At 44.7% G+C, this 72,089-nt stretch overlaps 2 protein-coding genes and 1 long non-coding RNA gene across 6 annotated transcripts; all 3 read left to right on the top strand.

Annotated features, from left to right (window-relative positions):
* The first annotated feature begins 28,325 nt into the window (after window positions 1-28,325).
* Window positions 28,326-30,357, top strand: LOC125548981 (xyloglucan galactosyltransferase KATAMARI1 homolog). The gene has a single exon (XM_048712484.2). It carries the CDS (start codon window positions 28,496-28,498, stop codon window positions 30,155-30,157), a length of 1,662 nt encoding a protein of 553 aa, XP_048568441.2. The 5' UTR covers window positions 28,326-28,495; the 3' UTR covers window positions 30,158-30,357.
* Window positions 30,358-32,586: 2,229 nt separating this feature from the next.
* On the top strand, window positions 32,587-39,351 carry LOC125545681 (uncharacterized). Of its 4 annotated transcripts, none has more exons than XR_007300155.2 (4): window positions 32,587-33,169; window positions 33,248-33,396; window positions 33,526-33,717; window positions 38,868-39,351. It is a non-coding gene; the product is annotated as an uncharacterized LOC125545681 (long non-coding RNA). The 4 variants fall into 4 exon arrangements; XR_007300154.2 differs by lacking the exon at window positions 38,868-39,351 and adding an exon at window positions 37,613-38,819; XR_007300153.2 differs by lacking the exon at window positions 38,868-39,351 and adding an exon at window positions 34,387-34,697 and having other exon boundaries at window positions 32,588-33,169.
* Window positions 39,352-51,592: 12,241 nt separating this feature from the next.
* LOC147990777 (uncharacterized) lies at window positions 51,593-54,395 on the top strand. Its single transcript, XM_087538388.1, has 3 exons — window positions 51,593-53,380; window positions 53,445-53,491; window positions 53,629-54,395. Exons 1-3 carry the CDS (start codon window positions 53,221-53,223, stop codon window positions 54,163-54,165), a joined length of 744 nt encoding a protein of 247 aa, XP_087394514.1. The 5' UTR covers window positions 51,593-53,220; the 3' UTR covers window positions 54,166-54,395.
* The last annotated feature ends 17,694 nt before the right edge of the window (window positions 54,396-72,089 follow it).

Below are 72,089 nucleotides of genomic sequence, written 5' to 3'. Positions count from 1 at the left end.
TGGATAATAAGCAAAGGAAGCTGAGCTTTCATAAACAATAGCTTACATTAAGAGGAAGAGAGAGAAGGCCCTCAAGAATGCACATTGTGAGGGTGACACATGGCCTGCATATATTTTATGATATTCCAGATGAAGAAGAAGATGATGCAGCTGAGGGACTAGAGCAACCAAAGCCCAAGCTTGCTCTCAAGAAGGAAAAGAGGTCAGTGTGAACAACCAGGTCCCACTCAGGACCATCTTCAAGTGGTCAAGAGAACTAATTTCCATCTTTAGAAGAGGAAATGGACATATGGTGGTTGGATGAAGAAGATGAAGATGGCAATGAGCCCATGTCACTTTTAGCAAAGCTAACAAGCAACCTCCAAGAATTTGGTATGTGATGCGTTCATTTTGCATCACAATTTTAGAGGATAAATATTCTACTTTCATGACTTTTCAACCGTCTTTGCATTAATTTAATTATGGTTTATCTTAAAATGCAGACAAATGAAGATTTAATTCTCGGAGATGTTGTCAGGATGGAAATTGGACCTTTGTGCATAAAGTGCACTCCTAGATCCCCAAAATAGTAAAATAAAAGTAGTTCTTAGAGATTTGGACCAACTGAGGCCAAGGGCGAGAAGGAGGTAGTCGGGTGGGCCCTGGGGGGCTAGGGGCCTGCTCCAAGGCGCCTAGAGGTGCCACCTAGGGCCATGCGCCCCCTGATAACCTCCCAAACCTTTTTAGGTCCACCCCCAGGAGTTTTGATGATATCCATTTTCTATTGATTTTTTCCGCCGCCGTTGCGAGGTGGAAACCTAGTTCTTTTTCTAGATGGCTGTTTTTGGCTCGATCTGCCCCTCTGGCGGGGGTAATTTGAAGCCATCATCATCACCAACTTCAGCACATCAAGTGGATCATCTTCATCCAAGCCATCTTCACCATATCCATCATCAGCACCATCATCTCCATTCCCATCGCACCAAAGTTTGTACCAATCATTTGTAGTTTGATCACCGGTTGCACTTGCTGTTGACAATTTCTATCCTAGTAGTTGATGCCTTGTGTTTCATTGGTGAAAGATCATTACTTCCGAATTGTTATAATTATCATTATGTGACGCCCCCGATTTGACCTTACACTAATCATACACGCAATGTGTACTATCAAGATCAGGGACTCACGGGAAGATATCACAACACAACTCTAGACACAAATAAAATAATACAAGCTTTATATTACAAGCCAGGGGCCTCGAGGGCTCGAATATAAAAGCTGAAAACACAAGAGAGTCAGCGGAAGCAACAATATCTGAGTACAGACATAAGTTCAACAAGTTTTGCCTTAAGAAGGCTAGCACAAACATCAACGATCGAAGAGGCAAGGCCTCCTGCCTGGGACCTCCTAACTACTCATGGTCATCGGCGGTCTCCACGTAGTAGTAGGCACCCTTCGGGTAGTAGTAGTAGTCGACAGGGGTGGCATCTGGCTCCTGGGCTCCACCATCTGATCACAGCAACCGGGTATAGGGGAAAAGAGGTAGCGAAGCAACCGTGGGTACTCATCCAAAGTACTCGCAAGACTTACATCATAACTACACTAAGTATGAATCGTTATCAAAGGAATTGGTTGTATCTATGGACTGAACTATAGAATGCCAGAAGAGAGGGGGAAAGTCTAGCCTATCTAACACTAGCATCTTCAAGCATTCAGATGAGTACATAATAGCAGTTTATAATTAACAAACATTTTGTAGTAATAACTCCCAAAGATCCTTCCTCGACTCCCTGCGAGAAAGCAATCTCGGAGCCACATATCCATCACATATCTCAAGTATCCATTTCTAGTTGTAATAGATCAAGATACAAGTATGAACGTCCGTTACCGTGGACACGGCTATTCGAATAGATAATCTTCCCTGCAAGGGTGCACCACATTTCCCAACACGCTTGATTACTCTGGCCGGACACACTTTCCTGGGTCAATGCCCGGCCTCGGAAGATCAACACATCGTAGCCTTACCTAGGCTCAGCAGAGAGGTCCTCGTCGATCTACAGCCTAAGCGCTCCGGGGTCTTGGGCCCATCGCCCCTTGCACTCTGGGTCGTTGCGCATAGGGCGGATCCAGGCTCCACCACTACATGGATGGTGCCAGCCCAGTCGTGCCGCAATGTTGTCTAACAAAGCTTCGGTTGATACCGCGACGCCGAGTGCCCATAACTATTCCCGGGTGGTGGTTAGTGCGTATAGCCCAGTGGCCAACTCAGAACAAATACCCAAACATGTTAGTGCATTAACAATTAAAAAGAAGTGACGGCTATCGGGACAAGTTCGGAGCTACCACCCCCTCTTGGGTGATATCACTAAACAGCTAGCTGCCACTGTAACATCTTACGGGTGCTCTCCAGGCCCGCCCGACTTTCACAAAGTATCTCTCGCGGGTGCTCACTAGGCCCGCCCGACTTTAACAAAGGTCTGAAGTAAAGTCAAGGTAACCGTGTGTCCAAAACATCAAGGGGGGAACCCATGGAATCACCCTCGATGGATCCCACTCGAGGTAATCATCAAGGTGAACGTAGGAGGAATCACCCTCAAGGTTTACACTTGAGGGGTTGTAAGACAAAGTCATATCGGGAGTGATGAAGGAGGAATCACCCTCCATAATCCATGACCGATTAGCTACACTACAGAGATATCATTAGGAGTGCTATTCGAGGTATCACCCTCGGCACACGATAGTAGCTCTACAGAGTCGTACAACTAAAGGGGGTGAAGTGATGTGTCGGGCTCTGGACGTCGATCACTGATAACCCATAAGTATAGGGGACTGCAATAGTTTTCGAGGGTAGAGTATTCAACCCAAATTTATTGATTCGACACAAGGGGAGCCAAAGAATATTCTCAAGTATTAGCAGCTGAGTTTTCAATTCAACCACACCTGGATAACTTAATATATGTAGCAAAGTATTTAGTAGCAAAATAATATGATAGTAGTGGTAACGGTAGCAAAAGTAATATTTTTGGTGTTTTATAGTGATTGTAACAGTAGCAGTGGAAAAGTAAATAAGCGAAGAACAATATAGGAAAAGCTCGTAGGCAATGGATCGGTGATGGAGAATTTGTTGGGGATCATTGCAGAAATTAAAAAATTTCTATGCATCACCAAGATCAATCTATGGAGAAACTAGCAACGAGAGAGAGGGGAATGCATCTTCATACCCTTGAAGATCATGATGCGGAAGCGTTGCAAGAACGTGGTTGGAGGAGTCATACACGCAACAATTCAGATCGCGGTCGATTCCGATCTAAGTGCCGAACAACGGCGCCTCCGCGTCCAACACACGTGCAACCCAGTGACATCTCCCGTGCCTTGATCCAGCAAGGAGGAGGGAGAGGTTGGGGAAGAAAACTCCAGCAGCAGCACGACGGCGTGGTGGTGGTGGAGCTGCGTGGTTTCCAGCAGGGCTTCGCCAAGCACTACGGAGAACGAGGAAGTAGAGAGGTAGGGCTGCGCTGAGAGAGAGAGAGAGACTCGTGTCTTTGGCAGCCCCAAAACCCCCACTATTTATAGGAGGAGGGGAGGAGGGTGCGCCCCCTCTAGGGTTCCCACCCCTAGGGGGCGGCAGCCCTAGATGGGATGGAGGGGGCGGCCAAGATGGGGAGAGGGGGCGCGCCCTAGGGTGGGCCTTAGGCCCATCTGCGCCTAGGGTTTTCCCCCCTTCTCCTCCTAGCTGCACCTTGGGCCCTGGTGGGAGGCGCACCAGCCCACTCAGGGGCTGGTCCCTTTCCACTCTTGGCCCATGCAAGCCTCCGGGGCTAGTGGCCCCTCCCGGTGGACCTCCGGAACCCTCCGGTGGTCCCGGTACATTACCGGTGACGCCTGAAACACTTCCGATGGTCAAAACCTCACTTCCTATATATTATTCTTTACCTACGGACCATTCCGGAACTCCTCGTGATGCCCGGGATCTCACCCAAGACTCCGAACAACATTCGGTAACCACGTACAAACTTTCCCTATAACCCTAGCGTCATCGAACCTTAAGTGTGTAGACCCTACGGGTTCGGGAGGCATGCAGACATGACTGAGACATCTCTCTGGTCAATAACCAACAGCGGGATCTAGATACCCATGTTGGCTCCTACATGTTCCATGATGATCTTATTGGATGAGCCACGATGTCGAGGATTCAATCAATCCCATATACAATTCCCTTTGTCTACCAGTATGATACTTGCCCGAGATTCGATCGTCGGTATCCCTATACCTTGTTCAATCTCGTTACTAGCAAGTCTCTTTTACTCGATCCGTAACACATCATCTCGTGATCAACTCCTTGATCACATTGAGCTCATTATGATGATGTCCTATCGAGTGGGCCCAGAGATACCTCTCCGTCACACGGAGTGACAAATCCCAGTCTCGATTCGTGCCAACCCAACAGACACTTTCGGAGATATCCGTAGTGCACCTTTATAGCCACCCAGTTACGTTATGACGTTTGGCACAACCAAAGCATTCCCACGGTATCCGAGAGTTGCACAATCTCATGGTCTAACAAAATGATACATGACATTACAAAAGCTTTAGCAGACGAACTACACAATCTTGTGCTATGCTTAGGATTGGGTCTTGTCCATCACATCATTCTCCTAATGATGTGATCCCGTTATCAATGACATCCAATGTCCATGGTCAGGAAACCGTAACCATCTATTGATCAACGATCTAGCCAACTAGAGGCTCACTAGGGACATGTTGTGGTCTATGTATTCACACATGTATTACGATTTCCGGATAACACAATTATAGCATGAACAATGGACAATTATCATGAACAAGAAAATATAATAATAACCATTTTATTATTGCCTCTAGGGCATATTTCCAACAGTCTCCCACTTGCACTAGAGTCAATAATCTAGTTACATTGTGATGAATCGAACACCCATAGAGTTCAGGTGTTGATCATGTTTTGCTCGTGGAAGAGGTTTAGTCAACGGATCTGCGACATTCAGGTCCATATGCACTTTACAAATATCTATGTCTCCATCTTGAACATTTTCACGAATGGAGTTGAAGCGACGCTTGATATGCCTGGTCTTCTTGTGAAACCTGGGCTCCTTGGCAAGGGCAATGGCTCCAGTTTTGTCACAGAAGAGAGTCATCAGGCCCGATGCATTGGGAATAACTCCTAGGTCGGTAATGAACTGCTTCATCCAGATTGCTTCATGTGCTGCCTCTGAGGCTGCCATGTACTCGCTTCACATGTAGGTCCCGCCATGACACTTTGCTTGCAACTGCACCAGCTGACTGCCCCACCATTCAAAATATACATGTATCCGGTTTGTGACTTGGAGTCATCCAGATCTGTGTCGAAGCTAGCATCAACGTAACCCTTTACGACGAGCTCTTTGTCACCTCCATAAACGAGAAACATATCCTTAGTCCTTTTCAGGTACTTTAGGATGTTCTTGACCGCTGTCCAGTGTTCCATCCGGGATTACTATGGTACCTTCCTACCAAACTTATGGCGAGGTTCACATCAGGTCTGGTACACAGCATGGCATACATAATAGACCCTATGGCCGAGGCATAGGGGATGACACTCATCTTTTCTCTATCTTCTGCCATGGTCGGGTATTGAGCCATGCTCAATCTCACACCTTGGAACACATGCAAGAACCCCTTCTTGGACTGATCCATATTGAACTTTTTCAATATCTTGTCAAGGTATGTGCTTTGTGAAAGACCAATGAGGCGTCTCGATCTATCTCTATAGATCTTGATGCCTAATATGTAAGCAGCTTCTCCAAGGTCCTTCATTGAAAAACACTTATTCAAGTAGGCCTTTATGCTTTCCGAGAATTCTATATCATTTCTCATCAATAGTATGTCATCCACATATAATATGAGAAATGCCATAGAGCTTCCACTCACTTTCTTGTAAACATAGGCTTCTCCATAAGTCTGCGTAAACCCAAACGCTTTGATCATCTCACCAAAGCGAATGTTCTAAGTTCGAGATGCTTGCACCAGCCCATAGATTGAGCGTTGGAGCTGGCATACCTTGTCAGCATTCTTAGGATCGACAAAACCTTCTGGCTGCATCATATACAATTCTTCCTTAAGAAAACCATTAAGGAATGCCGTTTTGACATCCATTTGCCATATCTCATAATCATAAAATGCGGCAATCGCTAACATGATTCAGACAGACTTCAGCTTCGCTATGGGTGAGAAGGTCTCATCGTAGTCAACCCCTTGAACTTGTGGGTAACCCTTAGCAACAAGCCGAGCCTTATAGATGGTCACATTACCATCCGCGTATGTCTTCTTCTTAAAGATCCATTTATTCTCTATGGCTCGCCGATCATTGGGCAAGTCAGTCAAAGTCCACACTTCGTTTTCATACATGGATCCTATCTCGGACTTCATGGCTTCAATCCATTTGTTGGAATCCGGGCCCGCCATCGCTTCTTCATAGTTCGAAGGTTCACCGTTGCCTAACAACATGATTTCCAGAACAGGGTTACCGTACCACTCTGGTGCGGAACGTGTCCTCGTGGACCTATGAAGTTCAGTAGTACCTTGATCCGAAGTTTCATGATCATTATCATTAACTCCCTCTCTAATCGATGCAGGCATCACAGAAACATTTTCTTGAGCTGCGCTACTTTCCGGTTTAAGAGGCAATACCTCATCAAGTTCTACTTTCCTCCCACTTACTTCTTTCAAGAGAAACTCTTTCTCTAGAAAGGATCCATTCTTGGCAACAAAGATCTTGCCTTCGGATCTGAGGTAGAAGGTATACCCAATAGTTTCCTTAGGGTATCCTATGAAGACGCATTTTTCCGACTTGGGTTCGAGCTTTTCAGGTTGAAGTTTCTTGACATAAGCATCGCATCCCCAAACTTTCATAAACGACAGCTTAGGTTTCTTTCCAAACCATAATTCATACGGTGTTGTCTCAACGGATTTCGATGGAGCCCTATTTAAAGTGAATGCGGTAGTCTCTAAAGCATAACCCCAAAATGATAGCGGTAGATCGGTAAGAGACATCATAGATTGCACCATATCCAATAGAGTGTGATTGCCATGTTTGGACACACCATTATGCTGAGGTGTTCCAGGCGGTGTGAGTTGTGAAACAATTCCACATTTCCTTAAGTGCATGTCAAATTCGTGACTCAAATATTGTCCCCCACGATCTGATCGTAAGAACTTTATTTTCCTGTCATGTTGATTCTCTACCTCATTCTGAAATTCCTTGAACTTTTCAAAGGTCTCAGACTTATGTTTCATTAAGTAGACATACCCATATCTACTCAAGTCATTAGTGAGGGTGAGAACATAACGATAGCCACCGCGAGCCTCAACGTTCATTGGACCGCACACATCAGTATGTATGATTTCCAATAAGTTGGTTGCTCATTCCATTGTTCCGGAGAACGGAGTCTTGGTCATTTTACCCATGAGGCATGGTTCGCACGTGTCAAATGATTCATAATCAAGAGACTCGAAAAGTCCATCTGCATGGAGTTTCTTCATGCGTTTGACACCAATGTGACCAAGGCGGCAGTACCACAAGTATGTGGGACTATCATTATCAACCTTACACTTCTTGGCATTCACACTATGAATATGTGTAACATCACGTTCGAGATTCAATAAGAATAAACCATTGACCTGCGGGGCATGACCATAAAACATGTCTCTCATATAAATAGAACAACCATTATTCTTAGATTTAAATGAGTAGCCATCTTGCATTAAACGATATCCAGATACAATGTTCATGCTCAAAGCTGCTACTAAATAACAATTATTGAGGTTTAAAACTAATCCCGTAGGTAAATGCAGAGGTAGTGTGCCGACGGCGATCACATTGACCTTGGAACCATTCCCGACGCACATCGTCACCTCGTCCTTCGCCAGTCTCCGTTTATTCCGCAGTTCCTGTTTTGAGTTACAAATATGAGCAACTGCACCGGTATCAAATACCCGGGAGCTACTACGAGCGCTGGTAAGGTACACATCAAAAACATGTATATCACATATACCTTTGGTATTGCCGGCCTTCTTTTCCACTATGAATATGTGTAACATCACGTTCGAGATTCAATAAGAATAAACCATTGACCTGCGGGGCATGACCATAAAACATATCTCTCATATAAATAGAACAACCATTATTCTCAGATTTAAATGAGTAGTCATCTCCCATTAAACGAGATCCAGATACAATGTTCATGCTCAAAGCTGGCACTAAATAACAATTATTGAGGTTTAAAACTAATCCCGTAGGTAAATGTAGAGGTAGCGTGCCGACGGTGATCACATCGACCTTGGAACCATTCTCGACGTGCATCGTCACCTCATCCTTTGCCAGTCTCCGCTTATTCCACAGCTCCTGTTTTGAGTTACAAATATGAGCAACTGCATCGGTATCAAATACCCAGCAGCTACTACGAGCACTGGTTAGGTACACATCAATAACATGTATATCACATATACCTTTGGTATTGTCGGCCTTCTTATCCGCTAAATACTTGGGGCAGTTCCGCTTCAAGTGACCATTTCCCTTGCAATGAAAGCACTCACTCTCAGGCTTGGGTCCATTCTTTGGCTTCTTCCCGGCAGCTTGCTTACCGGGCGCGGCAACTCCCTTGCCGTCCTTCTTGAAGTTCTTTTTACCCTTGCCTTTCTTGAACTTAGTGGTTTTATTCACCATGAACACTTGATGTTCCTCTTTGATCTCCACCTCCGCTGATTTTAGCATTGAATATACCTTAGGAATGGTCTTTTCCATCCCCTGCATATTGAAGTTCATCACAAAGCTCTTGTAGCTAGGTGGAAGCGACTGAAGGATTCTATCAACGACCGCGTCATCCGGGAGATTGACTCCCAGCTGAGACAAGCGGTTGTGTAACCCAGACATTTTGAGTATGTGCTCACTAACAGCACTGTTCTCCTCCATCTTACAACTGTAGAACTTGTCGGAGACTTCATATCTCTCGACCCGGGCGTGAGCTTGGAAAACCATTTTCAACTCTTGGAACATCTCATATGCTCCGTGTTGCTCAAAACGCTTTTGGAGCCCCGGTTATAAGCTGTAAAGCATGCCGCACTGAACCAGGTACTAATCATCACTACGCGACTGCCAGGCGTTCATAACGTCTTGAGTTGCTGGGAAAACAGGTGCGTCACCTAGCGGTGCTTCAAGGACATATGCTTTCTTGGCAGCTATGAGGATAATCCTCAGGTTACGGACCTAGTCCGTGTAGTTGCTGCCATCGTCTTTCAGCTTGGTTTTCTCTAGGAACGCGTTGAAGTTGAGGGCAACATTAGCGTGGGCCATTTGATCTACAAGACATATTGTAAAGATTTTAGACTAAGTTCATGATAATTAAGTTCATCTAATCAAATTATTCAATGAACTCCTACTCAGATAGACATCCCTCTAGTCATCTAAGTGATACATGATCCGAGTCAACTAGACCGTGTCCAATCATCATGTGAGACGGACTAGTCATCATCGGTGAACATCTTCATGTTGGTCATATCTTCTATACGACTCATGCTCGACCTTTCGGTCTTCCGTGTTTCGAGGCCATGTCTGTACATGCTACGCTCGTCAAGTCAACCTAAGTGTATTGCGTGTGTAAATTTGGCTTACACCCGTTGTATGCGAACGTTAGAATTTATCACACCCGATCATCACGTGGTGCTTCAAAACAACGAACCTTCGCAACGGTGCACAGTTAGGGGGAACACTTTCTTGAAATTATAGTGAGGGATCATCTTATTTAATCTATCGTCGTTTTAAGCAAATAAGATGTAAAAACATGATAAACATCACATGCAATCAAATAGTGACATGATATGGCTGAAAGTGCAACTATCCCTAGGTGGTTTTGGTAATTCATAACAACATATAGCTCATTGAGCTAATACTATCCCAAGATGATTATTTCAGGAAAGCTCAATGATTGGCATGGCATGGATGTGAAAGTGGAACCCTCAAAATGCTAAGGACAAAGGATTGGCTCAAGCTCAAAAGCTCAAGACTCTTCATTTTATACTTTAGTGATCCAAGATCACATTGAGTCTTTAGGAAAAGCCAATACTATCAAGGAGGGATGAGGTGTTGCTTAATGAGCCTCTTGCTTCATGTGCTTAGTGATATGCTCCAAAACCCTCAACTACTTTCCCATATCCACATATGACCTAAACCCTAAGCCAAACTCGGTCCTACCGATTCTTCCTATCCGGCGCCACCGAGTTTCACTTGTCATTAGCCACTACCAAACCCTAGCAATTCGGTCCTACCGATAGGTATCTCGGTCTCACCGAGATGGGGGTGCAAACTCTCTGTTTCCCTTTCGTAACTTTTCGGTCTCACCGAAAGAGCGAATCGGTCCCACCGAGATTGCAATGTAAACTCAGTGTTTCCCCTTTGTAACTTTTCGGTCTCACCGAGTTCCACTCGGTCTCACCGAAAGAGCAAATCGGTCCCACCAAGTTTGCCTGACCAACTCTCTGGTTAGCTAATTACCAAATTCGGTCTCACCGAGTTTGTGTAATCGGTCTCACCGAGATTACTTTATGCCCAAACCCTAACCACATCGGTCCTATCGAGTTGCATATCAGTCCCACTGAAAATCACTAACGGTCACTAGGTTTACATTTTCGGTCCGACCGAGCTTATTGATTCGGTCCCACCGAGATTGGAAAACTGTGTAACGGTTGGATTTTGTGTGGAGGATATATATACCCCTCCACCCCCTTCTCATTCAGAGAGAGAGCTATCAGAACACACACACCATTCCAACTCATATGTTTTGAGAGAGAACCACCTACTCATGTGTTGAGACCAAGACATTCCATTCCTACCATATGAATCTTGATCTCTAGCCTTCCCAAGTTGCTTTCCACTCAAACCCTCTTTCCACCAAATCCAAATCCTATGAGAGAGAGTTGAGTGTTGGGAGACTATCATTTGAAGCACAAGAGCAAGGAGTTCATTACCTACACACCATTTGTTACTTCTTGGAGAGTGGTGTCTCCTAGATTGGCTAGGTGTCACTTGGGAGCCTCCGACAAGATTGTGGAGTTGAACCAAGGAGTTTGTAAGGGCAAGGAGATCGCCTACTTCGTGAAGATCTACCGCTAGTGAGGCAAGTCCTGTGTGGGCGATGGCCATGGTGGGATAGTCAAGGTTGCTTCTTTGTGGACCCTTTGTGGGTGGTTGCTTCTTCGTGGACCCTTCGTGGGTGGAGCCCTGTGTGGACTCGCGCAACCGTTACCCTTCGTGGGTTGAAGTCTCCATCAACGTGGATGTAGGATAGCACCACCTATCCGAACCACGGGAAAAACATCTGTGTCTCCAATAGCGTTTGAATTCTCCAAACCCTTCCCTTTACATTCTTGCAAGTTGCATGCTTTACTTTCCGCTGCCTATATACTCTTTGCATTCTTGCTTGAATTATGTGATGATTGCTTGACTTGTCCTAAATTAGCTAAAATCTGCCAAGAACTAAAATTGGGAAAATATTAAGTTTTTATTTGGTCAAGTAGTCTAATCACCCCCCCTCTAGACATACTTTCGATCCTACAAGTGGTATCAGAGCTTTGGTCTCCATTTGCTTGATCTCCATAGCTTTTGGTGGTCATAGCCTTGGTTTCACAACCTAGGAGAGTATGGCGTCTAGCGAGGGAAATTATCACCGTAGAGGTCCTTACTTTGATGGTACTAATTTTGCTAGTTGGAAGCATAAAATGAAAATGCATATTCTTGGACATAACCCTGCCGTTTGGGCTATTGTGTGTGTTGGTTTGCAAGGTGACTTCTTTGATGGGAGAGAACCGAACCGTGAAGCTACCGCGGATGAGTTGAAGATGTTGCAATACAATGCTCAAGCTTGTGATATTCTCTTCAACGGATTGTGCCCCGAAGAATTCAACAAAATCAGCCGTCTTGAGAATGCAAAGGAAATTTGGGACACTTTGATTGATATGCACGAAGGTACCGACTCCGTCAAGGAATCCAAGTTGGATGTGCTTCAAAGCCAACTTGACAAGTTCAATATGAAGGATGGTGAAGGTGTCGCCGAAATGTACTCTAGGCTTGCTCTCATCACAAATGAGATTGCCGGCTTAGGAAGTGAAGAGATGACCGATAAATTCATCATTAAGAAGATTCTAAGAGCCTTGGATGGAAAATATGATACCGTGTGCACATTGATCCAAATGATGCCCAATTACAAAGATCTCAAGCCAACGGAGGTGATTGGAAGAATTGTTGCTCATGAGATGTCACTTAAGGATAAAGAGGAACTTCACAACAAATCAAGTGGTGCCTATAAAGCCTCATGTGAAGCCCCTACATCATCGAGTGAGAAACAAGACTTCAATGAAGAATTGAGCTTAATGGTGAAGAACTTCAACAAGTTCTACAAGAGTAGAAGCAAAGATAGAAGCTCCAAGTCAAGGTCCTACAATGACAAAAGATCTTCTAGTCGAGAGCGAAACCGTTACAATTGTGGAAGACCCGGACACTATTCCAATGAGTGTATGGCTCCCTACAAGAGAAGAGAAGATTCTCCAAAAAGAAGAAGCAAAGGATCACCACCAAGAGAGAGAAGGAGTAGAGATGATCGTTATGAACGGAGATACTCACGGAGAAGCAAGGATTTGGAAAGGAAGGAAAAATCATCAAGGAGCTACACAAGACGAAGACATCAAGCTCATGTTGGTGAATGGGTATCCGGCTCCGACTCCGACAGCCACTCCGAGAGAAGTTATTACTCCGGCTCCGAAGATACTCAAGATGAAGGTGTTGCCGGTCTAGCACTTGTGTCAACCAACTCCTACGACATATTTGACTCACCAAATGAAGGAATTGGAAGATGCTTCATGGCCAAAGGTCCTAAGGTAACACACCCCGAGTATGTTGACTTCAATAGTGATGAAGATGACTTGTTAGGTGATGATTTGCTTGGTGACAACTCTAGTGATGAATACTATGATGAAATGTCAATTAAACATGCTAATCAAGATAAAACGAATGACAATGATAAGGAGAAGATTGAGGCCCTAACTAAAGAACTAAAAACTCTTAAGTTAGCTCATGACACTATCTTCGAAGATCATCGAGAACTTTTAAGAGCTCATGAGAAATTACGCTTTGAAAAGCTCAATCTTAAGCAAGAGCATGAGTTCTTAAAAGCAATCAATGATGATCTTCGCAAGAAAAGTTCTTACATTGCCAAGCGTTTACTCTTATCCACTTACATGCCTCAAGTCAAGTCTAACAAGAAAGATTCTTCCTCTAGTAGTAACAATGATCATGTTAAATCCAATATTGTTGCTTCTAGTAGTTCTCTTGATTCCACTAATGATTCTCCTAGCCAAGTTACACTTGAGCAAGAAAATAGCTTATTGAAGGGAATTATAGAGAAAGGAGTGTACAAAAGCCTTGCCGGGAGTAAGCAATTCGAGGAAATTGTGCGCAAGCAAGGAATGCACCGGAGGAATCAAGGTGTTGGTTTTGAACGAAAGTTCAATGCCAATGGAGTTGAGTGGGAAGAAGACCAATACCCCAAGACAAAGTTTGTCCCTCAACAAGAGAAGTATACTTCTTTCAAGGGGACACAAGCTCAAGATGATCTTCCACCACAAGACTACAAGCAAAAAGGCAAGGACAAGCTTCAAGAGGAAATTGATGCATTTGAAGAAGCTCCAAAGACCTTAGTCAAGTGGATTCCCAAGACTACTTCAAGTTCCACTTCATCAAGTACGACTACAACTCCAAGGATTCCCATCAAGATGATGTGGATCCAAAAAAAGAAGAACTAGAGAGTTCTTGAGGGTGACTCCGCCAACATACCTCACTCTTATCATTTTGGCAAGAACAAGTGCAATCAACTTCCACATCTTGCACTAGTTCAAGGAGTCACAAACCCTCTTGTTGGTAAGACAAGGGACAAGGTAACCTAAAAGTTTTCATGGACATCATCTTTTGTGTGCATCACTCTATGTCTATGGATATCCTTGTTTGTTCCTTGTGGGACTAAGCCATGTAGGTATTGAAAGTGCAATTCACTCAAATGGATAGCTCCAAGTGATCTACATCAACATTGAGCATCCACATCTTCAACATCTACATGAATTCATCATCGACAAAACCCAAGGTTAGTTCATCCCTCTTAGGGGGGATATCACATCTAGGGGGAGCTTTACTCTAAGACTTGAGCTAAAGCAACTCTAAAGATGTGAACAAAACAATGCTTTATGTAAAAGTGGTAACCCCACTTGAGATTAAACGATGAGTATGACCTATGATCAAGTGTTCTCACTTGACTCCTAAGTCAATATACTCATATATAGATGACCTAGTCATCGCAAATTGCTTGATAGATGCTAGAATTGGTTGTGCATGCCTTGCCACATATTTCATTTGCCATCTTATTGTGTGAGCATGCTGGATTGCATATTTTACTCATTCGAGGACATCCACTTGTTGTTTTGATTGTTTGTTTTTATCTTCTTTTGCCAAGTGGATGGACAAGAATGCCTAAGAACCCCTCTAGCTATCTATGCTTTTCTCGTCTCAAACTCTATTCATGCTGCATCACAAAATTTGATCAAGTCATATTCGAACCACTCTGTGTGAGGAGCGCTCGGAGTCCCCAATTCGTCATAGACTTAAACTTCCAAAACCTCTTTATGATTCTCGGTCTGACCGATACTCCACTTTCGGTCCTACCGAGATCATTAAGTTGATCTAAGTTTTCGATCTCGGTGCAACCGATTTGAACCTTTCGGTCACACCGAGTTTCAGTAACTGCACGCAGTTATGAATCTCAGTGCCACCGAGTCGTTCCACTCGGTCACACCGGCAGGGTCGGGCTATATATAGTCACGGGCAAAATTTGGAAATTTCTCCGAACCCCTTCGCCCGCGCGATAGCCTGCTCTGCCCTCGAGGTCTCCGGATCGTCTTCTCGCCGCCAGCAGCCTCCAGTCGCTGGTCTCCGTCGCTGTCAACGGGAATTCTGCCCCGCCGTTGCCGCCGTAGCAAGTCCCCGCCGAACTAGGGTATGGACTTGATCTTTGTGCTATTCCTCAATCTGATTCCTAGCACATTGTGATCATATTGATTCTTGCCACGTTTGAGAAACTTCTATCCAGTCAAAATGCCCGTAGATTAGGTTTGATTCGAAAATTCTAGGTTTAGGTTTCCGCCGAAACCATCTCGGACCCACCGAGTTGAAAAACTCGGTCCCACCGATTTGGCTTATGCCATTGCACAAGTGAGACTCGGTCTGACCGAGAATTACTTATCGGTGTGACCGATTTTTGAACTCAGTGAAACCCTAGCAGTCTTGGTGCCACCGAACTGTGACTCGGTCCTACCGAGTTCACTAGTTTAGGTTCCAAAACTGCTTCGGTATCACCGAGTTTGAAAATCGGTAGATCTGAGATGATTTCAGCGGGAAACTAAAACTAAGTTTTTGGATCATTCTTTTGCAAAAATCTCTGCATTTTGTGATGCTCATCTTTTCTATCTCATCTATAATCTATTCACAGGGTCAGCAGTCAGTTTGCAACATGTCAGACCAGAGTGATAGCCAGAATCTGTCAGAACAGCAAGTGGTGATGAGTGAGGGCACTAGTCCCTCCAGTTCATCTGATGAAGGCAGCAGGAGCACTCCTAGTAACTTGCCAAAGGCTGCCACGAGACAAAGGAAGAAGAGGACTTCAGATTCCGAAGATGAGGACTATGTGGCAGAGGAAGAGGCCACTTCCAAGAGAGTTGAGCCAGCTCAAGGCACTAAGCCAGGTCTGAAAATCAAAAGGCCAGCAGGCAGGCAGCCCATGTCAAAGGCAAGAGCCTCAACTGAGAAGCCCACTCCCCAAGAGCCAGTTGTAGCTGAGGGCAAGAAAAGGAAGGAGAGGGTGAAGAAGACTGTGGCTAGAGTGCTTGGAAAAGCTTCCATCATGGAAGAAGAAGAGGAAGAAGAGGTAGTTGCACCAGCACCCAAGGCACCCAAGCTGATGGGTGATGCCATAAGGTCAGGGGCTACTGCATCTAAGCCCAAAGCTGCCTCCAAGCCAAAACCTAAGAGAAATACAAGGAGCATTCCTACAGCTGAGAAGAACAAGGCCCCAGTGCCTGAGACTGTTGCTGAGGATGAGGAGGAGAATGTCCTGAGAAAGCTAAAGCCCAAGATCCCAGACCACAATGATGCTCATCCTGTGGTTGAGGATATGAAGCTCAGGAGAGATTCAGCGCTGAGGAAATGGAGAGAAGCAGACCCGTATGCTTCAAGGAGAAGGAGAGCATTGGACTACAGGTTTCACACCAAGGAGCAGCAGGATTTCTATGAGACTGTTTTGCTAGATAAGAAGCCAATTGTCTGTGACATGAGATGGGTTGACTGGACCTACATGAGGGAGAAGGAGGAACACTACCCAGGAGTATATGACAGCTTTCATGATTGTGGAGTAGCTGACTTTGTTGGGCAGAAGCTCACAAAGTGGAATGAGAAGCTTATCATGCAGTTCTACTCCACAGCTCACTTTTATCCAGATGGGAGGATCACATGGATGTCTGAGGGTACAAGGTACCAATCCACAGTGGCTGAGTGGGCACAGATCATTAATGCCCCAGAGGAGCAAGATGATGACTTGGATATCTATGTCAAGAAGAAGATGGACCATAACTCCATGTCCAATATGTACAAGGAAATTCCCAATGAAGCTCTTGACACCTTCAAGTTTGGCTCTGTGCATTACCTTCTGTCAGGGCTCTCGACGATCAATTGGATACTAAGGCACACCTTATTGCCTAAGTCTGGAGATCACAAGATGATCAGAGGCCATGCTATCAACTTGCTACATGTGTTTGATGTGCCTCAGAAGTTTAAGGTGATGAGCCTCATAGTGGAAACTATCAAGAGGACTGCAGCAGATCAGAAGAGGAGTTGCGGATATGCCCCTCAGATTCAGGAGCTCATCAACTCCAAGATGGGCATGGGCATATATCTATTGGACAAGGAACACCTGCCCATCCGTCCAGATTTCGAGGACAATCAAGTTGTCATGACTGAGAACGAGCCATCATCTGCCCAAGCATTTGCAAAGAAGTAGAAGGCGAGGAAGGAGAAAGCTGCCAAGATGCCTACCCAAGAGGAGGCATCTGAATACTTCTTGAAGACCAAACAAGAGCAGCTTGGTTACTTGATTGCATCCACGCTGAGGATTGAGCAAAGTCTGGCCACCCTCACTCAGAATCAGCATAGCCTAGAGAGAATCATGGAACAGAAATTCTATGACCTGGATGTCAAGGTAACGGAAGTTCAGTCTGCAGTGGAGCAGCTCCAGGAGGACATGCAGGAGAGGAGAGGCAGGACTACCACTCATACCTTTGCCAGAGTGCCACGAGGCCCGAGGTCATCTGCCGTGCCAGTGGCTGACACCAGAGCCACCACTTCAGCACCAGCTACAGCCTCAGTTCCACCAGCTCCAGCATCTACTTCAGCTCCAACTCCAGCGACTACTTCAGCATCTACCGAAGCCTTCGTCCTTGGAGTGATCCGGACTCCACCACCACCTGAAGATCAAGCCTGAGCGTCGATCTAGTGCTATGCATTTTCTAGGAACTTTTTGGTAACTTGTTGCCAAAGGGGGAGAAGATGTATAGATCATAGGCTTCGAGAGAGAGTGTGTTGCTTTTCTCTCTTGCTTTATTTGGTGGTTTTTCGAACTTGTTTGCTTTTGAGTGTTTGGGATACTACGTCATTATTTGTGAGACATTGATGATCATGTGTTTGATCATAAGCTACACTTAATGTTTGCTTAATATTATCATCTTATCTATCTTGTGTGATCATTCACTTTTCTTGGTGATGAGTGCATGTATTTCATTCTTATCATTTTAAGCGCTCCACCAAGATATATGTGACATGGAAGAGTAACCCATGACTCTAACTCTTTGTGCATTTGCAGTCCAAAGCAAATTTTAAATATGCACAAATTTAGGGGGAGCTCTTACTTATCACATACTTCTCAAAGCGACGATATATTTCATGCTTATTATCATTTGTCGAAGCTTTGATCTATATGTTGTCATCAATTACCAAAAAGGGAGAGATTGAAAGTGCAACTATCCCTAGGTGGTTTTGGTAATTCATAACAACATATAGCTCATTGAGCTAATACTATTCCAAGATGATTATTTCAGAAAAGCTCAATGATTGGCATGGCATGGATGTGAAAGTGGAACCCTCAAAATGCTAAGGACAAAGGATTGGCTCAAGCTCAAAAGCTCAAGACTCTTCATTTTATATTTTAGTGATCCAAGATCACATTGAGTCTTTAGGAAAAGCCAATACTATCAAGGAGGGATGAGGTGTTGCTTAATGAGCCTCTTGCTTCATGTGCTTAGTGATATGCTCCAAAACCCTCAACTACTTTCCCATATCCACATATGACCTAAACCCTAAGCCAAACTCGGTCCTACCGATTCTTCCTATCCGGCGCCACCGAGTTTCACTTGTCATTAGCCACTGCCAAACCCTAGCAATTCGGTCCTACCGATAGGGATCTCGGTCTCACCGAGATGGGGTTGCAAACTCTCTATTTCCCTTTCATAACTTTTCGGTCTCACCGAAAGAGCGAATCGGTCCCACCGAGATTGCAATGTAAACTCAGTGTTTCCCCTTTGTAACTTTTCGGTCTCACCGAGTTCCACTCGGTCTCACCGAAAGAGCAAATCGGTCCCACCGAGTTTGCCTGACCAACTCTCTGGTTAGCTAATTACCAAATTCGGTCTCACCGAGTTTGTGTAATCGGTCTCACCGAGATTACTTTATGCCCAAACCCTAACCACATCGGTCCTATCGAGTTGCATATCAGTCCCACTGAAAATCACTAACGGTCACTAGGTTTACATTTTCGGTCCGACCGAGCTTATTGATTCGGTCCCACCGAGATTGGAAAACTGTGTAACGGTTGGATTTTGTGTGGAGGATATATATACCCCTCCACCCCCTTCTCATTCAGAGAGAGAGCTATCAGAACACACACACCATTCCAACTCATATGTTTTGAGAGAGAACCACCTACTCATGTGTTGAGACCAAGACATTCCATTCCTACCATATGAATCTTGATCTCTAGCCTTCCCAAGTTGCTTTCCACTCAAACCCTCTTTCCACCAAATCCAAATCCTATGAGAGAGAGTTGAGTGTTGGGAGACTATCATTTGAAGCACAAGAGCAAGGAGTTCATTACCTACACACCATTTGTTACTTCTTGGAGAGTGGTGTCTCCTAGATTGGCTAGGTGTCACTTGGGAGCCTCCGACAAGATTGTGGAGTTGAACCAAGGAGTTTGTAAGGGCAAGGAGATCGCCTACTTCGTGAAGATCTACCGCTAGTGAGGCAAGTCCTGTGTGGGCGATGGCCATGGTGGGATAGGCAAGGTTGCTTCTTCGTGGACCCTTTGTGGGTGGTTGCTTCTTCATGGACCCTTCGTGGGTGGAGCCCTGTGTGGACTCGCGCAACCGTTACCCTTCGTGGGTTGAAGTCTCCATCAACGTGGATGTAGGATAGCACCACCTATCCGAACCACGGGAAAAACATCTGTGTCTCCAATAGCGTTTGAATTCTCCAAACCCTTCCCTTTACATTCTTGCAAGTTACATGCTTTACTTTCCGCTGCCTATATACTCTTTGAATGCTTGCTTGAATTATGTGATGATTGCTTGACTTGTCCTAAATTAGCTAAAATCTGCCAAGAACTAAAATTGGGAAAAGGTTAAGTTTTTATTTGGTCAAGTAGTCTAATCACCCCCCCCTCTAGACATACTTTCGATCCTACAATGGCCAATATCATTTTGCTCCTTTTGATCTCCATCTTCGGGGTGCCACGATCATCATCGTCACTGGCATGACACCATGATCTCCATCATCATGATCTCCATCATCGTGTCTTCATGAAGTTGCGTCGCCAACTATTACTTCTACTACTATGGCTAACGGTTAGCAATAAAGTAAAGTAATTACATGGCGTTTTCATTGACACGTGGGTCATATAATAAATTAAGACAACTCCTATGGCTCCTGCCGGTTGTCATACTCATCGACATGCAAGTCGTGATTCCTATTACAAGAACATGATCAATCTCATACATCACATATATTATTCATCACATCCTTTTGGCCATATCACATCACACGACATATGCTGCAAGAACAAGTTAGACGTCCTCTAATTGTTGTTGCAAATTTTTATGTGGCCGCTATAGGTTTCTAGCAAGAACGTTTCTTACCTACGCCAAAATCACAACGTGATATGCCAATTTCGATTTACCCTTCATAAGGACCCTTTTCATTGAATCCGATCCGACTAAAGTGGGAGAGACATACACCCGCTAGCCACCTTATGTAACTAGTGCATGTCAGTCGGTGGAACCTGTCTCACGTAAGCTTACGTGTAAGGTCAGTCTAGGCTGCTTCATCCCACGATGCCACCGAATCAAGACAAGACTAGTAACGGCAAGTAAATTGACAAAATCGACGCCCACAACAACTTGTGTTCTACTCGTGCATAGAAACTATGCATAGACCTAGCTCATGATGCCACTGTTGGGGATTGTTGCAGAAATTAAAAAATTTCTACGCATCACCATGATCAATCTATGGAGAAACTAGAAACGAGAGAGAGGGGAGTGCATCTTCATACCCTTGAAGATCGCGATGCGGAAGCGTTGCAAGAACGCGATTGGAGGAGTCATACACGCAGCAATTCAGATCGCGGTCGGTTCCGATCTAAGCGTCGAACAACGGCGCCTCTACGTTCAACACACGTGCAGCCCAGTGACGTCTCCCGTGCCTTGATCTAGCAAGGAGGAGGGAGAGGTTGGGGAAGACAACTCCAGCAGCAGCATGACGACATGGTGGTGGTGGAGCAGCGTGGTTTCCAGCAGGGCTTCGCCAAGCACTACGGAGAATGAGGATGAAGAAAGGTAGGGCTGCACCGAGAGATAGAGAGACTCGTGTCTTTGGCAGCCCCAAAACCCCCACTATTTATAGGAGGAGGGGAGGAGGGTGCGCCCCCTCTAGGGTTCCCACCCCTAGGGGGGCGGCAGCCCTAGATGGGATGGAAAGGGCGACCAAGAGGGGGAGAGGGGGGGCGCGCCCTAGGGTGGGCCTTAGGCCCATCTGCGCCTAGGGTTTCCCCCCTTCTCCTCCTAGCTGCACCTTGGGCCCTGGTGGGAGGCGCACCAGCCTACTCAGGGGCTGGTCCCTTTCCACTCTTGGCCCGTGCAAGCCTCCGGGGCTGGTGGCCCCTCCCGGTGGACCTCTGAAACCCTCCGGTGGTCCCGGTACATTACCGGTGACGCCCGAAACACTTCCGGTGGTCAAAATGATATGGCCACAACTAATGCTGGTGTTCATGAATTATTGCCGCATGCCGATGGATTAAAGGAAGAGAATTCCCTAGACGTGCATATTTGCATGCAAGGTGAAAGGGTATTAAATCAAGGCAAGGAGTTTGCTTCCAAAACTGATCAGACTCAGTTTGGTAAGGAGTTCACTAATTTCTGGAAAGAGTGTGGAGCCTACGTTGATGCAAGGGACCTTTGGATTTGTGATTTATTTGGTCCAATCAAAAATATAAGATGCAGAGATTTCTTGCCACTCGCACGTAAAGAAAAGATTATCAATCGCATCAACAGACCATGCAAGATTAGAGACGTGCTTTGCTTGAGAGGATGTGGATGGGGTCCACCGTACAAGCAGATCACGTACGAGGAGATGGTGCACCTTTTTTAAAGGGATCAAGTTTAAGTCCGTATGTTAGTTTTAGAAGTAATAGACAAAGCTATCTATTGAGATGTAAAAGTCAAATACCTTTACGTTTTAGGAGAGTCCATATTTTATTTGAGTCAGAGATAGGGTCGTGTCCTTATTTTTGCAAGTCTAGACGTGGGCTATTAATAGCCATGGTGCGGCAATGTAAAGGGGGAGGCTATATTTTGATAATAAACACGATGTGTTTTTCGGGTAAATATCCGTATCGAGTTTTGGGGGAAGCTGTCTAAAAATCCCTAAGTTTTGGAGGAAGCTTTAAAAAACCTCTGTGTTGCGATTTCTCAGTGAGGAAATTGTTTTGCGCGGGAGTACTGTCGTTGAGATTGGTTTTCTCGTGTTGAGCCGCAAGGTTCAAACCCTCTATTTCATGTACATCGCGTGCGCGGGCGAGAGGTTGCTGCTGTTGGTGGTGGTGTGTCGTGAAAGATCGGGCCGCAACAACAGATTGGATCTCGCCATCGAGGTTTGGTCTACATCAGGTGGTATCAGAGCAAGGTTGTTCACGACACTGTGCAGAAGATGACTGGTCTATCATGGAAGCTAAGCTATGGATTTCAGTTGGAGGAGGAAGGCCGACGGGATGGACTTTTTCATACTCGTGTTGTGGTACAAGAGAGATCATGTTCTATGACAATCGACCACATGAGTTTGATAAACGCGGCAAGCATCGAGATGGTGGAGAAGTTGGAACTACCGATGACACCACGGCCACAACCATACTCATTCCGTTGGGGTCATGAAGAGCTCAGTGTAACACATCAAACCAAGGTGCCGTTTTTTTTGGGAAAATATTATTGCACGGTTTTGTGTGACGTGATTCCGACACCGATGGTTTCATGTCACTTATTGTTGGGTAAGCCATGGTACAAAGAGCACGATGTTGCCTACGATTCTCAAACACACATATATACCGTTAAGAAGGGTAAGAACTACGACCTGGTGCCCATGGGCCAGGATCGTTTTATTTCTTGAAGGAAAGAACATCTCGAGAAGATAAAAGAGCAGGAAAAAGCAAAGAAAAGGGAGGCCAAAGTTGCTAAAAATTTTACGGTCGTTGTTCAGTCTACAAATAAAAATATTGTTGAGATCGACCCGAAACCGAGGACGGTTTCGTTTCAAGGGAGAGAGGATGATATGGCCACAACTAATGCTGGTGTTCATGAATTATTGCCGCATGCCGATGGATTAAAGGAAGAGAATTCCCTAGACGTGCATATTTGCATGCAAGGTGAAAGGGTATTAAATCAAGGCAAGGAGTTTGCTTCCAAAACTGATCAGACTCAGTTTGGCAAGGAGTTCACTAATTTCTGGAAAGAGTGTGGAGCCTACGTTGATGCAAGGGACCTTTGGATTTGTGATTTATTTGGTCCAATCAAAAATATAAGATGCAGAGATTTCTTGCCACTTGCACGTAAAGAAAAGATTGTCAATCGCATCAACAGACCATGCAAGATTAGAGACGTGCTTTGCTTGAGAGGATGTGGATGGGGTCCACCGTACAAGCAGATCACGTACGAGGAGATGGTGCACCTATTTTTAAAGGGATCAAGTTTAAGTCCGTATGTTAGTTTTAGAAGTAATAGACAAAGCTATCTATTGAGATGTAAAAGTCAAATACCTTTACGTTTTAGGAGAGTCCATATTTTATTTGAGTCAGAGATAGGGTCGTGTCCTTATTTTTGCAAGTCTAGACGTGGGCTATTAATAGCCATGGTGCGGCAATGTAAAGGGGGAGGCTATATTTTGATAATAAACACGATGTGTTTTTAGGGTAAATATCCGTATCGAGTTTTGGGGGAAGCTGTCTAAAAATCCCTAAGTTTTGGAGGAAGCTTTAAAAAACCTCTATATTGCGATTTCTCGGTGAGGAAATTGTTTTGCGCGGGAGTACTGTCGTTGAGATTGGTTTTCTCGTGTTGAGCCGCAAGGTTCAAACCCTCTATTTCGTGTACATCGCGTGCGCGGGCGAGAGGTTGCTGCTGGTGGTGGTGGTGTGTCATGAAAGATCGGGCCGCAACAACAGATTGGATCTCGCCATCGAGGTTCGGTCTACATCACAAAACCTCACTTCCTATATATTATTCTTTACCTACGGACCATTCCGGAACTCCTCGTGACGTCCGGGATCTCATCCGGGACTCCGAACAACATTCAGTAACCACGTACAAACTTTCCCTATAACCCTAGTGTCATCGAACCTTAAGTGTGTAGACCCTGCGGGTTCGGGAGGCATGCAGACATGACCGAGACATCTCTCTGGTCAATAACCAACAGCGGGATCTGGATACCCATGTTGGCTCCTACATGTTCCATGATGATCTTATCGGATGAACCACAATGTCGAGGATTCAATCAATCTCGTATACAATTCCCTTTGTCTACCGGTATGATACTTGCCCGAGATTCAATCGTTGGTATCCCTATACCTTGTTCAACCTCGTTACCGGAAAGTCTCTTTTACTCGATCTATAACACATCATCCCGTGATCAACTCCTTGATCACATTGAGCTCATTATGATGATGTCCTACCGAGTGGGCCCAGAGATACCTCTCCGTCACACAAAGCGACAAATCACAGTCTCGATTCGTGCCAACCCAACAGACACTTTCGGAGATACCCGTAGTGCACCTTTATAGCCACCCAGTTACGTTGTGACGTTTGGCACACCCAAAGCATTCCTACGGTATCCGGGATTTGCACAATCACATGGTCTAAGGAAATGATACTTGACATTAGAAAAGCTTTAGCAAACGAACTACACGATCTTGTGCTATGCTTAGCATTGGGTCTTGTCCATCACATCATTCTCCTAATGACGTGATCCCATTATCAATGACATCCAATGTCCATGGTCAGAAAATCGTAACCATCTATTGATCAACGAGCTAGCCAACTAGAGGCTTACTAGGGACATGTTGTGGTCTAGTATTCACACATGTATTACGATTTCTGGATAACACAATTATAGCATGAACAATAGACAATTATCATGAACAAGAAAATATAATAATGACCATTTTATTATTGCCTCTAGGGCATATTTCCAACAGAATTATGCCGGATGCGATCGATCATGTAACAGTCATAACCTAGGGTGACACAGAACTAGCTCCAGTTCATCAATGTAATGTAGGCATGTATTCCGAATATAGTCATACGTGCTTATGGAAAGAACTTGCATGCCATCTTTTGTCCTACCCTCCCGTGGCAGCGAGGTCCTATTGGAAACTAAGGGATATTAAGGCCTCATTTTAGTAGAGTACCGGACCAAAGCATTAACACATAGTGAATACATGAACTCCTCAAACTACGGTCATCACCGGGAGTGGTCCCGATTATTGTCACTTCGGGGTTGCCAGATCATAACACATAGTAAGTGACTATAGACTTGCAAGATAGGATCAAGAACTCTCATATATTGATGAAAACATAATAGGTTCAGATCTGAAATCATGGCACTCGGGCCCTAGTGACAAACATTAAGCATAGCAAAGTCATAGCAACATCAATCTCAAAACATAGTGGATACTAGGGATCAAACCCTAACAAAACTAACTCGATTACATGATAAATCTCATCCAACCCATCACCGTCCAGCAAGCCTACGATGAAATTACTCACGCACGGCGGTGAACATCATGAAATTGGTGATGGAGGATGGTTGATGATGACGACGGGACGGATTCCCCTCTCCGGAGCCCCGAACGGACTCCAGATCAGCCCTCTTGAGAGAGTTTAGGGCTTGGCGGCGGCTCCATATCGTAAAACGCGATGAATCCTTCTCTCTGATTTTTTTTCCCCGAAAATGAATATATGGAGTCAATGTTGAGGTCGGTGGAGCATCAGGGGGGCCACGAGGCAGGGGGCACGCCCCCCACCCTCGTGGACAGGTGGAGGCCCCCCTGATGTGGATTCTTCTTCCAGTATTTTTTATATATTCCAAAATAATTCTCCATTGATTTTCAAGTCATTCCGAGAACTTTTATTTATGCACAAAAATAACACCACGGCAATTCTATTGAAAACAGCGTCAGTCCGGGTTAGTTCCATCCAAATCATGCAAGTTAGAGTCCAAAACAAGGGCAAAAGTGTTTGGAAAAGTAGATACGACGGAGACGCATCAATCACATTGATCGAGTCATCGGTCAACAAGCCGGGGCAACTGGGACAAGGAGAGGGGTCACTGATGGATCACTAAACAACCTATACTAAACAATTTAGGATAAGCAGGTAAGGTACAATGAGCAGGTTACAAAAGCAGGCTATGCATCAGAATAGGAGCAAACAATAACAGTAGCAAAATCTAATCCAAGCATGAGAGAGAAATGGAATGGGCGATATCGGAATGATCACCGGGGGGGAGGGGGGTTTGCTTGCCTGGAAGCTCTGGTGAAAGGGAAGAAGGGTCGTCGATGACGTAGTCGATCACAGTGGCATCAGCAGCGGTCTCGGGGTCTGTCGGAGAGAAGAGGGGGAAGAAACAGTAAATACAAAGCACAACAGAGTTAGGGGTGTTCTAACGCAGTGCAAAAAAAAAAGATAGATAGTTTTTCTTTTTTCTTCCAGTGACAGGTGAACCCCACAGGGCTCCACATATGATGACAATGTTAACGAACGCTGCCGTTACATGCGAGGTGTTAACCGGTGCCACGTCAGCCTGACTGGCGACGCGGCCCCATCTGTCATAAACGCATTCAACCGAGCCAAGGCCACCGATTAGCATTATTTGCACAAATAAAATAAAATACCGTAGACATGGTGTTTTCTGCAAAAATAAAATAAAATGTAAACTTGTATTTTCTGCCAACCTATTTTTTTAGCCGAAACTATAGAACGATTGTTCTATGGTATTTTCATTAATAAACAAATATGTACAAGCAGATAATACAACTAGTGTCACCCAATACCAATTCTAGGAAACATAAAAATTAATTATAAGTTCTGTGCTATTGAAACTTCAATCTGTTCCACCTTGGTTTGCTTGGCTCTAAGTTTGGTACTCTTAAGCCCTTCTTTCAGGTAGTGTTTCCAGGAATTGAAGTGTGGAGCTGCCATTCTGAAAATTTTGTTGTTCCTGACCATCCAGGTACTCCAACATCCCACGATAGTGATTTCCATAGCAATGTCCTTAGGGAGCCTGTTCAAAGTGAGATGAATCTCATCGTATGTAGAAATGCCTCTTTGTTTGGTAGAAAGAAGGTTGGACCAGCAGTTAAGTGAAAATGGTCAGTTCCAAAAGAGATGGATCAATGTCTCTTCTGTGGATTCAGCACATAAAGCACAAGTATAATCCTTCAAATGCATGTTTTCTGCTAACCTAGCCTTTAATGTGATTGATTTAATTGTGCAATTTACTCGTCAGATTCTACCGGGTCACAAGTGCAAGGAGCCAACATGGACGCGAGGAACCAAACACGCCGGTGCTCATCCTAGAACATATCTGCTGATTTGTTGTGTGTCAGATTTTTTCGTGTGGAGCTGATGATATATGTAATCTTCTTATTACCCCTGGTCCTAATCCTAATTAGTGGACAGTAGCGACATCAAATAGTAAACGTGCCAATATTAGCAAGCAAACAAAGGGAATGGAGTGGAGCTGAAGTGGAGATCAGTAAACAGTCCCCCTAACGTTGGTTTCATTGGCAGAAGGAGGAATCCTTGATCTCGGTTTCATTGGCCAAGTGCTGTCTGACAGTTTACTCGCAAAAAACCTGCGTCTGACTGACTTGTCCCAGTACAGTATTTCTCAAAGATGGCTGACTTGACTTATTTTATCAAGGAACTCCTATGCCAGTTTGGCTAGATCCAGTAGTTCTAGACATGCAAGCGAATCACGCGCATAACCAAGCTGTCCAAGAGTAATAGGGACGGTCAGCAGCGCGAGAGTCTGCCATGAATCTGACAAGAAGCTTCAGAAAAAGAATCTCACCACTCACGCCCCCGTTCTCTTGGTCTTGGATGAATGGGGCAATACGGGTCACTCAATTCAGGTAAGTCGATTCAAATCGCGCGATCAACTGATCTTGTCAGAGATTGATCGCCGGGCATCTCAAAGACGTGGATGGTTGATCTGATTATGCACTCGAGGGGCGAGTGGCAGTAGATGTCGTTTCTCTGAAACTGAGACGGGGACAGAAGACTGAATAGAACCTCGCCATTCAAATCCAAAGATAACCACGAATGGCTATGCCATATTCAAGCCAGTTTGCAAATAGTATACTCCTCTGTGAACAGTTTGTTGACATGCACAGTTTCTGATGTGCCACTTGGACTTGTAATCTCTGTCATAATTAGAAGTAAGAAGCATTCTGCCATCCTATCAACTGGGTGGATGCATCTTTTCTGACATGGCCACAAGCTGACTTCTGAATCCTTGAGATTACTCATCTCATGTGCACGTTCCTTGCTTCTTGGCTTATAAATTACTACTAATTTACACTTGCTTTGCTTGATCCCATCGCAGACCGTAGAGTGCACAAAAATTGACTTAAGATCCCCACTGTGTTTGTCGTCACTGAGACACTGATCACCGAGGAGTGAACACCAAGACTGCAGCTATAACTAGCTGCCCGCTCGCTGCTTTGTGGAGCCAAGGCTCTTCTTTTCATGCTCTCGCGCCTCCCCGGGTATGATGAAGCGACACAGCTCTGCCACCCTGCCGCCGTCGACGGGCGGCGAGATGCACGAGCAGACCACGGGCAAGGCGGACAAGTCATACAAGCGGCCTAGCCGCTGCTCCCGCCTCTGTTCCTTCCTCATCATCGCCACCGCCTTCTCGATGCTGGCATGCCACTGCTACGACTACGCCCACGGCGGCGTCGCGCGCGTCGAGCACGGCCGTGCGTCCTCGCGACGCAGCGGCGGGTCGCCGTTCTCCGACCCTGCCGTCCCGCCTCGGCGTGACACCGGCGACCGGAAGGTTTCGGCCGACAACGAAGCGCGCGCGCTCGCCGTGGCGGACGAGAGGCGGAGGCGAGAGCTGTGCACCGGCCAGTACATCTACGTCCAGGAGCTGCCTTCCCGCTTCAACACGGACATGGTCTGGGACTGCGAGGACCTCTCCCCGTCCAAGGACAAGTGCAAGTACACGGCCAACGGTGGCTTCGGCCCGCGGCTCAGCGGCGGCGAGGGTGGCGTGCTCCAGAAGACCGGGTGGTACGACTCCGACGAGCTCGCCCTGGACGTCATCTTCCACGACTGGATCAAGCGGTACGACTGCCTTACCAACGACTCCTCCCTCGCGTCCGCCGTCTTCGTCCCGTTCTACGCCGGCCTCGACGTGGCGCGGCACCTCTGGGGGCACAACGTCTCCACGCGGGACGCGATGGCGCTGGAGATGGTGGATCTGGTCACGGCGCGCCCCGAGTGGCGCGCCATGGGCGGTCGAGACCATTTCTTCGTTGCCGGCCGCACCACGTGGGACTTCCGGCGGCAGGTCGACGTCGACGCTGAGTGGGGAAACAAGCTTTTCCGCCTGCCAGCCGTCCGGAACATGACCGCCATCGTCGTGGAGGCCAGCCCGTGGGACCGGAACGACGCCGCCATTCCGTACCCCACTGCATTCCACCCGGCGACCGACGAGGCCACCTTCTTCTGGCAGGACCGGGTGCGCGGGCTGGAGCGCCAGTGGCTCTTCTCCTTCGCCGGCGCCCACGCCGAGGACAGCAAGTCCATCGCAAGCAACCTCTTCGAGCAGTGCAGGGCGTCCGCCGCCTGCTCGCTGATGGAGTGCACGAAGGGGCCGAGCAACCAATGCGACTCCCCGGCCAGCGTCATGAAACTCTTCCAGAGCTCGACGTTCTGCCTCCAGCCGCGGGGCGACAGGTACACGCGCAGGCTGGCCTTCGATGCCGTGCTCGCCGGTTGCATCCCGGTCTTCTTCCACCCCGGCACGGCGTACGTGCAGTACACCTGGCACCTGCCCAAGAACCACACCGATTACTCGGTGTACATCTCGGAGGAGGACGTGCGGAGGAACGTGAGCGTGGAGGAGAGGCTGCGGCAGATACCGCCGGACGCAGTCGAGAGGATGAGGGGCGCGATCGTGGGCCTCATCCCGGCGGTGACCTACAGCGACACGTCAACGAAGCTTGAGTCGACCGTGAATGACGCGTTCGACCTGGCGCTGTGGGGCGTCATTCGGAAGGTGGCGAAGATGAAGAAACGCATCGCCGAGGGCCGTACGGAGGATGAGAAGCCAGAGATGTATAGTTGGAAGTACCCATTGTTGGGAGAAGGGCAGAAGGCTGAGGATCCCCATGAATGGGATCCCTTGTTTGCCTTCCACTAGCTTATCTCGTTGTTGGATTATGTACTATTGATGTACTCCTTCCGTTCCATAATATTTCTCGTGGTTTTAGTTCAAATTCAAAATAAAATCACGACAAAAAATATGGAATGAAGGGAATACTTTTTTAGAACTTAGGTCAGGTGGTAATCATTGATTTTCATTTAAACTTTATGTAGCACATGTACCATTTCGTTTTCAGACAGTGCAAGTTTCAAGTTTGATTCAGCGCCAGGCTATGCATGCATCATTTTTTTTTCTGTTGAGGCGAGGATCAAGGCCTCAATGCCAAATATAACGGCCTATAAAATGGATTAAGGTATCAAATTTTAGAAATCATGAACATTTTCAAGCCGAGGAACATTTTATAAAAAATATTTTTTTTTCTAAATCATGAACATTTTTAAAAAATTCACGATATTTTTCACATATTAGTGAACATTTTTTCAAATTGTGAACATTTTCCGGAACTCATGAAGATTTTTTTCAATCAATGAACATTTTTTATATTCAGGAACAATTTTTGGAATTTACGAACATTTTTTGAAATTGACAAACAATTTTTCTTAAATGCACGAATTTTTTCCAATTCATGAATATTTTTTGAATCAGCGATTTTTTTGAACCAATGACGTTTTTTTAGAAATTTGGGAACATTTTTATAAAATCATGAACAATTTTTGTTCAGTTTGATTATTTGAAATCACAGAATTTTTTTCAAATTCATGAACTGTTTTGAATGATCGAACAGTTTTCCAAAATCATTAACATTTTTTTCAATTTTTGAACATTTTATGATTTCTTGTACTTTTTTGAAAATAGTGAATTTTTTAATTCGATATAATTTTATTATTTCTTGAACAGTATTTTTCCAAAGTTCTTAATTATTTAGAAATTTGGACTTTTGTGAAATCCTGAATAATTTTAAAGAAAAAAGAAAAATAAAAAGGTGCCATCCTGCCCCGTGCATGGGCGAGCCCGGATGGACACTTTTGGGGAGTGAGGGAAAAAAATGAAAAACAGAAAATAAGAAAAACAAGGGTGTGGGGAGGGGGGCGTCCTTCTCCGAAAGTGGGCCGGCCCAACAGGGTGCACAAGGGGGGGGGGGAGCGGTTGTGGGAGTTACCGCATTTGGGGAGTAACTAACGAACGAGTACTCGTTTGGAGCCCCACAAGGGTCTAGTGTGGTGTCCTGAGAGCACGCCACTTGGCGCGCTCTCAGCTGCCGCGACGTGCCATGATCTGTGAGCTCCCTCGAATTTTTGTTTTTATTTTATTTTTTCACGCGCGCTTTCGGCTTTTTAAATATATTTTTTGGGTTTTTCGACTTTTTATTTTCCACGGGTCATTCTTAGTTCTTGAACAAAAAAATCGAGGTAAAAAAATTTGGTGCGCAAAGACACATTTTCCTTCTTCTGCGGGAGGTACGGCTGCGTCTCTCTAACAGGGAAAAATATGTTTTCTGTTTCTATACTTCCGCGAGAGGCACAACCGCGTCTTCCGGAAATGAAAAAAAATGTTTTCTCTTTTTTCCTTCCGCGAGAGGCATGGCGGTGCCTCTCGGAAACGAAAGAGAAACATGTATTCTTTGTTCCTTTCGCGAGAGGCACAAATTTGCTTCTGTGAGAGGTATGATCGTGCCTCTCAGAAATGAAAAAAAATGCATTTTTCTTTCTTTCATGAGAGGTACGGATTTGCTTTCGCGAGAGGCATGACCATGCCTTTCGGAAACGGGAAATGACGCATTTTTTCCTTCCGCAAGAGGCACGGATTTGCTTCTCATAGAGGCAAGCTTCCGCGAGAGGCACGGTCGTGCCTCTCGAAAACGAAAAACAAAATATGTTTTCTTTTTTCCCTTTCGCGAGAGGCATGGGTTTGAAGGCATGAGTTTGCTTCTGTAAAAGGCACAATCATGCCTCTTTTTGAAAAGGGGAAAAATGTGCTCCTGGGTCATTTTTTTCGTGAATTTTTTTTTCATACCTATCAACATAGGATATAGTTCTGAAAGTCTCGACGTGAGAAATCCAACGGTGAAAATGGTTTAAAATTTGGACACACATTTTAAGAAATACAACGTTTTGAATAAACGGGTCTACAGAAAAAAAGAAACTCTCATGCTGCGACAACTGACGCATATCCAGTGTGCCACTTGTCACAACCTAAAAAGAAGTGGGATTGACCTTTGTAAAGAATATTTCTTAATTGGTGATTTCGCGCGTCCTACAGCGCACAACTCGCCAATAGGAGCCCCTAGCTTATCTCTACTTTTAATGAAATAGTTGATAGTCTCCGCCGATCAATTTTTGTCTCACCACTTTTATCCGGGTTTTTTTTAAAGTTAACTTTCGTAGATTTTTTTCGTTCCGTCCACCAACTCCCCTTCGTTGGTTTTACGGTCGCCATAGAACCGGAGTGAAAAAAATCTATGAAAATTAACCTACGAAAATAAACCCCCGGCCCCCCACCCGCACGTCTGTCGATCCCCTCGCCGCCGCCCCGAGACCAACGCACGTCACTCCATCGATCCCCTCTCCGGATGGCCGCCTCCGCCGTTTCTCCGGATCGCCGCCTCCGCCGTTTCTCCGAATCTCCGCCACCGCCGTCTGGATCGCCGCCGCCGTCAGACATAAGACGCCGCCGCCGTCACATAGAAGACACCGCCGGGATCGCGTCAACGTACAGGACCGCCACCGCCGACGTGTGCCGCAGGAACATCGAAGCAAGACTGCGGCGCGGCTGGTCCATTGTGCCCTCGAGCGAGCACGGTGGAGACAAACTGAGGGGCGGCGCCGCCGCTGACCTTCGAGAGGAGACGTCGCCGCCGAAGTCCGGGATCTCCGCCGCGACCTCCCAGAAGCGACGCCCCCGCCTCCGACCACAAAGGGTATCTCACCTCCTGATCCGTGATTCGCCGACCACAGAGGGTATCTCACCTCCCCATCACGAGCCAACAGTGCAGGCAATTCACCAAGTCGTCGGCAAGATCTTCCATGATCCATTCATCTCGCGCTAGAGGTACGAATTGTGCTTCGTCTCAGATTTGTGAACAAATAGGTGCCTCCTCTTGATTCATATAGGTTAGGATTTGTGCAGATGGGGGAGGTGGCGGAAAAGGATGAGCGAGGGCTCTAGGAGGGGAAGGAAGAGATGGTGACCAGCACGGCTCCTCCGGCCAGGAAGACGCGGGCACTCTGCTTCGAGCATATCGACTTGCTTGCATGGTGGATGAGTCTTCTCCAACGGTGCGCCGAAATCCAAACCCACCTACAATTTTTTGCCCCTGATTTTCTCGTCTTCCGTGAGTAATTTAGGTTTTTTGTCCAGGTGGTGTTGATGTCCAGTGCTTGACTTTTCTTGCTCTTAATTATTAGGTTGCTCTCAATTAGTGTAAATTGGGATGCTTTTGGCCGCCATGATGATGGAGACCAGGAAGGGTTTGATGGATAGGGAGAGGGAGAGGGAGAGGGATCAGCTCCCAATCGGCATGCGGGTCCTGGCCGTCGACGATGACCCTATGTGCCTCAAAGTTCTGATGGTCCTCCTCCGATGCTGCCAGTATCATGGTTAGAGCCTGCTTGCACTTCATTGTGTCTATTTTTATAAGAAACTTCATTGTGTTGTAAGACATATTATTATTCCCACGAGCAACATCAGTCATATCATCATCTTCACGGCCAAGATCAACGCTGCTCCTGCCCTTCAGGCCCTTTGCCATCATGCTCCACTACATCTCCAGAAACAATAGTGATCGCACTTATAAATTAATTTCCAGTATACAACAGAGTTGTACAGTACCTTCTATATCCAGAAACAACAGTAATCGCACTTATAAATTAATTTCCAATAATCACATTTATTTTTTTCTATATATTTAGTGGTACTTCTGAATCTTTCATAGCACAAGCATCCATTTCTTCTTATGCATTCTATGTCACGTTTAGTAGTAGGAGCAAGACAGTGCCTTCTATATCCTGAATTTGCTATTTTCAAATGCTTCATAGCAAGGATGAGTTCTCTCTTTGTGTCCACACCATTTGGTGAGAGATTGGAATATGCAACCAAGTTGATGCCAGTGATTTGACTTGGATCTTCAATTGGTTACACATAAAATTGTCTGACCTTCTGTATGTTCTGCGCCTCGTCTTGTGGAGGCATCTTGATTCCAGCATAACCTTCCAATTTAAATATTGTCTTCAGCTTATCATGAAAGATTTGACCTTTTCCAAATGCAGTCAGGTCCCAGGGGCACTTCTAAAAGCTACTGGAATTGTGACGAAGAAGATTATTTCAGTATGCATCGGATAATGGAATGATTTGTGCCATCCCGCAGCCACTACTAGGATCTATATTTTTAAAAATATTGTTAGTATGGTGATGTGCTGTCACACCCTGATTTTCATGCCACAACACTTAAGCTAACAATCATGATAAAATGTGGTTTGACAAAAACTTTTGAGTGTTTTGGACCTTGCCTTGATTGGATTTTTGTCTGTTGTTTGCAAGTGCTCTAAAATTAAATAAATCCTCCAACTCTTATACTTCATCTCCTTGCTCCAAACTCTTGAACCAATGATCATGCCATGTGTATAGAGCAATATAGTATTTTCTTACAAAAATAATTTGGCCAAAAAGTATTTTCAAAAATTAGTTTTCCAAAAACCCCTGAATTAAGATTTGTACTGCAAGTACTTAATTCAGGGCAGTAAAAATCTTTCCAAAAATATGTTTGACTCCTATTAGATATAGGATACCCAGAAACCACAAAAATATAATTTTAAAAGTTATTTTCCTATTTGATTTGAAAAAAATCAGGGAAACTCAATGGACATATATTGTCCACATATAAGAGTTTCAACACATGTTCATGTTCAAAATATTGGTCAAATCCCTCAAAAACCATTTCTGCCCATTTCAAGGATTTGAAATATTTCTACAGGAAATATTCCCCAGAAATTTCAAGAAAATTCTAGCATGTCACATATGACATGTTTGATGATCTTGCCAAGTATCATGTCATGGAGAATAGTATAACTCCATGAAATCTCCTCAAAACCATTTCTGTCCATTTTAAAGTTTGAGCAATTTTACATTGCCAAACATGTCCAAATGTTTTCAAACCTTGTGAACATGCTCAAATGGTCTAATTATTCATCTAGACCAAATGGCACAAGTTGGAGAGAATGTTATCTTGCTCAAAGTGCCCCAAAACCCTTCCTGTTCAGAACCAAATTTGAACAACTCTACACTGGCAACTTTCTCCTTTTGATCTCAACTTTTGTGGACATGTTCATAACCTCAAATGATGACACTACCCCAAGTGGTGCATCAAGGAGAATAGATTTGCATGACTAAATCTTGGTAAAGCCATTTCTGTTGATTTCTAGGGTTTACCAAAGTTACATTGGCTACTTTGCCCAAATGAGCTAAAACTTGGTGGAACATCCTACTTCTATGTGCCATTCCATCCTGTTAATTCTCATGGCAAGTGGAATTAATTTTATTGCCCAAACCAACAACAAACACCTTCTGCCATTTTACTAAAACCCCTGTTTTGACCACTTCCACTCTTCTCCATGGCCTCAACTTTTTATCACAGTCCCTCCTAGTCCCCTTGCACCTCCAGTAGCAATGGAAAATCCATAGCTCAATTATTGGAGGGGTAAAACCCCACTTTCTCTGGACAGCCCCTTTCCCTCTCTCCCTCAACCTCTCTCCTCTCCTACTGGCTGTCCAGGGCATTCAAGGCCCTCTCCCCTTTGTTTACTCCTCCCTAAACAACCTAGACACAAGTGGCCGCACCCTACAAGCCAAAGGCATGCCCTGGCATGCAATTGGCGTGCTCCAGAGCGCGCTACAGTGCACACCCGCACTGTAGCCATCCCCAATCCGCAGCGTCTGGCCACCTCGGGCCTGGCCCTTGCGCCAGTCGAGGTGTCTCGACGTCCTCATCACGCCACGCCTTTGTCCCCCTCCCTCTCCCTCCTGCTGCCCTTGCTTGCACGCGCGTCGGCCGCCCGAGAGCTCCAATGAGCGGCCTCACACGCGCGGTGCCCCTGGCCCTCCTCCTGCTCTCTTCCTTCACCCGCTCACTCTGGACCAACCCCACGAGCACCCCAGACACACTCAAACAGGCCCCCGTGACCTGTGGCGACGGCAACGAGCTCGCCGGCGCACAAGTCCACGGTGGACCATCGCGCGACTATATAAGCCCGCCCCGGGCCGCTCCGGTGGCATTCGCCTCCTCCTCACACCCCCAAGAACACGCTCGCACCACCAAAACGTCCTCAAGGGGCTTCTGTGCTCGGGATCGACCGGAGCTCCGCCACCTCGGGTCGCCGTCGATCCAGAGGTACGGGCCCTCTCCGTCCCCACTCTCGCTCGATCTGGAGCCGTAGGAGCCCACTGATCATTTCCCCTCCCTCTTCCGCATCGGTTGCAGGCCGAACGGAGCAGTCTGTCCACCTCCCGAAGCTCCTCCGCCGTGCCTCCTCATCGCCGGCGAACCAGGCCACCCCGGCGACCAACTCCGGCACCACCCGAACGGCGACACGATGAGGAGTCCAACGGTGCCATCAGCTCACCCTGCCGTGCCCGGAAACGTCGCCGGTGAGCACGCCGACCCTCTGGTCGCGAGGTCAGAGATGACAGGCGGGCCCCGCCTGTCATCCTCACCTCTCTCTCGCCCCCTCTCTCTCCCACTGGCAGCTGGGCCCCGCCCGTCAGGTTCAAACCTGACGCGCGCGCGCGCGCCGGCTCGGCTGGGCCGCGTCGCTGGCTGGCCCAGCAGGCACATAGCCCTTTTCCCTTTTCTTTTCTGAACAATTTGTAAAATCCATACATAGTTCAAATTAACTCCAAATTGGATGATTCAAATTTCTAGTAGTTCCTAAAATCATGCCCTATCACATGGTGCTTTTTGCACATTTTTCTAGCACATTTCCCTTCACACATATTAAATAAATCCTATTTTCTTATTTCTGTGCTGAACTTTAGAAAATCACAGAGAGCCTAAAATTGATCCAAATGCCATGATTCAAGATCCTAGATACTTCTAAGTTCATAACTTAGTTTATGAACATTTTTATTAATACTTTCTGTACCACACAAGATAATGAGACATTTCTTCATATTTGTCAATTTGTAAATTCATAGAAAAATCATTTGAACTCCAAGTCCAGTGAAACCAACTCCTAGATGGTTCTAAAATCATGTTTTGTTAAATGGGTGCCTTTGCTCATTTTTCAAAAATATGTTTCTCTACACTTCTTGCAAATCCATAAACCCCTTGATTCCATCATATCAAAATGTTTAGAAATATCCATTGATCCAATTCCAATGAAATCACTTTGGTCATTCCTCACATGACCAGAGGTATCCTAGAAAAGTCAAATCAATATTTTTGGAGCATTTTTATTTCTGCCTTGTTGTGTTGCTTATTATGGTTGCTTTCAACGATAGTTGACGAAGTAGACGAAATGCTTGGAGTTGGACCAGAGCTATTTGAAGACCTCGAAGACTTTGTTAAAACAGGCAAGCAGCCCTTTGACCATGTCTATGAAACCCTTTTTATGCACTTCATATAGCACTTTATTATTGTTGCAAAGGAATCATGATAAGATGGTAGCCACTTTGGTAGGTTGCCTTCATTTTCCCCTTGTTGATACTTGCATTGAGCATGACCCTACCTTCTTATGAGGGTTATGCCGGTCGGAGTAGATAGGATGCTAAGTAGTGCTACGCTAAAGGGACGGGAATATGCATGGTGATGGAGACAAAGTACTTTCAAAAGACTTTTCGAAAACCCCGTAGGGTGCCACTTATGCCGGAGGGAGACAATGAGATGGGTAACCACTTGATGACGAAGTGGTGTACCGAGGCAAGTGTGTGTGTTGTTTTCGAAAACGGATTAGATTTAAGATTTGTCGACTGTCCCAACCTTACATGCGCAACCACTCTACCCTTGTATGGGAAAGGGCATTATTGATTACCTAGGCCGATACTAGCTTGGAGCCCGCATTACTAGTGACGGGGGAGAGTTGGTGCTCTCTCTCGGGACGGGGTCGTGCCAGGTAGGGCGGCCAAGAACATTTTTATGGGGCACCGGACACACCGTTGGTACCCCGTGCCAGTGGTATGTGATGAATATGGGAGCGAGGCTCCACAATTTTAAGTTGTGAAATGTTGAGCACAGGGGTTACTACCAATCGAGTGGACTCTATGTTAGTATCGTCTAGGGAAAGATAGTGATCGGGTGCTTACCCCGGGTACTTGAGGTACCGCGGGTCGTGGATGACACGGAAGTTCCCCGGATCTTGTGGGTAAAGTGTGCAACCTCTGCAGAGTGTAAAACTATTCGAATAGCCGTGTCCACGGTCAAGAACAGTTGGGCGCTGCTGCTTAAACTACGTCCACATATTTACAAACCAGTGTGTAAGTGGGAAGAATTACTTGGGTCAAGTCAAAGGACTTGACATGATTGAGTTGGGTTGATGCCCACTCTATTTATGTTGATATCTGTAACCTGTCCTCATGGTTACTTGAATTCTCCTGATGCATGTCTTACAAGTTGTTGAGCATGTCATTGCACTCAAAACTAGCTTTCTGCAAAAATTTACCTATATCATGCATTGTTGTATCTTGAACCAAAACATGGGTTGCTTGCGAGTACATTCAAAGTACTCATTGGTTTGCCACTGGTTATTTTATTGGCCAGGCATGAAAGAACAAGATATAATGAAGAGTACCTTGGTGACGAACATGTGAGCTAGGACGCTTCCCAGTCAGAATGCCTGTAGGGTTAAGGCAGATGGCATGGGTCCAAGTTATTGACGAATATTTCCGCTGCGATGTTACACTCAAGATTCAACCATAATGGTCCTACTTGTGTAATACGGTACATATGGATGTAAGACTTTTGTTATTCAGCTTCTGTGTGTTCAGTGAGCATTGATCTCTGGGATCATTGTACACGTGCATTCGGTGATCACGACTTATGAGTCAGGATCCCCACATGTGCTTCCTTTGATGGTGGGCTTACCCATCCTGATAATAAAAATAGTTGCTATTTTGCACAATATATTTGCAATGAAATCCACATGTTTTACCTCTGTATAGCCTTCCTTTAATGGTTTGGTTCAGCATAAATGTTGGCGCACCATGGAAAATTTGAAGCTCCTCTTTCAAGGTATAGTGGCATTGCTAAACTTGTGCACTTGCAGCTCTTGCCATTCTTTCATTTTTTGGTCGTATTGGGCTTAGCGAAATATAAAAATCAAACAACTTTCAGTGAGTGTGTAACATCTCAAATTTTCAATTTGAAATGTTATACACTATATCATCATTGCATATTATATTATATTTTGCTTTTGGTTTGATTCTAGAAATTTCTACGCAACTTAAGGACCCACGGAGAGAGTTGAGGAATTCATTATTTTCAAATTTGAGTTTTCTAAAATTTTGAGAATAGGATCATTTGATTTTAATTATTTTATCATCAATTATTTCTATTAAAAAAATATGAGAGAGGGATAAAATGACTTTCCCAAAATAAAGAAATATTGAAGATTTAATAATAAAATCAAATAAGATTTTATTTCGGAGTTTTTCGTTATTTTATTTAAATTTAGGAAAAATGTGCGTTTTTCAAAATTGCATTTAGGTCCCAAATAAATGTTCACCTTGTGCGGCTTGATTTTAGAAGCCCGGAAAAATTTATTTCAGGATTTTTGGAGTCCGTTTAGTATTTTTTTTCTTTTTCTTCTGCGCGTAATAATTAAAAAAGGCAACCGACCTAACCGGGCCATGTCCGCCTGGGACTCTGGCCCGGCAGGCTTTATAAGCCGGGGCGCCCGAGGCCGAAGCCAGCCCAGCCGCCGCCGCCCAAACCCTAGCCCGCGCCCGCCGCCGCCGCCGCCAGCGCCGCCCGCTTGCGTCGCCGCCGCACGCCGGGCCGTCGCCGGAGCTGCCGCCCGCCGCGCCGTCGCCGGAGCCGCCGCCCGCCGCCTCGCCGACCCGCCGCCCGAGGTCGCCTCGAAATCTGTGCCACCATTTTTTTTCAAGAAATCGTTCGGTTTTTTCATCGGTTTTTTTAGTTTTGATTTTTTTTAAATAGATCGGTTTTTCCGATTTATTTAATTAGCGAGCGTTCGTACGTTCGTTCATTCTAGCGAACGTTCGTCGTTTTTCTTTTTCTCGGATTAAATCCGTGATTTTTTCTGATCGCGGTTTCTCATCCGATTTTCGTTTTAGTATAACTTTTCGCTCGTTTATCGGAATCAGGCGATTCAAGCGCCTGGAGTTTCGTCTCGAAACCCTCTATCCGTTTAACCAACCTAAACAAGTTTTTGCTACTGTAAAATTTGACTTAGATCCAGATTAGTAGAACGAAGTTGTTTTCTTTCGCCGTTTGACTTTCGTTGCTTCGTTCGATTTGATTCTTTTTGCAAACCGGAGTTCTTAAGTTGAACTTTCTGGTTAGTTCTCTTATTTGACTTTTACCTGTGCATTAGATGAGTGCTTATTGTATGCTTGTTTGTTTGTCTGCGATAGAATACCCGGAATGCGCCGCCTGTTACTTCGAATCGCTAGGTTTCGCGGATCATCAACAAGGCAAGTAACACTTTGATCATACCTTTTCTACTACCCAGTTTTTATTGCATTAGATCAATCCTCAAACATTGCATGATTAGGATCTAATTAAATTATGGGATGAGAAGTAGTTGAGGTAGTACCTATTACCCGTTATATTATCAAGCCTTGGGAGTTACTTCTACGTTTGCCTGTTATGCCATGCTATGCTAGTAGACGTGGATTGGGTGAGTGATATTCATGACAGATGTGAGTTTGTTAATTAATGGTTTATCTAAGGTGGTAACTTAAACACACATCTGCGTGGATTGAGGTACCTGGATATTCCAGGATTGCCTGTTTTTCTTTATGGACCGCCACCCAGGCTCAAAGGGATCATGAGATTATTCATACTAGAAACTTCCGTGTGCAGCCACAAGCCATTATGAGCTCTGGCATAGTTGATTAAGTCATGCGAACTCTTACATGGTAGACTAGTAGATGTAGGGGAAAGTAGGTGTAACGGTCTATCCATCGTAAGGTGCTAGCGCTTCTGAAAGACTATGTCTCGGTCATCCGTCTTCTCAAATACCATGTAGTGCGAGAAATCAAACGGAGGCGATCGAGTCTTGTGGGGAAAAGTGCACAAACCTCTACAGAGTGTATTAAACTAATCATGGTTAGCCGTGTCCCCGGTTATGGACATCTTGAGTATCTAGTACCTGGATTATCATGTGAATCTCAACATGTTACTCTAAATTAATTTTGTTGGGTTTTGTTAATGAAGATGTTTAATTGGGATTGAGGATGTTGTCAACCATTCTCAATGTTTAACAACTACCATGATAGTTAAATAAATTTATTCCTTTGTAGTAGGGAAAAATTGGCTTTACGCAAAACTGTAACCATAGAGCTTTCCATCAGCCAAATATGCATATAGTATAGCTGTTTCATTCCATTACTCTCTATGTGTTACATTGCCAGCATATTCTATGTGCTGACCCGTTTCGGGCTGCAACGTTAATGTTGCATACTTTTCACACGACGATTAAGGAGTTTTTAGGGTTCTATACTTAGTGATGCCGTTGGAGTTGATGGACTCACTTATCTTCCAAGCCTTCCGCTGTTATCGTTATTAGATGGCCTTAAGCCATATTTATTGTAATAAGTTCTCTATTGAGACACTTGATGTAATAAGTGTGTGATTGCTACTCTGTTATAAATCCTCCGAGTACTGTGTGGTGTCAGCATTACTGATCCAGGGATGACACCGGAGCACAGAGATTGGACCGTTTGAGGTCTGGTCGCTACATGGTTAGCCGTGTCCCCGGTTATGGACAACTTGAGTATCTAGTACTTGGATTATCATGTGAATCTCAACATGTTACTCTAAAATAATTTTGTTGGGTTTTGTTTAATGATGATGCTTAATTGGGATTGAGAATGCTGTCAACCATTCTATGTTTAACAACCACCATGATAGTTAAATAAAATTTATTTCTTTGCAGTAGGGAAAAATTGGCTTTACGCAAAACTGTAACCATAGAGCTTTCCACCAGCCAAATATGCATATAGTATAGCTGTTTCATTCCATTACTCTCTATGTGTTACCTTGCCAGCATATTTCATGTGCTGACCCGTTTCGGGCTGCAACGTTAATGTTGCAGACTTTTCAGACGGAGTTTTTAGGTCATGGTTCTATACTCAGTGATGCCGTTGGAGTTGATGGACTCACTTATCTTCCAAGCCTTCCGCTGTTATCGTTATTAGATGGCCTTAAGCCATATTTATTGTAATAAGTTCTCTATTGAGACACTCGATGTAATAAGTGTGTGATTGCTACTCTGTTATAAATCCTCCGAGTACTGTGTGGTGTCAGCATTACTAATCCAGGGATGACACTGGAGCACAGAGATTGGACCATTTGAGGTCTGGTCGCTACAGAGATGGTATCAGAGCACACGCTGATTGTAGGACACGACCACTAAGCTAAAGACCTAGATTATTATTTACTCTCTTCTTTTCTGATCTCTCATCTTTTCTACTCTTTAGACGTCACTTGAAGGAAGTCACTAGATACCTGAACACGGGAGTACCAAGCTTCACCGGAACCTACAACGCCACTTTACCTGAAGAAGAGCGCTGGATGATTCAAGTTCAAGTTCCAGGAAGGACGTTCATGCCAGTCACTGAGCCCATAGAGTTTTCTTTTGATGCACCAACTTGGAGTCTAGGAAAGAGCATGGCAGCTCACATCGCCATGGGACGCATTGGAGAAGTCTACCGCAATGATCTCCAGGATACTATCTACCAGATTTGTGGGCGTCGAGATGAGCACTGGGAGATGATCAGCACCAGAAAGGATAGATCCATTGCAGCTTTTATCCAGGAATTAAACCAGCACATTCGACGACAGGAGAACCAGATGTGTGCCGACATGATAGATCTGAAGAAGGCTAAGACAAGAATCAAGGAACTGGAGGAAGAACTCAAGGCTACACGTGAAGATTATGAAGAGGAAATTGAAGTTCTAGTGGATAAGAATGCCGACCTAACAATGAAGCTAGTAATATTTATGAGAGGCCCTACACCAGTAGATGAAGGCGAAGAACCCAAAGAGATTCGCCCGGAAGACTACATCATCATCGACGACACCGACTCGGACCCAGATGATAGCGATGATGACTATTTTGATGAAGCCGGAGCAGATATCATGGAGTCTGCAACCGAAGAATATTTCTAGTAGACCACCTCATCAGTAGTAGTAGTCCACCATGTAAATATAGTAGTCCGAGCACTTTTGCGATAGTTAGATCGATTGTATGCCCTTGTTTGATTGAATGAAGTGAATTGTTTGTTTTTGCCTCATGTGCATATGGGTAGTGTTTTGTCTTTAGACCCCCTCTATTCTTACATCTCATCTTTTCTAAACCCTCAGATGCCTCCGAGACGTGACCCCGGATTTACCTTTCCACCGGAGCTCACCCAGTTGATCCAGCAGCAGAACACATTGATGCAGTTGCTAGTCCAGAATCAAAATCAGGGGAAAAACCCACCACCACCACCACCACCTGTTGATCACTTAGCCCGTTTTCTTAGGCTGAATCCGCCGGTGTTTTCCAGTAGCACCGAGCCGATAGTAGCAGATGATTGGCTCCGCAAGACAGCTAGAGAGTTGACCACAGCAGGATGCACAGATGCGGAGAAGGTGAAGTTTGCCGCACATCAGCTTGAAGGACCCGCAACATCATGGTGGGAGAATTTCACAGCCACTTTCCCTGTCGACACTGTCACATGGGACCAGTTTCAGCAGGCCTTTCGTACTGCCCATGTTTCAGCAGGAGCTATGACCATGAAAAAGCGTGAGTTTCGCAACTTGCGCCAAGGAGGACGGACGGTTGGCCAGTATGTGGAGGACTTTAGTAAATTAGCACGTTATGCCCCAGATGACGTTGCTACGGATGCAACTAAGCAGGAGAAGTTTCTGGAAGGACTGAATGATGAGTTGAGCATGCAGTTGATGGTAGCAACCTTCAACAACTATCAGGAGTTGGTAGACCGTGCTCTTATGATTGAAGGCAAGCAGCAGCAAATTGAGAACCGCGAGAGGAAGTATGGACAAGGAAAGTACAATTCAGGAGCTCAGCAGAAGCCATGTTTTACCCCTAGATCGGGAGGACATTTTCAGCATACCCATGGAGGAGGTAGCTCGCACAATCACAATGGCACCAAGAATGGTAATGGGAATGGAGGAAGCAATGGCTAGAATCGCACCAACCCATCAACCCCAGCCAAGAAGGACCTGAGCCAAGTCACTTGCTTTAAGTGTCAGAAGACCGGACATTATGCCAATGAATGTCCTGAAGGCCAGAATGGCAATGGAAGTTCTGGGAAGAAGCCGAACCCTTTCAACAGGGGACAGGTGAACCACGTTAACGTGGAGGAGGTTGAAGAGCAGCCGGATGCCGTAATCGGTAAGTTTTTGTTAAGTCATTTACTGCACTCGTTCTTTTTTATACTGGTGCATCGCATTCATACATATCAAGGGGATTTGTGAATAAGTATAACCTGCCCACTAAGGTTCTTAGAACACCCATGCTAGTAAGCTCACCAGGAGCGGAGTATATGGCCAGTCAAGGATGTTTTCAAGTGCCATTGAGTATAGGTAGGCATGTGTTTCCCTCGGATTTAATCATTTTGGAATCACAAGGATTGGATGTAATTCTGGGTATGGATTGGCTGTCGATGTATGGAGGAAACATCGATTGTGCCAGTAAGACAATTTTGCTTACTACCCCAGAAGGGAGAAGGATCAAGTATGTATCCCGACATGTGCCAAAAGAGACTCAAGTAAATTGTTTAACAAGAGTTGTGCAGGAGGAAGTACCAGTGGTAAGGGATTTCCCTGAAGTATTTCCAGAGGAGTTACCAGGCATGCCACCGGATAGAGATATTGAGTTTTTGATTGAGCTATTGCCAGGCACAGGGCCAATATCAAAGAGACCATACAGGATGCCTGCAAAGGATTTGGTGGAAATTAAGAAGCATATTAAAGAGTTACTGGATAAGGGATATATTCGCCCAAGTTCTTCGCCATGGGGATCGCCAGTACTTCTAGTGGAGAAGAAGGATGGATCGTTAAGGATGGTTGTTGATTACCGAGGATTGAATGAAGTAACCATCAAGAACAAGTACCCACTACCAATGATCAATGATCTGTTTGATCGATTGCAAGGAGCTAAGGTATTTTCCAAGACCGATCTGCGATCAGGATACCACCAGTTGAAGATTCGAGAACAGGATATTCCTAAGACAGCTTTTACCACCAGGTATGGGCTGTACGAGTATACCGTTATGTCATTTGGTCTGACTAACGCACCTGCATATTTTATGAACATGATGAACAAAGTGTTTATGGAGTTCTTGGATAAGTTTGTCGTGGTGTTCATTGATGATATCCTGGTTTACTTGAAGAATGAAGAGGAGCATAAGGAACATTTGCGATTGGTACTTGAGAAGCTCAGAGAACATCAGTTGTATGCCAAGTTCAGCAAATGTGAGTTTTGGTTGAAGGAAGTAGGATTCCTCGGACACGTTATATCCGGAGAAGGAATAACAGTTGATCCCACTAAAGTTGATACCGTGACCAAGTGGGAAGCACCAACCACGGTTGGAGAGATACAGAGTTTTCTTGGACTCGTAGGATACTACCGAAGATTCATTGAGAATTTCTCCAAGATTGCAAAGCCTATGACGGAGTTATTAAAGAAGGATACCAAGTTCAAATGGACTGAGGAATGTGAGGCTAGTTTTCAGGAGTTGAAGAAACGCTTGGTTACTTCACCAGTGTTGATTTTGCCAGATCAGACCAAGGACTATGAGGTGTATTGTGACGCTTCACGTCGAGGACTTGGAGCAGTGCTTATGCAGGAAGGGAGAGTTGTTTCATATGCCTCAAGACAACTAAAACCTCATGAGTTGAATTATGCTACGCATGATTTGGAATTAGCAGCCGTAGTGCATGCATTGAAAACATGGAGACATTTCCTCATTGGAAACCATTGTGAGGTGTACACGGATCATAAGAGTTTGAAATACATTTTCACACAGAAGGAGTTAAACCTCAGACAAAGGAGATGGTTGGAGCTCATCAAGGATTATGATATGAGATTGCATTACCATCCCGGAAAGGCTAATATAGTAGCTGACGCATTAAGCCTCAAGAGTCATGTCAATACATTAATGACGGGAGAAATACCAAAGGAGTTAGCCGAAAATCTTCGAGAGTTATGTTTGGAAATAGTTCCGAGAGGCTATGTAGCGGCATTGAAGATTCAGTCTACATTGATGGATAAAATCAGAGAAGCTCAGAATACCGACAAGGAGATTGCCTCTATAAAGGAGAAAATAATCGAAGGAAAGGCTAAAGGATTTCGTGAGGATGAGCACGACACCCTATGGTTTGAAGACCGTGTTTATGTGCCCAATGACTCGGAGATTAGGAAGCTAATTCTGCAAGAGGCACATGATTCACCATATTCGATTCACCCAGGAAATACCAAGATGTATTTAGATTTGAAGGATATTTTCTGGTGGACCGGAATGAAGAAAGATATTGCGGAGTATGTAGCAGTTTGTGATGTATGTCAGAGAGTAAAGGCAGAGCATCAGAAGCCAGCAGGATTGCTACAACCATTGCCGATACCCGAATGGAAGTGGGATAAGTTAGGCATGGATTTTATCACGGGATTATCCAGGACTCGTTCAGGCTATGACTCGATTTGGGTTGTAGTCGATCGGTTGACGAAAGTAGCTCATTTCATCTCGGTAAAGACCACGTACACCAGCGCTAAGTTGGCAAAGATATACATGACCAAGATCGTATGTTTGCATGGAGTTTCGAGGAGTATCGTATCAGATAGAGGAACCCAGTTTACCTCAAAGTTCTGGAAGCAGTTGCATGAAACTTTGGGTACTAGGCTAGAATTCAGTACAGCTTTTTATCCACAGACAGAGACCGAAAGAGTCAATCAGATTTGGAGGATATGCTGATAGGGCTGGAAAAAAGCTTGAAGCTCGCGAGCTAAACAAGTAGCTCGTGACTCGGCTCGAATCGACTCGAATTCGAAGAATAACGAGTCAAACCGAGCTTTAGTTTAAGATCGTTTATAGACCAAGTTAAACGAGTCAATCTCACGAGTACTCGTGTAACTTGTTAGGCTCGATACAATAGATCAGCCACTCCCAATACAAAGAAAGATCAGCCACTAAACAGCCTACGTCCCAGTCGCACAACCCAAGGCCGAGCAGTTGAAGGCCTAGCCTCCTAGGAGACTCATGCGTTACAAGAAAATTGCAACTGTATAGCGATATATATATGTTTAATATATACATAATCATTTTATCATATTTGAGGGCTTTATGTTTATATCTTAAACGAGCTTAACAAGCTAAACGAGTCAGCTCGCGAGTTATACGAGTCGAGCCAATCTTGGGTTTGAGCTTGTTATAGTAATGAGTCGAGTCGAGCTAGCTCGTTAACGAAACGAGCTCTAGCGAGTCGAGCCGAGCTGACTCGACTCGGCTCGAATTCCAGCCCTAAATGCTGAGAGCTTGTGCGCTAGATTACGGATCTAGTTGGGACGACAATTTGCCATATGCAGAGTTCTCTTACAACAACAGTTACCAAACCAGTTTAAAGATGGCCCCTTTCGAAGCTTTGTACGGAAGGAGGTGCAGGACACCGTTGTCGTGGGACGAAGTTGGAGACCGCCAGTTGGTTGGGCCTGGTTTGATTAAAGAGTCTGAACAGAAGGTGAAATTGATTCGCAATAGGCTCAAGGTAGCTCAGTCTAGACAGAAGAGTTATGCAGATTCTAAACGCAAGGAGACTGTTTACGAAGTTGGAGATAGAGCTTATCTTCGAGTATCCCCATTTCGGGGAACAAAGCGTTTTGGTGTTAAGGGAAAGTTAGCGCCACAATTTGTAGGACCATATCAAGTTTTGGAGCGTATGGAAGAAGTGGCCTACAAGTTGGAATTGCCCGAAGGATTGTCAGGAGTTCATGATGTGTTCCACGTTTCTCAGTTGAAGAAGTGCCACGCGGAGATGGCTGACATACCCTTGAGAGACACAGTGCCATTAGAAACAATTCAGTTGGATAACGATTTGACCTATGAGGAGAAACCAATTAAGATTCTCGAGTTTGCCAGCCGAGTCACTTGCAGCAAGGTTATCAAGTTTTGCAAAGTTCAATGGAGCAACCACGCGGAGGATTGAAGCCACCTGGGAACGAGAGGAAGATTTGCTCAATGACCACCCTCACCTATTTTCTAGCCAATCCGAATTTCGAGGGCGAGATTCATCTTAAGGGGGTAGGTTTGTAACATCCCAAATTTTCAATTTGAAATGTTATATACTAGATCATCATTGCATATCATATTTTATTTTGCTTTTGGTTTGATCCTAGAAAATTTCTATGCAACTCAAGGACCCACGAAGAGAGTTGGGGAATTCATTATTTTCAAATTTGAGTTTTCTCAAATTTTGAGAATAGGATCATTTGATTTTAATTATTTTATCATCAGTTATTTCTATTACAAAAATATGAGAGAGGGAATAAAATTACTTTTCCAAAATAAAAAAATATTAAGGATTTAATAATTTCATATAAGATTTTATTTCGGAGTTTTTTGTTATTTTATTTGAATTTAGAAAAAATGTGCGGTTTTCAAAATTGCATTTAGGCCCCAAATAAATATTCACCTTGTGCGGCTTGATTTTAGAAGCCCCGGAAAAATTTATTTCGGGATTTTTGAAGTCCGTTTAGTATTTCTTTTTATTTTTCTTCTACGCGTAATAATTAAAAAAAAGGCAACCGACCTAACCGGGCCGTGTCCGCCTGGGACTCTGGCCCGGCAGGCTTTATAAGCCGGGGCGCCTGAGGCCGAAGCCAGCCCAGCCGCCGCCGCCCAAACCCTAGCCCGCGCCCGCCGCCGCCAGCGCCGCCGCCCGCCGCGCCGTCGCCGGAGCCGCCGCCCGCCGCCTCGCCGCCCGCTCGCGCCGCCGCCCGCCGTGCCGTCGCCGGAGCCGCCGCCCGCCACCTCGCCGCTCGAGGTCGCCTCAAAATTTGTGCCGCCGTTTTTTTCGAAAAACCGTTCGGTTTTTCCCGTCGATTTTTTTAGTTTCGGTTTTTTAATAGATCGGTTTTTTCGATTTATTTAATTAGCGAGCGTTCGTTCGTTCTAGCGAACGTTCGTCGTTTTTCTTTTTCTCGGATTAAATCCGCGATTTTCTCTGATCGCGATTTCTGATCCGATTTCGTTTTAGTATAACTTTTCGCTTGTTTATCGGAATCGGGCGATTCAAGCGCCTGGAGTTTCGTCTCGAAACCCTCTATCCGTTTAACCAACCTAAACAAGTTTTTGCTACTGTAAAATTTGACTTAGATCCAGATTAGTAGAATGAAGTTGTTTTCTTTCGCCGTTTGACTTTCGTTGTTTCGTTCGATTTGATTCTTTTTGCAAACCGGAGTTCTTAAGTTGAACTTTCTGGTTAGTTCTCTTATTTGACTTTTACCTGTGCATTAGATGAGTGCTTATTGTATGCTTGTTTGTTTGTCTGCGATAGAATACCCGGAGTGCGCCGCCTGTTACTTCGAATCGCTAGGTTTCGCGGATCATCAACAAGGCAAGTAACACTTTGATCATACCTTTTCTACTACCCAGTTTTTATTGCATTAGATCAATCCTCAAACATTGCATGATTAGGATCTAATTAAATTATGGGATGGGAAGTAGTTGAGGTAGTACCTATTACCCGTTATATTATCAAGCCTTGGGAGTTACTTCTACGTTTGCCTGTTATGCCATGCTATGCTAGTAGACGTGGATTGGGTGAGTGATATTCATGACAGATATGAGTTTGTTAATTAATGGTTTATCTAAGGTGGTAACTTAAACACACATCTGCGTGGATTGAGGTACCTGGATATTCCAGGATTGCCTGTTTTTCTTTATGGACCGCCACCCAGGCTCAAAGGGATCATGAGATTATTCATACTAGAAACTTCCGTGTGCAGCCACAAGCCATTATGAGCTCTGGCATAGTTGATTAAGTCATGCGAACTCTTACATGGTAGACTAGTAGATGTAGGGGAAAGTAGGTGTAACGGTCTATCCATCGTAAGGTGCTAGCGCTTCTGAAAGACTATGTCTCGGTCATCCGTCTTCTCAAATACCATGTAGTGCGAGAAATCAAACGGAGGCGATCGAGTCTTGTGGGGAAAAGTGCACAAACCTCTACAGAGTGTATTAAACTAATCATGGTTAGCCGTGTCCCCGGTTATGGACATCTTGAGTATCTAGTACCTGGATTATCATGTGAATCTCAACATGTTACTCTAAATTAATTTTGTTGGGTTTTGTTAATGAAGATGTTTAATTGGGATTGAGGATGTTGTCAACCATTCTCAATGTTTAACAACTACCATGATAGTTAAATAAATTTATTCCTTTGTAGTAGGGAAAAATTGGCTTTACGCAAAACTGTAACCATAGAGCTTTCCACCAGCCAAATATGCATATAGTATAGCTGTTTCATTCCATTACTCTCTATGTGTTACATTGCCAGCATATTCTATGTGCTGACCCGTTTCGGGCTGCAACGTTAATGTTGCATACTTTTCAGACGACGATTAAGGAGTTTTTAGGGTTCTATACTTAGTGATGCCGTTGGAGTTGATGGACTCACTTATCTTCCAAGCCTTCCGCTGTTATCGTTATTAGATGGCCTTAAGCCATATTTATTGTAATAAGTTCTCTATTGAGACACTCGATGTAATAAGTGTGTGATTGCTACTCTGTTATAAATCCTCCGAGTACTGTGTGGTGTCAGCATTACTGATCCAGGGATGACACCGGAGCATAGAGATTGGACCGTTTGAGGTCTGGTCGCTACAGAGTGAGAGCACCAAAACTGCTACTACATTTTCTGAAGTGCTTTCCCATTATTGTGTTTTAATGATGGTCAGATCCAAGGAATACAAGGTGCATATCTTCGACAAGCTAAGTGGGACTGCGGTTCATATACTCATCAACCATAATCTCCCGAGTCTTCAGGAAGCACAACTCCTATCCTTGTTTTGATTCCAAGCTCTAGGTGCTTTCTGACATACATGTTTTCAAATTCTGTCACATGGTTCATGACTATACTAGAATTACTTAATCCTCTTAGAAAGCAAAAAAGAAGAATTTATAGCATAAATGTGTTCTCTATTAAATCTTGTCCTTTTAAACATTGTTGTTTGAATTAATATACATGTAGCATTTATGAAATCACTTTATCAGTATACTTGGTTGAAGCCTGATTCACAAATTAGTTGATCCAAATTAATAGCAAGAAAATAGAATCAGACGATGGTCTGTTTGTTGTACCCATTAAAAAAATTATAGTTTTTCTCTGACCAGATAAATTAAATTGGGTGCCCTCAATCGTTGAAGCCTCATTGTATGATTAAGGGTGCATGTAAAGATTAAATTTGTGTGCATGTCCATGACATATGTCATTGCATGGCCCTGCTGTAAATTTAAATTGACCTTTAGTTAAGCTTTTCAAGTCAATCTATACGAATTTAACTTCATTGCATTATGACTTCATATAATTAGAGAATATTCTACCATTTAACCCAAAAAACGACAAGCGTCGCACCGCGCGCCAACATGGTAGTTCTTGTGTGTAATCAGGTCCCAATAATGCTCCTATCTGAGAATGATCCAAATGGAGCCCTTATTATGATTGCCACTGGCACACTGTGTTGCTCCCTACCATGGATACCTAAGAATATATGTTCAGCGGAGATCTTACCAAATTACAGAGTTTGTGGCCTATTGTGGCTCTTGGTGTGGTTAATACCGACAACCTTTTTGATGAAGAATTTTCATCCTAACTTAAGGAGCATCCTGACAAATTCAGGTTATTACTTATTACTCACAGGAGTATATTTCATAAAAAGGGAAACATTCATGAAACAAACCATTTTAGTCTATTTTAGCATTTTCTATAGTTTATCTTGTCTCCATGTATTTACAGAAAAATCATCTCTTTCTATCATAAAACATTCAAAATAGACGGGCGTAGCAACGCGCGCCATCAGGGCCGCAGCCAAGGACCCCAAGGCCCAGCCGCCCCCGCGCATCCACGTCACCTAGCTCAACGGAGCCGAGGAGGCCTTCGTCGCCGCCGACGGCGCCACTGCGCAGGGCATGCGCGACCAGATCCTCGCCCGCGGCCGCCTCCTCGAGACCGAGCAGGTCTTCCGCGAGGCCGGGGAGAAGTGGCCCGTCGTCATCCCCGAGGAGGAGCTCGGCATGTCATTCCCCGGTATCAAGGTGCATCTTCTACTCTGTTCGAGTAAATTGCAAAAAACCACCACATTTGGGGACGCTAAAACAGAAAGCCACCAGGTTTCGTAATTTTTTCAAAAAACCACCACGTTTGCGCTGACAGTTTTCAAAAAATGCTGATCGCACGGTTTGGCGCGTCTGAGTGGAAAACTGACCGGTTGGGCCCGCTGTCAGGCGCCACGTGGCCATGGGGAGACGGCGCCCGTGACGCGCGCCGTTAGACGGCGCCGCACCTGTCTTAACGAGCCGGCCCGACCCAGCCCGACCCTTTCGTCCATTCCCCTCTGTCTCGCCTTCTTCTCTGCCTGCCTCCGCCGCCGCCTCCGCCATCCATTTGTCGCCGCCGGCCGCCGTAGCGATGGTGTCCTGGAAGGATGGCGAAACTAGTAGCGAAGATTCTGTGTCCCCCCTCTTCAACTCGCACGAGGAGGAGACCTATGTGAGTATCATTTCTCTTTGACTTAGGGTTAGGGTTTTCTTCGATTTGAGCTTAGTTTTCACGAATTTGAGTTGGGATATTGAGCACTGTTCCACTAATGTAGATCCCACGAACCATTGTTGACCCGGAGTGGTGCGGTATTGTTGCCGGAGGACCGATGTGCTGTCACAACCTTCCTGTTCATAGGGCTGTTGTGTTTCAAGGAATCAACACTGGCCGTAGGTTTTATGGATGCGCTAATCAGGTTAGTTGCAGGTCCTCTTTGGTAGTCATAAATTATACAGATCCTTGTATGGTGCTCAGTGAACTGAATATATGTATTTTTGCCTGTTAACTGAATATAGTTCTATATATAGTTTTGTGAAGATGTTGTTTTATCAGGTGTTTTGAGGAAACAATGTGTCAATGCTTATCTGAATGTGTATGCTGTTAAATGAGCTAAGTTAACTGAATATATATAGCTGTTAACTGAATATATGTAGCTGTTAACTGAATATAGGTGTTAACTGACTTATCTGAATCTGTGGTGCTGCTGTTAACTTTTGTTTTGTCTGAATTATTATAGGAAGGTGACAATTGTGGTCTGGTTCAATGGATTGACCCAGAATGGCCAGAACCCATGAAAAATGCACTACGCAAACTTTGGGACATGTATGAGCAGAGTAGCAAAGAGAATGATGCTAAAGAAAAGCTCATAGTCAAGCTTGGAGAAGAGAAGAAGCTAATCCAAGAGAAGCACCACAACCACATCAAAGAAACAAGCAATTTTTTTTCAACAATTCACAAGAATGTGATGAGGGAGAACTATCAGAAGATTATGCAGGATGGTGATGTAGAGAATGCTGTACTTCAAGCCCAGGAAGAGAAGGCTAAGCTTGAGAAAGACAATATTGAGCTGAGGACATCACTACAAGTCATTAAGCAGAGCAATGATGAACTTGTTAGCAATTGGAAGAAACATGTAGCAGATGAAGGTCTTCAACAGATTGAACAGATGAAGAAGGAGAAGAAAAAGTTAGAGTATATCATAGCTGATTTGCTGAAGGATGGGGAGGCAAACAAGGTTAAGTTGAGGAAAATCAAAGAACTCTGTGATGAGTGATTATTATGTTGTTCCTGTGAGGCAAATCTGTTGTGAACTTGTTAGCAAATTATGTTGTTTCTGTTGAACTAAGTATCCTAATCTGTTGAACTAAGTATCCTAAAATGTTTCTGTTGGCACAATGTATGAGGCCAACAAGGTTGAACTATGCTGTTTCTGAACCTTAGTCATGTGATGTTTAGTTGTAATGGATTATTATGTCATATTTGAACACTAAGATGTTTGTTGGATGTGAGCATATGGATTTATGTTGATCATATGAACTGTGTTCTAGGTTTCTCATATTGATAGAGGAGCAAAAGTTTGTAATACTATTGTTAGGCTAGAGAGGTAGGTTCCTTTTGTCGACGGTTGTCGAGAGGCTACGGTTAGGCTAGATAGGTAGGTTCCTTTCGTCGACGGTTGTCGAGAGGCTACGGTTAGGCTAGAGAGGTAGGTTCCTTTCGTCGACGGTTGTCGAGAGGCTACGGTTAGGCTAGATAGGTAGGTTCCTTTCGTCGACGGTTGTCGAGAGGCTACAGTTAGGCTAGAGAGGTAGGTTCCTTTCATCGACGGTTGTCGAGAGGCTACGGTTAGGCTAGATAGGTAGGATACTAACCTAGCCTATCGACAACCGTCGACAAAATGAACCAACAACTTTATTGGCTAACCCAGCCTATCGACAACCGTCGACAAGATGAACAACAACTTTATGGGCTAACCTAGCCTATCGACAACCGTCGACAAGATGAACCAACAACTTTATGGGCTAACCATAGGCTAGAAGTTGTCAAACAGCAAGTTATCATAACCCATGTAGACACTAAAATTAACTTGCCAACATATCAAGTTATCACAGCAAGTTCATCATATCAAGTTACCATAGCTTGCCAACATCACAGCAAGTTATCTTGCTACCACAGCAAGTTATCTTGCTACCACAGCAAGTACAAAATACAGCAAGTTTTGCCAACATCACAGCAGTTTTGCCAACATCACAGCAGTTTTGCCCAAAATACAGAATTAGTCTCTGAACTAATGGTCTGACTAATTGCCACTAGCATAGAAATAGTCTTTGAACTTGCTTGGCTTCTTCCTGACCCTTGTAGAACCAGAAGCACTAGCAGCAGCAGGCCTTGGAGGAGCAAATGAAGAAGTAGCACCTCTTCTTGGAGCAGATGAGGAAGCACCTCTTCTTGGAGCAGATGAGGAAGCACCTCTTCCTGGAGCATATGAGGAAGTAACAGTTCTTCCAGCAGAAGCAGCAGCAGCTCTTGCACCAGAAGCTTCAGAGACTGCAGCTGTAGCTCTTGCACCAGATGATGCTGCTGCTGCTTTTCTGGTACCACTAGCTGCACCAATAGCTCTTGCACCAGATGATGATGCTGCTGCTTTTCTGGTACCACTAGCTGCAGCATTAGGTGTTGATGGAGGGGCAGTTCTTGTTTCCTACACATGTAAATTATTTGCATTACTTTTATAGTACAAAACTAAACATTGCAAAGAAAACATGTCAAGGATTTGCATTGTAATACCTTGTGATTGTTCTTCCTAGCAGCAAGGGATGGTTTCAATTGATCACCATAGTTTGTGTATCTATGCCCTTGCTTCCCACAGTTGCTGCATGTGATGGTTCCAACTCTTGAAGTATCCTTGGGTTTTGGCACTTCAAATTGGCCCTTCCTTCTTTGAGTTTGGTTTCTACCCTTTTTCTTATGGAACACAGGGGGATCTATGTCTCTAGTGTCTGTTCTTGTCCATAGGTCAGGTCCAGGAACTGGGTATATCATTGGCTTGTAAGCTTCTAGGTACATAGGCTTCTTAAAGAACTCATGGACAAAATCTTCGGGTTGTTGTTTTGACTTATAGATTGCACATACAACATGGTTACATGGTACACCTCTCATGTCCCATTTTCTGCAACCACATGTCCACTCCAAGTTCACAGCATATGATTTCTCACCACTATTCACTTGATATAGATCAGGCCCTGCCATCAACGCTCTGCAATTCCTAGCCCATTCCTTTGACTCCTCTAGCATCTCCATATATGTTGGGGTAATTGTCCATCTGGCTGATTCCCCTCCAGTTCTTTTTTCATTGAACTTCACCATTAATTTGGACCTAGCCCCTTCAACCATAGTTTTAATGGATTTGCCCCTAATATCCAAGATCATCCTATTGAACACCTCACTTATGTTGTTGACTACTAAGTCAGTTTTACAAGTGGTATCCATAGCATATCTAGCCCATGTTTCTACAGGTATTTTCTTAAGCCAGACCCAAGCATCCTCACTTTCCTTTCTTATTTCTTCCATTGCCTCATCAAACCCATACTTTGTGTATGAATAAGCTGCTGCATCCATATATTGCTTAAGTTCTTCTCCTCTAAATCCAGCACTTTGGAAATTTGCATATATATGCCTTAAACAATATCTTTGAGGACAATTGGGAAATACTAGGTCAATGGCATTTAGCAGACCCTGGTTACATGTATGATACACCTAATTTAGATTGGTACATCTATGTTGTGCAATACACTACATCTATGTTATGCAATACACTACTAAGGAAACTAAAGAAACAAATATCAACATTACATACCTTCTGCCTGTCTGAAATTATTGTGTACTTTCCAAATTGTCCTGATTCTCCACCAAGAACTATCTTCAGTTGTGTTAAAAACCAGCACCAAGTTGGTGTATCCTCCTTCTCTACAACTCCAAAGGCCAGAGGGTATATATTATTGTTTCCATCTCTGCCAGTTGCAGCTAAGATTTGTTGCCCTGTGTTTAGTTTCACAAAACACCCATCTAGACCTGAAACAAGTACTTCATAAGAGATGCAACAATGTATATGTGAGTGTAAAATTTCTGTAGAGAAAGACATACCTATGAATGGTCTACATCCTTTAAGAAAACCCTCCCTTTGGGTTGCAAGACAAATGAAGAGTCTATGAAATCTGGGATTTTTGCTGGGATGCTCTCTAACAACTCTAGTTGTTACAATGCATCTGCTACCAGGGTTTGTGTCCAAAACAGCTTGAAGATAGTCTCTAATCCTAGTGTACTGGGCTTCCTGATCACCCTGAACAACACTAAGAGCTTGCTGCCTTGCCCTGTATGCCATCATCTTACCAACCTCCACACCATACTTCTCCTTTGTCTTGTCTATGAGTGTCTGAATTCCTGCTTTAGGATCTGTCCTGAAGCATTCTTCAACTGCTTTGGCCACAAACCTAGCAGGAACCTTGCAGTTCTCACCACTTGGAACACATGTATGCTCTAATTGCAGCTTCCTAATACAGAATGTTTTTTCTTGCCCAACTACAGATGCACTCATGAGAAAGGGGCAACCTTTCTCCACACAATCAACAATGATCCTATCTTTGTTGTTTCTGTGGTAATGGAAGTTCCTTCTCTGTGTCACATGCAAGTTAACCAATGCTCTTCTGAACTGGTAAACATCAACAAAACACATGTGCCAGCAAATTTGTTCCTGTGGCATAAGCCTATTTTCATCATACCATATCCTGGCTTTCTTCTTTTTTGCCCTGGACTTTCTCCCAGATGAGGAACAATACAACACTACTTCTTCATCAGAATCATTTTGAAGTTCATCATCTATATCTTCACCAGATAAGGGAATGTAGTCTGCCTCAAGTTTGGCCTTGGAACTGCAGTGTGATCTACTTGTTGGACCTCTTCTAACAGGTAATTTCTCCACTAGTGGTGCATCAACAAACCCCTCTACTTCATCCTCCTCCTCAGCCTCACAAAACAGATCTTTTGGCTCTGAATCACCTTCATATACCGTCTTCCTCTTGAGATCTTTTAATTTCTGGTGCAAATCTGCATCATCACTCTGCTCCTCTTCCTCCTCTTCAGAGCTATCCACATCAATGTCCTCTGTCACCATCAACTCATCCTCTTCCATTCTTTCTTCTCCTTGTACTACTGGACTATCATCTGCAAACTCTTTAAGAAAATCATCTAACTCTTTCACACCAGCTATGTCCCTCCCCTTTTTAACATTGCAACTCTCCTGAGTGAAGAGATATTGTCCATAGGAGTCCTCTGTGTGAACACTAACAACTGGAGCACATATATCTGCTTCATGTCCACTGGTCTGACTTTGGTAGAGCACACCTGCATCATCTATATTGTACACCTTTGGAGAACCAATCTCAGATATTGGAATCTGCTTTTCACATCCATCTCCAATGTTGATCTACAACTTTGCCATCTCTGACTCTCTTCCTTTCATTACTGTGATAGTAACACACCTCTTCTCCTCATACAATTCCAACATTTCTTCTACATCTTCCTCAGATCTAATTAGCTGCATGCCTGCCATTCCTACACCCTCTTGCTTCACATAGTACATTGAATCCTTTTGATCATACCCCTCTATCCCAATAATAGCTAACATGTTGATATATGTGATATCTGATTCACATAAGGTCCTTTCCAGATTGTCACAGCCTTGGAAATAAACCTCATATCCCATGGTTCATCATCATCCAAACTGCAAGTTCAGTTAGCATTACATTCAGTTAACACCATTAACTGAACAACAGATTCAGATAACAGTCAAGATTACATTCAGAGAAACAACAAAGTGAAGAGAAAATTCAGTTAACAGTAAATTCAGTTAACAGTAAATTCAGATAACAGTCAATTCAGATAACAGTAAATTCAGTTAACAGTCAATTCAGTTAACCACAATTAAGCTCGTATTCAGTTAACAGTCAAAATCTGCTTTAAGTTAAAACTGAGCTAAGTTAAAACTACATTAACAATGAAATTCAGTAAATTCAGTTATCCACAATTCAGTTACAATTGAGCTATGTAAACACAACTGAGCTAAGATAAAACTAAATTCAGTTATCCACAAATAAGCTCATATTCACTTAACAGCTCATATTCACTTAACAGTACATTCACTCAAAGTAAGATAAAACTTAATTCAGCTAAGATGAACCCTAATCCCTAAATTGAGATTCATATAGAGGAAAGAGTCTAGCTACACTAGCAAAATCACTCAAACTGTGCAACTACAGTAGCATAATCACTCAAATTGTTCAACTACACAGGCATAATCAAAAAGAGAATTTTGGAAACACTCACTCCACACCGCCGAGGCCGGATGTGAAGTGGTGGCTCCGCCCTGGATTGGCCTTCCAGACCTGGGCCAGTTTGGCGGCCGCACGTGCCTCCACGTCGTCGGAGTTGAAGATGTTGCGCTCGTCTCCAACGCGCTCATCTCCGCCGACGCCGGCGGATCGAGAGGCGCCAAACATACCAGGGAGCGTCGTCGGAGAGCCAGGAAGGACGGGGCGGCCACCAGCATCGGCGATGGCGAGGTCGCGGTCGTCCCTACCGTCACCGGATGCGCCTCCTTCGTCAACACCGCCGCCGTCGTCAACGCCGCCGCCACCACCACCGGTCGCCATGCGGGAAGTGACCTAGGACGACTAGATGGGATATGAGGGAAATGGATGGATGGGTTGGGCCGCTCGTTAGGTCACGGGCGCCGTCTAACGGCGCGCGTCACGGGCGCCGTCTCCTCCTGGCCACGTGGCGCCTGACAGCGGGCCCAACCGGTCAGTTTTCCACTCAGACGCGCCAAACCGTGCGATCAGCGTTTTTTGAAAACTGTCAGCGCAAACGTGGTGGTTTTTTGAAAAAATTACGAAACCTGGTGGCTTTCTGTTTTAGCGTCTCCAAATGTGGTGGTTTTTTGCAATTTACTCACTCTGTTCCGTTAACTTCACTTTCTGTCGAACATCTTGCATGCGTGCCTTGGCGTATCTCACTGCCTTGCGCTGAAATCTCTCGTCCAAACATTTGAATTGCGAGAAGTAAGGAAGAACCACCGCGTGCGTGCATATATAGTAAGTATTACGGCAAGAAGGAATCAAGTGGCTGGCAGTAGACCGTCGCGAGAAGTAAGGAAGAATCACCTCCGCGTCTGGACGAGCCTCCTTTATTTTAATGCATGAAAGGTAAGCAGAGGCATACACATGTTCCTATGAATTTCAGCAAATAGAGTTTAGAGCATTGCCTTATTCATATGAATTCCAGACTACCATCTTGCTACGAGTTTCAGCAAAAGGAGTTTAGATCATTGCAGATAAAGGGATGATGTAAAATGAGTCATTTCAGACTGCCATAAAATTTCCCAGCCAATAAAATGACTACATATTTGTCATTTAAAACAACAGAAGCCGAGTCGCAAGGAAATATTAGCCTACTAGCATTTATGATCTCTGCATGTTTAAAAGGTGATTCAACTCACAATATGGAGTGCATTTCTAAAACGATACTCCCTCCGGTCCTTTTTAGTTTGCATATAAGATTTGACTGAAGTCAAGCCTCGTAAAGTTTGACCAACTTTATAGAAAAAAGTACCAACATTCACAATATGAAATCAATATCAATAGATGTGTCATGACTTAAAGTTTCATATTGTATAACTTTAGCATGGCAGATGTTGATATTTTTTCATATAAATATGGTCAAACTTTGTGAAGTTTGACTTCAGAGAATTCTAATATGCAGAGTAAAAAGGACCGGAGGGAGTAGTATATTGGGCGTAAAAGAAGGTTGTTTCTTACTATTTTATTGTACACCCTCTGTTCCTAAATATAAGAGGTAGTATATTTGCACCTGTCAGTCATGTACAGCTTATTTGTGGAACTGTTGGTCAGGTAATGTTATAATACATCTCTTTTCTTACTGATAGTATCTAGAACCGTTAGGCTAAGCCATGCCATGGCGTCTCATAGGTATTTTCAGATCATTGATGTCTGGTGTCAGTTCTGATTTGAACACAGGGTTCAGCAGGGACTTTATGATTTTGGCTCAGATTCTGTTTGATGTGTAAACTACTATTTTTTGTGTAAACTACTATTATTAGTTCCCACAAAAAAATGATCATCAGCTCAAAGTTAAAAAATATCATTTGAGAGCACCGACAGTTAGTTTACACCGCCTCCACATCCCCCGCCCGCCCAACAATTAGTACCCTGTTATTTTTTACTTTTTGAAATTGAAACCCCTCTTTATTTAATATCAGATCAGATGAAAGGAGGGGAAGCAGCTCACTAGGAGTACTTCCACCCACTCACAACTACCATACATTCTAGCCATCTTATGAAGTTCGTGAGCAACTGAATTTGATTCCCTGTGGTAGCGTTGGGTATGCATATGCGCGACCTTTGTTTCAAGTATATGGGAGCGATTTCCTGTCTTTGTGGCTTTACTTTCCGTGATTTGAATCTGAGCGAATCCTAAATTTTGTGCAGACTAAATGGAGGAAAATGGTTGCTGGCAAGTAGACAAATCTACAACTTGAGGGATGGCGTTTCACGGTATAATGTTCAGGTATGGGTACTATGTTCTCTTATGAAAACGCTTGACAATCAAGAAGATTGGGTTGTGTTTAATTTGTTAAAATTACAATACGGCTTTGGGAAATACTACAATAAAAATTGGCATACCTCCTGATAATGAGAGGATGACAAGTTCCTTATCCCCAAGAATGCCCTCCTATGCGGCCGAGCCGCTGGACAAGATACTTAGCCACACGGCAAACCCAAGTTTGAAGGATAGCACCTTGGCCTGAAGCGGCAGACATAGAAAATTTAGCATGAAAAAAAGTCTCACAAAGAAGAGTGACCCAAAAGCAGATTGTCATACGTTTGCAATTGAACTTTTAGTAGCAGCTTGATTATTTCAGTAATTACTCATGTAGTAGCATCTTAGCTTCCTTAATAAATAAACAAATAAACTGAGTATATGTTTTGTCATTCTTATTTTCTGAGAACTAGCTATCTGATCTTCTATGGTACGCCATGAAAATTCAAACGCATATCAACTTCATACAAGAAAGTTAGTCTTATGATAGAAGAAAGTCCCATCGGCCATTACAGCGCCTGATTGTTATCTTTTTCTTTTCAAATGATTATTGAGTACTGACTATACCCAACAACACATGACTGACTGGACCAAGTAGAAGTAGCTGTCTTCGTGTACAATATTTTCTCTGGAAAACTCTATTGAGCTGGGTACGCGCATGGGCATCTCTTTGGGACAAGACAGACCGGTTGCACTCGTACACAGGTTGATTACGATCTTTTAAGTATTTGTGTTTTTTTAATGGTCTCTTACATGTCATTATTTGCAGCACACAGGACCATGAGCTTTAACCAAACATAATTCATACAGTAATAATTAGGAAGTTTGTAACTGATTTACTTTGTTCTTTTGTCTTGGTTATTGATTAGTTGATTATGGTCATTTGACCATTTCTGTACACTACTGAGTTTGCCTTTGTGAGAAACTAACATATCATGTTTGAAAGTTGTGGTACAAATCTTTTATGTTACTCTCTCATGGTCCACCCATTGGTTTCTTCTTTGTTCTTTCTTTCGAGGTTAGAATTGTGAATGTAGGCTCTAGAAATCCAACTTCCAATTGCTTATTAATACCTCAGGTAAACAAGAGTATAATTTCTATCACTATTTCTTGTGTTTTTAATACTATATTTAACTTACATTAAGTTTGAGGTCTGCTTTGTACATTGTTATAGTATCCAGATATTATCTCAGTGTAAACAGCCACAGTGCTTCTTGAAAATAGGGCCTATTGGAAAATGATATGTAATGATCAATTAAAATTTTCTTAATATTCTGGCTAAAGTCTCATAATATTCGTCATCCTTGGATCCACGACGGCGTCATTCTGGAAGATCATTTGGCGCAGCTAGGCTCCGCTAAATGTGAAGTTCTGGCTTGCATCGCAAAACTGTTGTCGGGCGGCGGACCGCTTGGCCAAGCATGGTCTTCAGCACCCACCCGTCTGTTGCTTATGCTCTAAGGAAGAAGAATCCCTGCAATACCTCCTCATTGATTTTGTCTTCTCGAGGATCACCTGGCACGAGGTCAAGTCTTGGTGTCGACTACCGCCGCCCATCCCGGACGTCCAGACCACCTTCTTCGACTGGTGGCTGGAGTGGCCCGCCGTGGCCCCGCCTCAGCAGCGCAAGGGCTTTGCCTCTCTCGTGATCATCACAGCTTGGTTCATTTGGAAGCACAGGAATGCAGCCATCTTCGATGGCTTGCAACCGTCCAACTCACACCTTCTTAGCACCATCAAGGACGAAGCCATGCGTTGGGCACGCGATGGCGTCAAGGGACTAGATAGAATTATCCCTGTAACCTGATCATCTTCTGGTGGGGCTGAGCAACCCCCTCTCATATGCTCATCGGTAACCCTGAAGGCGCCATTCTCGTTGTGCACGTCTTTGGGGTAACCACACAAAAACCTGTATTCTCTCCTATCTATAAATGGAATGATACACCTATGTGTGAAAGATATTGGGTGTTGGGACCAAATTATGGATATTTGTATTGATGTCATCTTGACATGCTTGACGATACTTAAACAACCTTTGCCTTCCTCAAACGATATAAATTTTCTGTGTATGTGTCCAACGTTTATCATTTTATTATCTGTAGCACTAACCATGCACATTCCTTGTTGATCATAGTTGTCTGATAGCATAAGTGACTAGGTGAATATATAACTACAATTATTTGACATTAATTTATAATGTGCCATGTGTTTTGTTGGAAGTGCCACCCTAGCAAATACCTTGTGGGATTATGCCACTTGATGCACTAACATCCGTTATCATATACAATTCTTGTTGGTTAAGATGGCAATGTTAGGCAGGGTGAAGCATATGATGAGAAAAAAACATCGATGGACCCAGATGGGGAGTTGAGAGGCATAGAGAGGTAATGAAAAGGACGACATCTTAGTAATGTATCACAACAGAGTTCATATAGAAAAGGATGTACTAGCAAGGATGTGCTTCAAGGTGATATTTATCACAACGGTCATAGGTCGCATGTGACATACATGTTGTTTGATCATTGGTTTTGATGTTTTAAGTTTCGTGTTCTGTGGCAATGCATGGGCATCCAACTATTACTATAAGAGGGCTATACAAATGATTCCCCAGTTTGTTGTAGGTGGTGGTTTATCGTATGGTCTAGGTTTCAAGTGATTAGATTCTTTCACTATGTCCATGGGGAAAACTTAGGACCTTGTTGTGGTTACCTCGGATAGTTTCTTATTTGTTGTATTAATTCGTGGATGAAATACATGATTATTTTTTGCTATCCGACGACCGAGATGCATAGGCATGTTGGATACATTTTCATGCCCGCCAGAGTTTGCCTCATGCAAGTGGAGGCACCATAGCCCTCGCCCGTTGTGTGAGGAGACACTGTTGGATCGATGGTGGTAGGGGGTAATGGCAGGAGGAGAACACACAGGAGTATTTGGAGCAGAGTGAAACATAGGCGGATTTTGGAGTAGGGTGCTTGTGACTCCCCCGATTTGACCGTACACTATTCATACACGCAAACGTGTACGATCAAGATCAGGGACTCACGGAAAGATATCACAACACAACTCTACAAATAAAATAAGTCATACAAGCATCATATTACAAGCCAGGGGCCTCGAGGGCTCGAATACAAGAGCTCGATCATAGACGAGTCAGCGGAAGCAACAATATCTGAGTACAGACATAAGTTAAACAAGTTTGCCTTAAGAAGGCTAGCACAAACTGGGATACAGATCGAAAGAGGCGCAGGCCTCCTGCCTGGGATCCTCCTAACTACTCCTGGTCGTCGTCAGCGGGCAGCACGTAGTAGTAGGCGCCTCCGGTGAAGTAGGAGTCGTCGTCGACGGTGGCGTCTGGCTCCTGGACTCCAGCATCTGGTTGCGACAACCAGAAAGAAAGGAAAGGGGGAAAAAGGGGGAGAAAGCAACCGTGAGTACTCATCCAAAGTACTCGCAAGCAAGGAGCTACAATACATATGCATGGGTATCAAATGGAATAAGGGTATCATATGTGGACTGAACTGCAGAATGCCAGAATAAGAGGGGGATAACTAATCCTTTCGAAGACTACGCTTCTGGCAGCCTCTGTCTTGCAGCATGTAGAAGAGAGTAGACTGAAGTCCTCCAAGCAGCATCGTATAGCATAATCCTAACCGATGATCCTCCCCTCGTCGCCCTGTGAGAGAGCGACCACCGGTTGTATCTGGCACTTGGAAGGGTGTGTTTTATTAAGTATCCGGTTCTAGTTGTCATAAGGTCAAGGTACAACTCCAAATCGTCCTGTTACCGAAGATCACGGCTATTCGAATAGATTAACTTCCCTGCAGGGGTGCACCACATTCCCCAACACGCTCGATCTCATTTGGCCGGACACACTTTCCTGGGTCATGCCCGGCCTCGGAAGATCAACACGTCGCAGCCCCACCTAGGCACAACAGAGAGGTCAGCACGCCGGTCTAAACCTAAGCGCACAGGGGTCTGGGCCCATCGCCCTTAGCACACCTGCACGTTGCGTACGCGGCCGAAAGCAGACCTAGCCTAGTGGCGTTCCAGTCCAATCCGGCGCGCGCCACTCAGTCGCTGACGTCACGAAGGCTTCGGCTGATACCACGACGCCGGGATACCCATAACTACTCCCGCGTAGATGGTTAGTGCGTATAGACCAAATGGCCAGACTCAGATCAAATACCAAGATCTCGTTAAACGTGTTAAGTATCCGCGAACGCCGACCAGGGCCAGGCCCACCTCTCTCCTAGGTGGTCACAACCTACCCTGTCGCTTCGCCACAAAGATCCACACAGAGGGCCGTTGGGACAAAGGTCCTTTCAGCCCCCAATCCGTGAATCACTCGCGGGTGCTCCACAAGCCGACCCGACTTTAGTCACCACATGTATCATGTATAAAGTATATAGTATATATCCGTGATCACCTCCCGAGTGATCACGGCCCGATAGTATAGCATGGCAGGCGGACAAGAATGTAGGGCCACTGATGATAAACTAGCATCCTATACTAAGCATTAGGATTGCAGGTAAGGGTATCAACAGTAGTGGCGAGGACAGGCTATGCATCAGAATAGGATTAACGGAAAGCAGTAACATGTTACACTACTCTAATGCAAGCAGTAGAGAGAAGAGTAGGCGATATCTGGTGATCAAAGGGGGGGGCTTGCCTGGTTGCTCTGGCAAGAGAGAGGGGTCGTCAACACCGTAGTCGTACTGGGTAGCAACGGCGTCGGTCTCGGTGTCTAGCGAGAGAAGAGGGGAAGAAACAATAAATATATTGCAAAAAAATGCATGACGATGCATGACATGACAAAGCGTGATGCTAGGTGTGCCCTAACGCGGTACGAGGTGGTACCTGGTGAAGGGGGAAAACATCCGGGAAAGTATTCCCGGTGTTTCGCGTTTTCGGACAGATGAACCGGAGGGGGAAAGTTGCGAGTTCGGTATGCTAGGGATGCGTGGCGGACGAACGGATTGCGTATCCGGGTTCGTCTCGTCGTTCTGAGCAACTTTCATGTTGAAAATAATTTAATCCGAGTTACGGATTAAAAGATATGTTTTTCTAAAGATTTTATTAATTTCTAGAATTTAATTAATTATTTAAATTACTTCGAAATGGATTTATGACATCAGCATGATGTCATGCTAACGTCAGCAGTCAACGGGGGTTGACTGGTCAACCTGACCAGTGGGTCCCACTGGTCAGTGACACATTTTAATTAATCAATTTAATTAACCTAATTAGTATTAATTAGGGGGTGGGCCCCACTGTCATACTAATTAATTAGCTAATTAACTAACCAGGTTAATTAGATAACTAATGTTTAATTAGTTTAATTATTTGTTTAGTTTAATTAATCAAAATTAATTAAATTAATTATTCCTGTAATTAATTAATTAATTATATTTAATATTTTTATATTAATTTTTTTATAAATCCTCTTTTTTTTGGAAACGTTCTGTGGGGTGGCCCCCCAAGGTCAGTGGCTCAGAGGGAGCCTTAACGGGCGGACGTAACGGGCGGTGGGGCGGGACGGACCCTCCAGGGCTCGCGCGCACACGCCCAAGGCGTGGCCGCGGCCAAGGCGCGCCGCCAGCGAGCAAGGCTCGGCGGGACAGGGCCTGCAGCGGCCGGAGACGGGAGGGGCCGCGGTGGCGCGGCAGAGGAGGCGGCGCCGAGCGAAGCGACGACCAGCAGGCGGGACACAGCAGCGAGGCAAGCGCGCGTCCAGGGGGGTCGCGGGCGTTGCGATGGGCGGCGGTGGCGGACAGCAAGGGCAGGGGCGGCGCGAGCGCCGGAGTAGCCAGGGCGCGGGCGTATGACCCGAGCGCGGCCGCCAGCGAGTGGGGGCCAGGCCAGGGGCGGGAGCTCGCGACGCGGGGAGTAGGGGAGCGGCGCACGGCGACGGGACGGTGCTAGCGCGTGAGTGAGGCCGCGCGGTGGGGAGCGGCAGGGGCCGGGGTGTGCGCGCGGTGAGAAGAGAGAGGAAGGAGGGGAGGTGGCGATGCGGCGCGGGCGCGCAGAGGCGGCCGCGGAGGCAGCGTGCGGGCGCGCGCGGGGAGGTGCCGCGATGCGGGCGACGGGGACGGGGGGAGAGGGGGAAGCTCACGGGGAGTGGTAGGGACTAGGCAGTGGGCTCGACGGAGTTCGAGGAGGTCCGACGAGGGAGATCCGGCGACGGGCGGGGGAATGGGGCGGCCCGGCGAGGTGGGCTTCGGGATCCACTAGGCCAGCTTGGCCCGCCAGCGGTCGGAGGGGCGTGCGCGAGGAGGCCCGAGGCGGTCGCTAGCGGCCATGGGGATCGGGACGAGGAGCTCCTCTCCCCTGTGTGTGCGCTGTGTGGTAGCGGCGGTGTGGGAGGACGAGGGAGGGAGAGGGGAGACGAGTGGGGGGAAGTGGGGGTCGTGGGATGGGGTTAGGGTTAGCGGGGCGTGGCCTATAGGCCAGGCGGGCGTGCGGGGAGTGGGCCGGCCCGTTCGGACGGCGGAGGACCAACTGGGCCACTTAGCCCAGCGGGGGGGGGGGGGGCTTTCTCTTTGTTTTTTTGTTAGTTTAGTTTTTCTCTTTTGTATTTTCTTTTCTTTTATTTATTTACTTTTCTGTTTTAAATCATTTTAAATTATTTAGGCCCCTTTTTTTATAAAAATGTGCTTACTACACCATATTTGTCTATGTAATATTTAGTACAACCCGAACATTTTTATTTTAATGTTTGAAAACTCTTACTATTTATCAAACTTTGAATTTGAATTTTGGACCGGTTTTGATCTAACAATAGATTAGCAGCAGAATCCGTGGTGACGTGGCACCATTAGCGTGGGATCATTGTAGCTTAATTATCCGGGCGTCACAATTCTCCTCCACTACAAGAAATCTCGTCCCGAGATTTAGGAGCGGGAGTAAGGGGGAAGGGATTTGGTTACGATATTCTAACGAATCTTCTCGTTTCTTGGTTGCTCTTCTCGAAGAGGTCGATCCATTACACTGACGTCTTCATTCCACTGCTTCAGGTCATCATTATGAAGTCGTCATCCTTTCTTCGGGGGCTCCATCGTACTTACGAATAGGTAACGGGGCAGATTGGCAACAACAGAATGTTATAGGGTAATAATCTGGGATTAACCCATGAATGAGCCTATGAGTACCTCTCGAGTTGAACAATTAAAACACATCGAGAGTTAAGTTCGAAGGTGCAATAAGAAGTTTCAAGTGCCAGGCAATCGTTCGATGCCTGAAACAAAGTGTGAAAGGGGTCCAGAGCAATGAGAATAAGTATTGTGTTTGATACCAGAATAGATCACTAGGAAGGTGGCTCGTGATCTTTCATACGAAGCCAAGCGTGAGGAATGACTTTAGAAACAGGGGTGTACAGGAGAGTCAGGTTTTGATCCTGTGTAACTGTGGGTTATGGGCCCACCATGTGGGTTAAAAGTAGGAAGGGTGTTGACATCTTGCACAGTCATGTAAGCAAGGCATGTCAGTGGTTAGTCTGTCGGTTATGTCAACAACCACATCGGTACCAAGGGCGAGGGACGAAGAGAACCATTTTTCCTGCTCGTTGAACGAGGCAGACCAATAGGCAAAGTTCTCATCCATCGGTGGTTACCGGAATGTCATCAACAATAGAAACAGGGTCTCCATAACAGAGGTGTACACCGAGGTGTTTACATAAGCAGTGAATTATTACTGCTTAGATTATATAGATCACAAGAAAGGTCAAACAAACCAATGGAAAGGAAAACGTGATCATCAGGTTAAACAGAACAATGGAAGGGGAAAATGTGTTTAAACACACATTTCAGGGGTATATCCTTCACTAAGGACAAACAGAGCATGATAGCCATGACAGGATATAACGTAGAAAACCCTTTAGGAAAGGGGAGAGAAATTTCATGAAATTACCCATACAACGGTGTTTGGATAATTGATAAAGAGAATTTAGCATTGTGCTTAAAATGCTCTTATTGAAAATCGGAGTACCACAGGCATGCTTCGAGATAGCATTGACATGGTCATCAAGTAAGGGTCAGATTTTTGGACACACAAAGGATCCATCAGAAACAACTTATAGAATAAGTCTTACGATTTCCTCATGGAAGAATCGCTAACCTTGCTAAAAAGGAAACTAGTTCATTCGGCCAGGTGTGCTAAGCAGGACATCACCTTACCGGGCCGTATAAAGACCAACATTTATAACTCTTGGAAATATGTTCCAACCATCATATCTGTCCGAAATTTAGATCTGATTGGTGTCAGGATACCTCAGACTCAGGATGCCTGAGAAGAAAAGGTGCAACACAATTGACGAGACGACATTGTAAGATTCTCGAGAAATGTACTATGGTAGCGAGTTCCGAAACAAGAGTTCATCATTAAATCAAGGAGTGGTGAGGAGGTGACTGATTGACTCAGCGACAATCCATTGACATTTCCAAAAAGGATGGATTTCCACAACTATGTGAACAAGGAGATAGCATTAGCCAGATCAAATGACTTAATGATGTATGCTGCAGGAGAACATACACAATTAAACAAGGGTTGAAAGGTGCACTCGAAATATGGTTTGGGTTGCACGCCCAACGTCGGAATGGCGATTGAGCAACCAACACACTAAATGGGAATTATTGTCCAATAACTCTGAAGCAATAGGGTTGCTAGAGATATTAAATTTGCACAATAGAGTTCACTCAACACGGGGACCGAGAAAAGAATGGTGATGGTGAGAAGCATCACTATATCACAAATTCTTAAGAGGTGGTGTAATTCTCACAATATTGATGACATAAGAGATGGTAATGTTCCGAGTAAACAAGAACAATTGCTGGATAGCAAGGAACTCAAGGTATAACACGAAACACAAACAAGTTTGTGTTGGAGGGAAGGCAGTAGAGTGGTCGATGATAACACCAATCATCGAGGGCAAGGATGGTCTTTCTCAACATAATTTCAATTGATATCCTGGAAGAGCTCAGAATGCTGATGATGATCACGACATAGCAGTCGAGAGATTTCAAGATGTAATCGGTCGGCGATGACATCATGTCAAGGGAATGGTGAAGCGGAAGGTTATTTGAACCAAGGGTATGACATAAACTCGAAATCAAGTTTGTTGTTCAAGGAGAAATGATATGACGAGGAAGATGGACATAATCTTAGCTCATCGTCGAAAATTTTGCTACCGGGAGAAGGGCCAGGTAGCATAGTGAAAATTAGCACTATGATGATAGTCGATCAGGCTAGGATCGACATGCTCGAGTACAAACTCATGAGTAAAGGAGATTACTAAGAGTTGTTTAATCGTGGTGCGGACCCGATTTAGTTATCGGTGTCCTCGAGTGACTAACAACTCGGAACCGGCAAACATTGGAATCGGTGAGGAATAATACTTAATGAAGGCTCATAATAAGCAACATGGTTCGGTGATATTATCGAGATACCAGATGGGTAATACTCGGATGTAGAGCAACATAGAGGGTTGACAAGTGTATTGATCTTGCAAAAGACAAGTACTTTAACTTGTCCGAGAAAAGGAATCAAGGAATATCAATATGGTCGAAACCATAGTTGCAAGGGATCCAATTCAAAGACACCGAAAGAATTATCCAACTGATTAAAGTTTTGCAAGAAGCTTCCATGATAAGTTCCACATCGGGTCCATGGGCATGAACACTAAGTTCAAGGTCGACTCCCACTTCGTTAATGCATAACATTTCATTCACTTCTTGTCTTCAAAAAAGTTGTAGTGTTGAAATTTTATCCGGCGAAGCACCAGAAGAGTATGACTCGTGAAAACTTTCGGGTTCACATGGTTTTAGAGAAGGTATAGGTTCAACCCATCGGGGCATCTTAGAAACATATACCACAAGCTTCAAGAGTAAATATCACCAGCTCGAAAGCAGAGCATGGTAGGCCAAATCAAGGAATAGGATTTTCCAATGGCATTATGTATCAGGGAAAGAACTTCCAAAGTGGTTGAATATGAAGGACGTTGTCGGATAAAATCCAAATAGGATCCGATGGTCCTCAAGGGATCTGATGTAAGCATCAGTATTCAACCAGAGGAAGAAACCATGCAAAGGCATTGGATTATAGAAATAACTGACTAATCCAGAGCTCAAATGCAAAGGAATTATGATTTTCAAATCAAGGGATCAGAAGCAATGTTCTGATTAGGGATGGATAAGTTGAATAGCCTTAGGGGTACAATCGACGACAATTGGATTGGTTGAGAACCAGCTCATGTTTAAAATGACGTCTGAGCCGGAAAGATAATTTAAAAGGATCAACTGATGATTGCGTGCATTCGCACTTATGTTGAATCAAAAGGATCAAAATGACGGTGTCTAAGGATACTAATGAATACTGCCAGACATATGGAAAGCATCCATCATGCAAGCAGACAATTATTGCACAGCAATAAGCTACTAAGGATTTTTGGAGGATCGAATAGTATTTCGAAGACCATTGTGTAACACATGAACAACTGGGGGATGAGCGGATACTCGATAAGTGCGAGAA

The sequence above is a fragment of the Triticum urartu genome, chromosome 1A (assembly GCF_056163025.1).
Source record: "Triticum urartu cultivar PI428250 chromosome 1A, HENAU_Tu73, whole genome shotgun sequence".
Classification (NCBI taxonomy): Eukaryota; Viridiplantae; Streptophyta; class Magnoliopsida; order Poales; family Poaceae; genus Triticum; species Triticum urartu.
This window is presented reverse-complemented; position numbering and strand designations above follow the sequence as displayed.

Coding starts and splice junctions, on each gene's coding strand:
- LOC125548981 (XM_048712484.2), top strand. CDS start 28,496: ATGATGAAGCGACACAGCTCTGCCACCCTGCCGCCGTCGACGGGCGGC.
- LOC147990777 (XM_087538388.1), top strand. CDS start 53,221: ATGTGCTGTCACAACCTTCCTGTTCATAGGGCTGTTGTGTTTCAAGGA. Junction 53,381..53,444: donor GCTCAGTGAACTGAATATAT/GTATTTTTGCCT, acceptor TTGTTTTATCAG/GTGTTTTGAGGAAACAATGT. Junction 53,492..53,628: donor CTTATCTGAATGTGTATGCT/GTTAAATGAGCT, acceptor GAATTATTATAG/GAAGGTGACAATTGTGGTCT.